The sequence below is a fragment of the Protopterus annectens genome, chromosome 8.part0 (genome assembly GCF_019279795.1).
Source record: "Protopterus annectens isolate FY-2018-M chromosome 8.part0, PAN1.0, whole genome shotgun sequence".
In the NCBI taxonomy this organism is placed as follows: Eukaryota; Metazoa; Chordata; order Ceratodontiformes; family Protopteridae; genus Protopterus; species Protopterus annectens.
The window spans coordinates 1,878,920,608-1,878,992,696 of NC_056741.1; positions in this window are offsets into that span (position 1 = coordinate 1,878,920,608).

Sequence of the window (72,089 nt, forward strand, 5' to 3'; positions counted from 1 at the left end):
TGAGGGGCACAGCTAACATTTGTTTGCAAATCAGGGGCATCCCTGTAAACCAGTCACAGTTGGGAGGTCTGGCCTCTGACCTATTCAAATATGCCAGTGTTTATCCTGCTCTGATACTGTGTGGGGGTTGTAAGGTGCTACTGTAACATTATTCCCTACTAGCATGGCTGGTTCTCTTTTCACAGTCATGTCATGCAATTCCACAACACTTGCTGGTTAAGGGCCACAGAACATGATTTGTGTTATGCCATTCCTATTCTCCCTTTATAGTCACTCATTGTAATGCATGATATATTTCTTTCAGCACCACGTTATTGTATATCTGATGTGGTGTAGTGGTATTTCATGCAGACTGGTGAGCCCAAGGTCTGGGGTTAAAGACTGGCAGGTGTATTTTATTTTGCTGCTGAGCAATACAAGGGCCCTGTCATACAGAGTGACTAAGGCACTTTTAAGCAGTTGTAAGCGGGTTTTCTCAGGTTTGCGCGATGCTTAGCGATGCTTAGCTAAGCACCCACAAGCTCACACTCGCGCACCCACACTAACTACTGCTTAAAATTGCTTACTCCCGCTAACTCCCGCGCTAATTTCTTTGAAAGAAAAGAAAATGGGGAGATAGGAAAGTGGTGAAAAAGAGGGCACAAAGAGGGAAAGACAGTAGGGAAACCAGCTGGGATGTGCAGGAAGGGAGTAGGGAAGGTCCATAACTGCCCATTTCTTTACCAGCAACAGCTGTGCATATGTTCGTAATTTGGTGTGAAATTTGCAACCTTCCACCCCTGAGAGAGGGGTGAGGACAACAGAGTATGTTGTACTGCCAATTATAATTATCAGTTTACATGTCCGGCGGACATGTGTGCGAAATGGGCAGCTATGTATGGGGCGTAATTTTTTTGTGGGAACAGATTGCCCTTTTTTTTAATTTTTTTCAGGTGAGAGTGGGCTATGAGGTATGGGATGTAGGTATATTTGGGGAGGTAGGTTGGGGAGGTAAACAGACAAGACAAACATGATGCATACAGGGGTGGAATTTGACACATTTGTGGATGAACACAATTGATGGGGAAGCTTGTTTGGAAATCGCAAGCCCATGAGCCCACAGATGGTAACAGTGGAACTGAGATCCCCACCCATGCGCAGTCACCACTGCACCTTCACAGCCCCCAGGGTGGCTGTGCTGGGGGCTGAGTAGGCTGGGCAGGCTCACCCGAGAGAAGTGCCACTCTCGCCTCAAGCTGGCGTAGGGGATCAGTGACTGAACGCTGGATCTCCCTACGTGCCACAGCCCGGACCCTTCGAAGGGTGACAGGTGGCCCTTCTCCGCCCACGCTTGCATGGGGGGGATGAGCCCCATCCCCTGCAGTGCTTCCACCCGAAGGTGGCACAGGACCAACGGAGGAGGGGAGCCTGGGCTGGGCACCGGAGCTGCTGGTGCCAGGTGCACTTACCAACTGAGGAGGGACAGGTGGGTCCGCTGGGACCGGCCTTCCCATACGTTCTGTGATTAGGTGTGTTTAATTACAACATAAACAACAGCATTCCAGATTAGTTGTAACAGCATGCAGTAATATTCCCATTAACCCAACACACCAAGGTTCCAACAGTTGAACATCAAGCATAACACATGCATATATTGAACAACAGTGGATATTCCAACAGCATGCAGGTATGTTAGGTAGCAACAGGCCACCATGAACGTGGTGTTTGAACAGGGCACATGCATCAACATGAATGCAAATATTTATAAAACAATAGGACATATGTCTCAACAAATATTTAAGATTACACATACCCATTGAGGTGTGGAATTGCATGGTTTATGCACAAACAGTAAGGTGTAGAAAAAAACCTCAGTTAACATCTTATAATCACTTTTACTCTACACTACATTCCTAGTGACTGCAAGTGTATATTCCCTACTTGTATTATTACACTTGCCACCATGCATTATGTTGTGTAATGGGTTTGACTAGCTCAATATATACTTGACCTATATCTGACATACTAACTGTCCAAGATGCAGATGTTACTGCTACATATTTCATGGTTACATTTATATTTCTTTATCTACATATCTGGATGTTTTCACATGACATTTTCCCTTCAATTTGTACAGAACCCTGCATTTATTGAAGCACACTCACATTTCTGGGGAACATATTAGCATGCTACTCGTGTGCCAGATTTACTTATGCATACCAGCCAGTAACTGACTTTTGAGGACTGTATATATGCTTTACAGCTACTAGCACTTCCATCACCCACTGTAGATGGGACTGCAGAACTCTGGGTTGCCAGCACTTTCTAACACAGTACTATTTGTATAATGCAAGGGTACAACAACATTTCAAACTAAGTGACACACACACACTCTGGGTTTTAAACCTTTATTACTGACATTACACATTTTTCCACAGGCTCACTTCTTTATTTGTTATAACAGTGCATATGGCAGACATATTCAAGACATATTATACCTTTATTAATGGGTTAGAACACACTTTTGCAGGCTCACTCACATATATTATATGACTGTACCTGCAGAGATTTTATTCCAGATATATGTTACCTTTCTTAATGGGTTATTACGCTCTTTTCCTGGCACTATGACTATTTCGTATGACAGTACATGCAGAGGACTTATTCCGGCCATTTTATGGCTGTATTATTGTACTACAACACTTTATTTCATGCTCTCTCCCATATTTTATATAACAAAACATGCAGAATTTTCACTAACCTACCTGGTGGTGCAGCCTTTGCAGCCTATCAGCATAGGCTTGCTGATTCGCAGCACTGTCACCTGCAGCTGTGAAGTAAATGAAGGGATATTGAGACATACCTATCCGTTATACAGAATCAATTATCAATTCTTACATACTGCATTCTATGGCTACTTACCCAGTTGTGGGGCATCCTGCATCCCACGGGCCTCCTGTATCCATTGGTTCAGGCGGTCCTCCTTCCGTCTCTTCAGGTCTGCATGGTGGTGACGGACCTGCTCACCAGTGCGAGGAACGCCTGTGGCACTGGTGAGGTCATGAGCTAACCGGTTCCAAGCCTCAGCCTTGTACTCCGTCCCTTGGAACTGGCCCTGCAGGAGTCTGGACTCATGATGGTGGACAAGGAGCCAAACCATGTATTTCGACTCCTCAATGCCCCAACACTGCGCTCGGAAGCATGAACCCTCTCCTGCACCTGCCATTCTGACTGCAAATGTGAGCTAGAATCAGTTATGGCAAGTATTCCCACCTATGGGGCTTAAATATGCTGCATTTCCTGCACTTTTTTGTGATTGGCCGTTTTTGAGAATTCTAGGCAGACATGCTTAGTAATGGTTAATCTACCATTTCTAAGTATATGTATGCTAATAGTAGCTGTGCCGTCGAAGCTGTCATGGCTTAGTGGTTCTGTACTTTGATTATGATGCACAGGGTCCTGGGTTCGAACCTTGTCAATCTTTTATTTTAATACTGTCTAGGCAGGCTAGGGGGTGTGGCTGCATTTAAGCAACTTAGCTCTCCATTACTCCCCGGTGCCCTGGTTGGCACAGAGCGCACATCCTCGCAAACACATTGCGCTGGGTAAAGTGCATTTAAACTTTGACCATCTCTATTGCGCTGGGTAAAGTGCATTTAAACTTTGGCCATCTCTATTGCGCTGGGTAAAGCGCTATTAAGCTATGGGCACCTGTATTGCACTGGGTAAAGCACTTTTAAACTTTGGGCACCTCTGTTTAGCTGGGTAAAGCACTGCTTAATGGCAGGCTATTATATATCTGGATCCTTTAAAAATGTATATTTTGTTCACTGATACATTGGCCATTTCACTGCTTTTACTAATATTTTAATCATATATGTCTGGTATTATTTCATATACTGATTTACAACATAAAGACAAAGGGGAGTGGTGGGATTTGAACCATGAATGCCTCTTCTTTGTGCATACGCTCTACCATTACACTATTGCAATTTGGTGCGATTTGCATAAACATTCTTTCTTATGCTCTTCCATGCCGGAATTGCTAACTACAGCTAAGCAATGGGCACACCCGCGCACACATGCGCAAATACGGGCAGCTATATCGTGGATTTAAAAAAAATGACTATTTCCTTTATATAAGTGTGATGGGGGTTTACAGTGTCAGGGAGTGTGGTGTTGGGGGCAAGTACATTTGAGCGAACTCGCTCTTGTGTGTTGACATTATGCTTTTTAAAACCTTGCAGGGGCATGGACATTTAGACTGCTTGGCAGTCGGACACACCCCCTGCTTTCCTACTCAGTCCGTGTAAGAGTTACGGTTGAGTCAGTGTGCCTCATGAATATTCATGGCACGCTGATGTCATACTGTTCAACTGCATCCTCCAAGTAAGACATATCAAGTTTTACACGGAGGTTTCGTGAATCCGGGGGGTTGTCTTTTCATTAATGTACAGATGTTCTGACGAAGCAGTAATATCTTCAAAGTCTCATTTCCAAAACCAGAGAAGCTGAGTACTGCATTTATTTCCAGACACCCCAGGAAAAAAATGGAGGGGTGGAAACCGTAATCAGGCTACCCTTCTACTCCCACTAGGCCAGTCTTCTTAATATAGAAACAAGTCTAACAACAAGCTACAAGTAATTGCAAGGCAATTCAAATGCAGACAAGCCAGTAATGAGGAACAGACCCACTTCAAGGAAATTTCAAAGTGCACTAAGAGTCTAAGGGGAGGGCCTTCCCAGTTTCTTCTGTCAGTAACCAGTACAATGAACAGAGGGGATAAGACTGGGAGAAGGTTCTGGGGCCAATTATACAGTAAGGGAAGGCAGCTCAAAAGCCTCCAAGTATTATACTACACAACAATAGAGAGGTAGATAAAGAACCAAAACTCAGAAACAAAACTAGGCCCAGCAAAGAAACCAAAAAGCAAATGCAGACTATAAAACTGCCTTAACTTCAGATAAAGAGCAGAAAACACACAAAACTGATTTAAATGGTAAGATAAGTGAAATTATACATCTACTTAAAATGTACTTCTCTGAATGCAACAATGTAGTCCAAATGTAGTCCAGATTTCATCTTGCAGCAGACCCAACAGTGAAATGGTGGACTGCTAGTTCTAGTTCTTATAACGAAAAAAGTAGGTGGATAATAAGCTCGTAATAAGGCTTGAAGCTCTGTTAAAAACTAGTATGCATTTAAAGAAAATAAAGAGTAAGAAATCTGGTGAGATAAGAAAGTAAAATATTTTGGTAGTAAAATTTGGTGAGTATGAAAGTGTAATAAGTCAATGGCGTGAAATAATGGATTGAATAAAACTGTTAACTTGGTGGAAAAGTATTTATTATTCCAGAAGAAAAGATACAAATGTTGAATTCTTATGTACTAGGAAAATTAGCATATTTAGGAGATAGATAGATAGATAGATAGATAGATAGATAGATAGATAGATAGATAGATAGATAGATAGATATGGAAGTGTGTGTGTGTGTGTGTGTGTGTGTGTGTGTGTGTGTGTGTGTGTGTGTGTGTGTGCGCGTGCATGTGTTGGTGTGCGTGTGTGTGTGTGTGTGTGTGTGTGTGTGTGTGTGTGTGTGCATGTGCGCATGCATGTGTTGGTGTGTGTGTGTGTGTGTGTGTGTGTGTGTTTCCCACATATATGAAAAAAAAGTTGTTTTATTTATACTGGGTAATGAGAAAGCTGAAAGAAAGACAAATTAAATGATAGGTAAGATTTTACATGAAACATATAAAAAATGTATGGGAAGAAAAAACAAGGAATAAAAAAAGGAACACAATGTAAGAAGAAGAAGAATATAACAATAAAATGAAGTTAAAAGTAAGTGAGGTTAATGGGAAATGAAAATAATTGTATAATATGATTTTAGAAAAAAGGTTTTTTGGTGTACCCATGGAAGAAATTAAAAGATAATGAAAAGAGACAATGAAAGACAAAATAAAAAAAGTTTTGAAAAGTTTTCTGAAACAGGATTTTTTGTGGAGAAATTTATTAGACAAGTTATCAGTGAAAGGGAAAATGAAATATAAAATGGAAGAGGAAAGAAAATGTGTTGAGTGTAATGAAAAAGAAACAAATCTTTTTTATTGGATTACAAAAAGAAAAAAGACTTTTGTGAAAAAGTTTAAAGATGACTGTAGTCTTGTAATGATATGGGTGCTGTGGGAAAAGATGTGAGAATTTATTATATACGAAGACAATGGAAGAGGATTATGCATTAGCCAAAATAAGAAGATGGTTGCAGAAGAAAGGGGGGGCAGGGTAAATATAAAAGAAAAAGAATGAAATAAATAGAATTGTCTAGTTAATTTTTTTGTGTTGATAACTTGTAAATAAGTTTAAGTATGAAAGTAAAAAAGGAGTATATAAATGATTGATTAAAGTTTTGTTAGCATGGTATAAAATGAAGGTAAATAGTAATAAAGTACCCCTACTCTTCCAAGGCACATGGTAATACTAGAAGATTGTCGGTGAGACCTGAAGTCACTTTGATAATGGAAAGCAACGATGCTGTTACAGAGAGTTTGGAGGATTTTCTGTAAAAAATGGGCTGTTTATGTCAAAAATGATGATACAGGAGTCATGATAGTACCTTCAGAAGGTTTGGTGACACCAGTCTTAATGTCAGTAATGAAGGAGATTGAACCAGGATAAGGTGAAACAATGCAGAGGAGCATTGTAGTCAAGGGTTGCTTGGAGAGGAATAAAGTAGTGCTGAAGATGAAACAACAGAGGAAGTAAGGCAAGCCGTGGAGAAAGAGAATGGCAGAGATGTAGAAAGAGAGCATATCTTGCTGATGGAGTAGCTGGCTTTACATATATACGACTGGACAGCTGCAAGCAGTTCTGAAAGAGAGCACAGCAAAATAAAAAAAAAATGAAGTTTGCTGTTCACATAGCTGTCATATGCAGCAATAGTTACACAAAATAAACAGCAACAGGTGCAAAATAATTTAGAGATTATTCATCAGAATAATGTGCAACAACAGTCAGCATTTAAAAGACCAGTGGTAAGAATTCAGCTGAAAAATGTAGAGAAATCCATTGACAGGTACTTTATTTTTGACAATATTATTACACCACTCAGATGTAAAGAAACAGACATTAGAGCACTAACATATTTGGAGACTGAATTGTTTTGTGAAGTCACTTTTTCATGGCAGCACAGTGTAAATGAACGCAACAAAAGTGTTTTATAAAACACTCGAGTATGTTTATCAGAAATTAAATATGCAAGCAAAAAGAAGAATTAGCACAGTTTAAATCTTCAGAAATAAGAAAAAATGAATTGCGAACATATCTTTAAAAAGTATGTCAAAAAGTGCATAACATATACAAATGGATGAAAGAAATTTGTAGGTGGGTAACTTTAAATGGAGAAGAGGAAAAAAAATACAGCATACATCCAATGTGATAATCATGAATGCAAATGCAGGAAATGTACAATACTGGGGGACAACATAAGCATGTTTTATATTGAGATTTGTTATGTTATGTAGAATTGTGACAAAAGACAGTGTGGGGAATGTGGAAAGTTTGTTCATTCAAGGAAAGGTGCTGACCAAATTGTTGAAAATATTTGGAGGATGGCCCTTTTGAGTTTGAGTGCCCTTTATTTATTTATTCATTTATTTATTTGGCATTTGTTTACAGGGAAAGTCTGACTGGGTCATGAGGTACCCATTTTCAGTTGAGGCCCGGGTTGAAAAGATCCAGATACATATGGTTAACAGAATGAAAAACTAGACAGACATAATAAAGTCATCGTGTTCAAGCATAAATTATATGGAAATCCCAATAACAAAAGGATGCAGCATTATGTACATAATAAATGATTAGTACAAAGATTATTTATATTCTAGAGGTCACAGAATATGGTAACAGATTATATTGATGAAGGTGTAGGATAGTATGAGCAGAGAAGGATAGGGAGTTATTGAGGGAATAATAGGGGAGTATGTGTAGAGTAAGGGAGGGTAGGGTAAGTTAGTAGTGGGGATAGAGAGAGTAGAGGTAGAAAAGGGTATAAGAGACCTCAGCCTGGGCTAATACAGTAGCAAATCCAAGTTTTGTTGAAGTATCGTTTTACAGAGGTTTTGAAGGAGTACAGGTTAGTAACAGTTTTGATAGTTAAAGGAAGGGAGGTCCATAGTTTTGCTACAAAGAAGGAGTTTAGGCCTGGGGTTTTGTTAGGTTTACAAGTTGTAAGGAGATGTTTGTCTTCAGATCTGAGATGTTTATTTGGGATATGAAAGTTGATTAATGGGCTAAGAGCAGGACAGGCTAGTGTGTTGTGGATGATTTTGTATACTGTAGTAAGTTGTACATATTGGAGGTGGCGGGGGAGTTCAAGCCATCTTAGGGAATGTAGGGCTTTACAGTGGTGAGTTAGATGGATTGCTTTTATGGCAACTTTGGCAATTTTGTTATAGTAACTTTCTAGTTTTTTTCATAGGGAGGTGTAAGTTAGTTAGACTTGGGGCTCCATATAACAGCGAGGGCAAGTGGTAGGTTTTGGTCAGGATAATTTTGGTAGTTGTTGTGAGAAAGTTTTTATTTCTGTATAGCATGCCTAGTTTTTTGTGTTTTTTATGCTGTTTTATATGTGTAGGTCAAACTTGACCTACATATATAAAACAGTATTCAAATATATGAAGGAGAGAACGGAAAGCAACTGAAAGAGAGATAAAGGTGAACAATTGCTAAAAAAAAAAAAGAAACAAAACAGGAAAAGCTAATGGATAATGTGGAAGGGGTAACTGAGACAAAGGGGCAAAACATAGGTACACAATAAGAAGTGGATGAAAATATTGGAAGAAAACTATAAGGGATAGGTTCATAGGTAGGTACTAGGCTATCTGCCCACATGCATTTATAAGCCTAGCCAGAATGTGTTGGCTTTCGCTGCCCACTTAGATTAGTTCCCTGTGCCTCTGTCCAGCAGATCCACTGAAGTGATCCCCGGGGATAAACTTTCTGTTTCCCATCCACTCATCAAGGTTTCTTTTGAAGAGTGTTAGCGAGGAGCTCTGCCTAATGTAGATTGGAATTTTGTTCCAAAGCATGGGAAGTCTCTGGGACAGGAATCTATCCCACCAGCATGTCCTATTTATTGTTGTGATGAGGTTTAGATCCCTAGAGCGTGTGGCTCGAGTGGATAATGTTTTCTTTAGGTGGAGCATGTCCATCAATTTTGGGTTGGACATGGCCTTGTATGTCAGGCAGAGATCACCTCTGAGTAGGTGGCATGCAAGTGAGTACAGCTGGAGTTTCTTCAGTCGAGCTCCATATGGCATCTGTTTGAGGCCAGTGATCCTCTTGGTGAGGTATTTCTGTGGTCTTTCCAGCTGTTGCAGGTGTCTTGTAAGGTACATCCCAAATGGGGCATTGTACTCTATGATGGTTCTGATGAGTGATGAGTAGAGAGACACAATGACCTCTTTTGATCTGGATAGGTGGGCCATGTAGAAGGATTTTCTAACCACTTTGGCGATGTGATTATCAAAGGTGGGATTACTATCTACTTGGGTCCCCAGATCCCTTATTATGTCGTCCGTATTTAGGGGACTGCCACCTATGTGGTAGTTTGTGGGTACTTTGTTTTTTCCAAAGGGGATGACTATGCACTTTTTGGCATTTAGCTTGAGGCCATGATTTTACCCCAGGTATCCATCTCAGTAAGACCCTTTTGGAGGATGTCTGTGCCAGCTGGACAGTCAATTATAGCCCTAGTTTGCAGTCATCTGCGAACTTGGTCAGCCATGGTCCTCTTGTGCTTGCCTGTACCTCTAAGAAGTATATGCTGAACAGGAGGGGCCCTAGGACTGAGCACCGGGGAATGCCACTTGTAACTGGTTTAGAGTCGGACCTAGCTCCTGCAACTCTCACCATGTGGGTTCTGTCTGTGAGCCAGTTGGTAACTCATCTTGTGACATAGGGGTTTATGTTCAGGCTGATGAGCTTGTCTATAATACCAGAATGGGGAATGGTGTAGAAGGCCTTTGAGAGGTCTAGGTAGGCTGCGTGTACCACATTTCCCTCATCTATAGTCTAGGTAACTGTTTCAAAGAAGTCCACTAGGTTTAGGAAGCATGATCTGCCCTTAACAAAACCGAACTGGGTAGGTTCCATTGTTTGAAGGTTCCCAATGTCTCTGTTAATGAGTTCCATGATGATGCTCTCCATAGCCTTGCAGACTAAGCTAGTCAGGCTTATAGGGCGATAGTTTCCAGGGTCTGTTGTGGATTCACCTTTGTGGAGTGGAAAACCACTGCTCTGCACCACTCTATGGGTATGTAGCCTGTGGAGAGGCTCAGTTTGAACAGTGTGTTTAGGTGAGGGGTTAGTTTGTCTTTGTGCTCGTGTAGGACACAGCCTGGGACATCATCTAGTCACATTAATGCTGTGTTTTTGGCTTTGGAGAGGGCTGTTTTAACCTGATTGTCTGTGATTTCAAGGGCTCTACATTCTTCTGGTATGGTTATGGGCCATTTAGGGGGTGAGAGGGGGGTGAAGTTTGCACTGAACCTGTCTGCCAGGATGTTGGCAATATCAGTCAGTTCAGTGTATTTTGTGCCATTCTGCACTAACTCTGAGCAGATCTGAGCATTGCCACTTAGATTCTTGACATAGCTAAAGAATGCCTTGTGGTTATCTTTGGAGTCCTTAGCAATTTTTCTTTCGAAGCTCGCCTTGGATTATTTTATAAGGGATCGTAGTTTCTTGCTGATACCGGTCAGGGATGTCGTCCCTTCTTGGGATTTTACTCTTTTCTGTACTAGTTTCCTCCTTCTATGACATAGCTTGTGTATGGCAGGAGTCCACCAGACTGGTTTTCTTTTCTTGGAGGAGTGAGTCTTGGTTTTGCTTGGGATTGCATGATCCATACATTCTTGTAGGTGCCCATAGAATGCATTTGTAAAGGATTTTGCAGCTTGGACAGCAGTATCCTTTAGAATGGGGGCTTTGAAACTTTCCACCTCAGTCTTAAGTAACGTGAAGTTTGCTTTTGAAAAGTTTTTCATGGTGGTTTCCTTGTCCGGGGGTGGGGGTGGAATGCAGATATCCAAAGTGATTTGTTTCTGGTCAAACCTAACCAGCGAGGGGTTGATCTCTGGTGTGGAACACAGGTCACCCATGTTGGTGATGACCAGGTCCAATATGTTGTCACCTCTGGTGGGAGTGTTGACCAGTTGATCCAGGGTATTTGAGTTTATAAATTTTAGGAAATGTTGGGCAAGGGAGTTAGTACTTGAGCAGTTCTCCCAGTTAATGTTTGGGTAATTGAAATCACCCAATATTAGGGTGTTTGGTAGGACCTTTATGTTTCCCAACACAGAATGGGGGTCCTGGGACATGGTGGGTGATCTGTAGCAAGCTACAATTTGAATTGCAGTTTTGCCCATTGTTAGTTGCACATGGATGATCCCTAAAGCATCGTACTGTGCCACTAACCTGGAGGTGTGGGTATCCTTGATGAATATGGATACGCCCCAACCTTTTGTATTTCGGTCCAGGTTCTGGGGCCGAAATGTATGGTATGAGTTGTAGCCTGATAGTGCTGGGGTGCTCTCTGAAGCCTTAAACCAGGTTTTTGTTACTGCACATTTATCGATTTTCTCCATACTGAGGAGTAACTCAAGTGCATGCATTTTGAGGTTTAGACTTCTGGCATTGTGTAGCATTACCCTCAGGTTTTTGTTACTTGTGCTAAATAAAAGAAGTGTCATGGAAAATAAATATAATGTACTTGACGGTGAGGTGGAAGAAGAAGGGGAGATTTGTGTTGAGTTAGAAAATCAGGCAAACAATTCTGTAGGGGGTAAGGTGAGGAGAAGAAGAAAGAAAAAGAGATGGGCTTTAATACTGATGTAGTTTTATGAAATACAAACAGCATAAAGAATGATATGAAAAGAATATGGGCTGGATTCACGAAGGCTTGCATGGAGTCTTAGAGTAGAGTAAGACTCCATGCAGCCATCATGTCTGACGAGCGATCCAGGAACAGCCTGCAGGGGTGAGCAAGAGAGCTCCTAAAACGGCTCTTACACGGACAGGGCTGGGATATGCAAATTACCTCAACTGCAGGCGAAAGGCATGCAAATGAGGTAGATTTGTGATTCAGGAAACCCGAACCTGTCCGAGTAAGAGCAGTGTTATTTGTAGAAATGTACTCAGTTGACAACTGAGTACCATTCTGCAAATAGCAAAACGGAGCCGTGACAGCTCCAAATAAAGGTTGCATCCAGAGCAAGAAGCATGCCAATGGCCAAATATACGGCCATTGGAAATGTTTCCTGATGCAATATGAAAATAAAAATTATTTTTTTTCTCGATTTCCGATGTTTAAGCATAGCGCAGCCCCGTGCAAATGGGCTGCGCTCTAAAACCCAGAAAACTAAAAATTAAAACCCACAAATGTGGATCTTATTTAAATTGTTAATGTACAATGCAAGGGAATGGCAGGCTGAAGACAACATGGCCACCGAGTAGAGGTTGCTGAGGGGGGAAGCTCAGTCTAAGAGATGTAACCAAGCATTAGTAGGCAATCCTATGTAAATGAGGGTTAGGATAGTGAATCGCAAGTTTACATAGCAAATGAGCACAGTCAGTGGAGTGTAGGAGTACGATAAGGGGAGTAACAGAGTGCAAGATAGGTGACATCACGAGGGGGGTATGTATGAAAGAAGTGAAGCTCATTGGAGCAGAGTGGCATGAGTCTGCTGTCATTTACACATCGTGGAAAGAGGTGTGTCAATAGGTAGGCTAGGGAAAGTCAAGAAATGGAAGGTGTATGCCGTGGATAACACCAAAGTTTCTTGCTGAGCATGCATGCATGCGTGTGCGCGCCTGTAAACCTGAGTAAGACAGAGTGCGCGAGTGTAAGAGTGCGTGTGCGCGTTTAAGCCGGAGTAAGCATGTATGCTATGTCTGAGTACAGCAGTGGGCCATGCATATCTGGCAGTTGCATGTGTTAACCCAGAAGCTGTCACTATCCAGCAATCCACCCTGTGCACACAGTTATATGAAAACAGACACATCTATAATATAGTGGAACCCTGTCATATTCAAATATGTTCTGCAGATACCAAAGTTGTTCATAGAAACTGGTAAAGCAAAGACGATAAAGACCTGCAAACAGTATCAGCAATGAACATTGTGCATCCTGAACATTAGCATAGGTTCAGAGGTCAGTACTAGGCTATCTGCCCTAGGGCATGTACAAGCCTAGCCAGAGTGTTTTTGGCATTCGCATCTCTGCCAGATTACTACACTTTGTGTGTGAATAGTAGGTCACATAAGATAGCCCATGTACTTTTAGGCTAGTCTGCCTCTGTCTAGCAGTGACACAGAAGATATCCCAGGGGTAAACATATGATCACCCATACAGTCGTCAAGATGTCTCCTGTAAGTGGTCAGTGGGTGGCTCTGCCTATGTGAAACTGGGATTACAATCTGGAGTGAGTGGAGGCTCTGGGATAAGAATCTGTCCCTCCAGCATGTCCTATTAACATCTGTACTGATGTATACATCCCTGGAGTGTGTAGCTCCAAGGGAGTCGGATATCCTGAGGTGGAGCATGTCCAGTAAATCTGGGTTGGGTATATCTGTAAACAACAGGCACACATCATATCCGAGTAGGTGGTAAGTGACTGAGTAGAGCTGGAGTTACTGCATTCAAACTGTGCAGGGCATCTGTGTGAGTCCCTAGATCTGCTTGGTGAGGAACTTCTGTGGCCAGTAGAGTTGCTGCAAGTGTCGGGTAAGGTACACCCCAAATGTGGCATTGTAAGCAAGCATGGTTGTGATGAGTATAGGGGCACAATGACCTCACTCAATCTAGATGTGAAACCATATGGGATAAGGTGGCCCACATAGAAGGTATGTCCAACCACTTTGGCAACATGAATGTCAAAGATGACAGTATGAACAAGTCATGTTCCCAAACCTCTAACAACTCCTACCATATGTAATGGAGTACTACCTATGTGGTAATATGTGGGCATGTTGTTATTCCCAAAGGGGATGACTATGCAACTAATGGCATTTAGCTGTAGGGCATGGCTCAGGCACCAGTCATCCATCTCTGTGAGACCCTGTTTGAGTATGCATGTGGCAGCTGGAGAGTTGATCATGGCACCCAGTTTGCAGTCAAGTGCAAACATGTTCAGCCATATTCCCCCTGTGGTAGCCTGTATGTCAGACAAATATATACTGAACAAGAGAGGTCCCAGGACTGAGCCGTATGGGAAGCCACGTGTAAGTGGTGTATAGTCAGACATGGCACCTGCAATTCTGACCATGTGGGTACTATCCCGGATCCAGGTAGCAATCCATCGTGTGAGATATGTGTCCATATAGACGCTGGTGAGCCTATGCATAATGGCCCAGTGGGTTATTGTGTTGAAGGGTTTTGCAAGGTTCAGGTAGGCTGTGTGGACAACCGTCCCTATGTCGATGGACCTGTTAACTGTTTAAAAAATACAAACAGGTTTAAGAGGCAAGATCTGCCCAGAACAATGCTGAAATGTGTAGGAAACAGTGTCTGTAGGTTCCCGATGTCTATGTATATGAGTCCCATGACAATATGCTCCATAGCTTTGTAGAGCAGGTTATTTAGGCTTATAGGGCAATATTGTCTGTGGTCCATTGTGGCACCAACTCTGTGGAGTGGGACCACTGTTGCTGTATGCCATTCCTTGGGTACATATCCTGTAGTAACTCCGATATTGAACAGTGATGTAATGTGAGGGCTACGTCTGTCATGAAGCTCGTGTAAGATGCAGGCCGGGACACCATTTGGTCCCATTGATACTGTGATGTATGCTTTGGGGAGGGCAGCACACACCTGTTACTGTGTGATGTCAGGGAGGTTATACTCTGTTGGGATGGATAGTTGCTCCTTAGGGTGGATGGGGGGGAGACATCTGCACTGAACCTGTTTGCCAGGATGTTGGCAATGCCAGTGGGTTCAGGGTACATTTAGTCAGTATACAGTAACTCACAGCATAACAGTGAGTATCCACCCAGGTTCCTGACATAACTGAAGAAGGCCGTGTGATAGTCCTACGTGTCTGGTGCAATTGTCCGGTAGAAGCGGCCCTTAGAAAAGTTCATGAGTGATCGTAGCTGTCTGCTAGTACAGATCACAGTTGCCTTCCCAGTCTGGGATTGTGCTCTATCATGTAGTAGCATCCTCCTGATGTTGTACAGCTTATTAATGGCTGGGGTCTACCAGACAGGTCCCCTGCCATTGGAGTAGTGAGTCCTGTTGTTATTTGTGATAGCACAATCCATGCAGTCCACTAGGTGTCCATAGAATGTGTATGTAAAGGATTCAGCAGTGTGAGCCGTATTGGCCACTGTCTCAGGGTCTCTAAACGATACCACCTTGCTTTGGTGAAGTGAGACATTGGCTCATGAGAAGTTCACCAAGATTACCCAGGATGGGTGTGTGGAAGGTATATGTATGTCCAGTGAGATACATGTATGTTCTGACCTTACCAATGAGAGGTATATTGCTGGTGTGGAACATAGAGTCCCCATGTTGGTGATGATCAGGTCCAATATGTATTCCCCCTTGTGGCTGTGCTGACTGTTTGTGCCATAGCATATGAGTCTACAAATTGTAGCGACTATTGGGTGCGGGTGTTGGGGCTTGAGTAGTATCCCCAGTCAATATTTGTGTATATGAAGTCACCCAATATAATGGTGTTTGTGGAAACCTTCATATTTTCCATAGTTCCCATGAAAGCCGAGTGTGGTTCCTGAGTTTGGGAGGGTGGTCTGTAGCAGGCAACAAACTGAAAGGCAGTTTTGCACAATGGTAGTTGTATATGTATGGTCTGTGATGCTTTGTGCAGTGCTACTAACCCGGAGGTGTGTGTATCTGTGATGTATATGGATACTCCCCCTAGTTGTGTTGTCTGTTCCAGGTCTTGTTGTCAGAAAGCATGGTATGAAACATAACATGGTAGTGCTGGTGTGCATAAGTGAGCCTGAACCAGGCATCTGTTAGTGCACAGATATCAGTATCCTCCATACTGAGGAGAGTCCTGAGTGGCCACAATATGAGGGTAACACATCTGGTGTTGAGCAGCATTACCCTTAGTTTCATTTAACCTGTAATGTCTATGGAGGTGGGTTTGTCTTCTGAGTCCTGCTTAAAAAAGGCACTATGGTGGTAGCAAGAGCCTTAGCCAGCATTCAAAAGTCCAAGGGTGACAGGTGCAAGCTGTCCATAGTGAAGCTACGTGGCATGTTGAGCATGTCACCACAGGCTGACAGACACTGTATCCCCTATGAATGAAACAAATTTGTTAGGCAACTGTTAAACATGATATGTTTGTCTGTATACTGTGACATCATAATTGATGGGTGTAAGATGCTAGACAAGGTCAGGGTCATACTGGCCTGGGCTACATGAACAGAGTGTTCCTCCATGTATCATGTCATGTGGTCCAGGGAGTAACGTCTGAGGTTTTATGCACCAGCATGGACAATGATGGTGCCAGTCCTGTACTTGCTTTGGAATGATCTGACTGCCTGTGTTATGTAACAGATCCTGGCACCCGACAGACAGCCCAAAGCGACTATTCCTTTGTCAGGGCTGGTGAGTGGTACGTCAGTGTGTCTGACAATAAGTGTCACCTATTACAAGTGTATTAGGTGTGTTGTTTAGCCCGAAGGGCAGTGACTGTGTGGCACACTGACATTGTGAACTATGTGATATGTGGGTATTGTAGTGGGGTAGCAGTTGTGTGTGTGTCTGCTTTGGAGGTCTCTGCTGCTTAGGCAGAGTACATTTACAGCATCTGAGTATGTCTATGTGTGATAATGTGGTTTGAGTGCTGTTGCTAGAGGATATGTGAGACTGATATGTGGTGTGTGTGGTTACCTTCACTACCTGATAGACTGTGCCAGTCATGGGTCGAGAGAGTTCAGCACCCTGTGTGTCTCTATAGGTGCATCTCACACATATATCTGAGTTTTTCGGGAGGAGGAGGGGGTTGTCTGTGTACATAAGGCAGATGTGACATTGTGTCAATATCACAATATTCACCAGCTGGACTGGAGAGTACACACAAAACCGACCCCTGGACATGCCAGGATATTATGATGACATACTATGTAGGCTGATCACAAAGGATCAGTAGGGTGTTAAGTGTGTAAAATAGTATAACAGGGATTAGTGCTCATGTTCGTTGGTGTTTTGTAAAGAGTTTCTGAGAAGGAGTCCAGACTGAATCATGACACCCCCTTCAGCTATGTCATAAATAGCAATGTACACCCATATATGTCCTGAGTCAGGGCCAACTGTACCTGACTGACAATGCCGACATCCTGACAGACAGGCCCATATGTACATACCCACCTCCCACTGACAATAGGCCATATCATCATACCAGGAGATATCACATGTAGAATGGAGGAGCAGCTACCCCCACTGCCAAAAGCATGGCAGCAAGTGGAATACATTGATTCCCAATATGTGTCATGCACAAACTACAGAACAAACAGATCCTGCACCTGAACAGTCAGCTGAGTCTCACCCCCTACACAGGATGTTGGACTGTTGAATGTGTCACAGCAACATATGGCACTCCCAACAAGTGTTGGTGCACAACACACCATGGGAAGTCAAGTCCAGTACGCCTATGAAGTCTGATCTGCAAGGTCATGGAGTCCATCATGGTTGCAGTCATAAACAGAGCTATTGGAAGCTGACATGCACACAACCCTACCAACTGTGGTATGTTCATGTGCGGATCATGGTTCCCAAACATGCTAGACTGTTTGCAAGGCAGCCACCCAGGACATACATCAATGAACACATCTACACATGTCTCACATAGACTTTGAATAGCCCTTTATCAACATCCCAGACACATGTAGTATCCACAAAACCAACAAGCTGTGCATAAATATGTGTTGACATATGATGGAATGTCATTGTGTCCACAGATAGATCACACAAGGTAAGGATTCTGAGGTCTTGTTCAAGCTGTTGACACCTGCTGACCCACATGGACCATTCCTGGAATGGCATAAAACAAAGTGTACACACATCACCATGTCCAGTCTGATGATGTCATCATCCTATAAATACAGCAGGAGAAGGGAACCTAGCCAGTAAAGCAAATAGCGCACCATGTTAATGCGTCTCTCTCTAATATCATAACATAGTTAGGTAGGGGTTTGAATCCTGCAGACACTGACAGTGAGTGTGTTTGTATGTGTGCAGTTTCCTTTGAGAGGTGTTCCCTTTATGGAGACTGGGAAAACACACTAAAAGAGGTACATTCCTCTTTGGAAAGACTGATGATGTGACCATCCTACAAATACAGACGGAGAAGGGAAACCACCCAGTAAAGCAAATAGCACGCCATGTTAATGCATTGCTCTCTAGTATCATAACATAGTTAGGTAGAGATTTGGATCCTGCAAACGTTGACTGTGTGTGTGTGGGGGGTGTCTGTATGTGTGCAATTGTCTTTGAAAGGAGTGCCCTTTTTAGAGACTGGGAAACACACTAAAAGAGGTACATTCCTCTTCGGAAAGACTGATGATGTGACCATCCTACAAATACAGACAGAGAAGGGAAACCACCCAGTAAAGCAAATCGCGCGCCATGTTAATGCATCTTTCTCTAGTATCATAACATAGTTAGGTAGGGATTTGAATCCTGCAAATGCTGACTGTGTGTGGGGTGTGTGTATGTGTGCAATTGTCTTTGAAAGGAGTGCCCTTTTTGGAGACTGGGAAAACACACTAAAAGAGGTACATTCCTCTTTGGAAAGACTGATGATGTCACCAATCTACAAATACAGACGGAGAAGGGAAACCACCCAGTAAAGCAAATAGCATGCTGTGTTAATGCATCTCTATCTAGTGTCATAACATAGCTAGGTAGGGGTTTGGATCCTGCAAACACTGACTGTGTGTGTGTGTGTGTGTGTGTGTGTGTGTGTGTGTGTGTGTGTGTGTGTGTGTGTGTGGGGGGGGGTGTATGTGTGCAATTGTCTTTGAAAGGAGTGCCCTTCTTGGAGACTGGGAAAACACATTAAAGGAGGTACATTCCTCTTTGGAAAGACTGATGATGTCACCATCTTGCAAATGCAGACGGAGAAGGGAAACCACCCAATAAAGCAATTAGCGCGCCATGTTAATGCATCGTTCTCTAGTATCATAACATAGTTAGGTAGGGGTTTGGATCCTGCAAATACTGACTGTGTGTGTGTCACTGTTGTTCAATGCAGTGTGTGTTTTGCTTTTACTATGGTATGACATATTATGATTACAACAGTAAGTGCATTGCTCACATCGGATATCTGTGTGGCAAATATATATGTGTACGTGTCCCCTCAATCAGTACATAGGTGTGAAGCCTGCATACTACATGAATACATTTGTTTCCATTGACAGGTTGTGCCGCTGCTTCTCAGATCGTAGGTCACATATGTATGTATGTGACAAGGCCGTCCACTGTCGTGTTCTGTGGCCAAGGGCATCTGTGCCACACACACCCATGACAGTTACTTAAGAGTAGTGTGAGTGAGTATATATGCCTGGGGTATATGTCAGACATGTTCATACACAACAATGACTGCCAATAAAGGACAGCCTTTATAGGTGTACAGCTGCCTTGTGGATATGCATTCAGGCCTCTAATGTCTTATGTGATACACCTTGGGACTCTACAATACCTATGGATATGTGGATACCAAGGGACACATGACATAACATGAGGCTGTATGTACACATTGGTACCCAACATACATGTTGAGGGCTACCACCTGTGTGGTACTGAAAGGGATAGTATGAATAGTACATGAGGATGACTATGCCATAGTCGGCTTACTGCTATACAGCATGTATCAGACAACAGGTATCTGTCTGTATGATACCCTTGTGTAGGATATGCGTCCCATCCAGGGAATGCATTGTAGGCCAATGCATGCATTTCCAGATTTGGATGGACACATCCCTAGTGTGTCTGCATGTACTTAAGGGGGCTATATGCTAAACAGGTGTGGTCACAGGAATTGGTGGCGGTCATTACCACTGGTTAGTGTTATAGTGTAGCAACGGAAGGATTCAACTGTTACTGAGTTCCCTACGACTGTGCGTCGTTTGTTAGGACATCATCCAATGATTGCTTATAGTCATGCTGTTGAGGGTGTGTATACTACCAGACCACAAATCATTGACAGATATTAACGGTATCACCCACAGCATAGTGTCAACCCATGTCATACACACATGTCTACCCATGTTAGTACATAACTGTAGTAGAAATCATACTGGCCATTGAAAGATAATATGAGATGTTAACAATGTGTACAACAGGGTATGCCACACGTCCCATGGGTCCACTATGCACATACATGCAGACAGTGTGCACCCACCATGTTCACAGATGCACACTTGCTAATCTGTACTGCACACATCACACATGTACTATCCACTCACTAACACATGCTGGCAACACATTACACTTCAGCCAAGTGGCACATGGGTGGACAATACATACTCAGACCTAACAGTGGTGTAAACAATGCTATATTGACAATCAGAGCTGTTAGGTATGTCTGTGGCCTTTCCACTTGCTGTAGTTGTCATGTGAGGTACATACCACATGGGGCATTGTGATGAGTAGAGGGAAACACCGACCTATATTTCCCTAGATGATACACCTTTTGTGATGACACGTACCACGTTGACAGATTACATAACTACTGTGGCACTGTGATTATCAAAGAGGAGCCTACTGTCCACCTGTGTCCCGTGTTCCCTTCTGACACCTTCAGTGTTAGGCAGGCTACCACCTATGTGGCAGTTACTGCGTAAGGTGTTTTGGAATGGGGTATGGCACTGCAGTATCAACACTGGTGTTCAGTCCATGCCTTGGACAACAGGCACCTGTTGCAGTACATATGACCCCGTGTCTCCCTTTCTCTCTGTATATATGTATATATACATATATATATATATATATATATATATATATATACATATCTATACATATCTATCCATATCTATACATATCCATACATATCAATACATATCTATGTATATCTATATATATCTATATATATCCATATATATATATATATATATATATATATATATATATCTGTCTCTGTATATATATCTATATATATATCTATATATATATATATATATATATATATATATATACATATATATATATATATGTAGCTATATATCCATATATATCCATATATATCTATATTTATCCATATATACCCATAAATATATATATATATATATATATACATATATCTATATCTATCTTTATATGTATATATGTATATATCTATATATAGATCTATATAGCTATAAATCTATATATCTATATATCTATATATGTATATATATATATATATATATATATATATATATATATATATATATATATATCTATATATATATATATATATATATATATATATATATATATATATATATATATATATATATATATATATGTCTCTCTCGTGCTCTCTCTCTCTCTCTCTCCCAGTTGGTGCAATGATATTATTGCATGTGTGGACAGCAGATACACGCTGCTTTTCTAGGTATCTGCACATGTGCATGTGATGGCCTCTGCACCAATTGGTGCCCACCATTTAGTAATTGCATGCAGCCTGCTGTGTGGTAATTGCAGTTCTCACTGTGATTTCAGGACACTGCTATAAAATGATAGGTTAGGTAGGCATAGCCCTTTCAGTTTTGCAAGGTGGGGACCATGCTTGTTTGCTGTGGACACTGTTGTCTCAGTCAGAAGGTTGGTATATGTCTCATATCTGGATTCTGAGCATATGTATTACTACACCTTTTCTGATGTCAAGCAGTGTCTACTCTCACTTATTGACATTTATCATTAAGTGGGATTCCCCACCTTTCTGCCTACTGCTACTACATTTCACAGGGAGTCTGAGGGGCACAGCTAACATTTGTTTGCAAATCAGGGATATCCCTGCAAACCAGTCACAGGTGGGAGGTCTGGCCTCTGACCTATTCAAATATGCCAGTGTTTATCTTGCTCTGATTCTGTGTGGGGTTTGTAAGGTGCTATTGTAACATTATTCCCTACTAGCATGGCTGGTTCTCTTTCCACAGTCATGTCATGCAATTCCATAACACTTGCTGGTTAAGGGCCACAGAACATGATTTGTGTTATGCCATTCCTATTCTCCCTTTACATTCACTCATTGCAATGCATGATATATTTCTTTCAGCACCAAGTTATTGTATATCTGCTGTGGTGTAGTGGTACTTCAAACAGACTGGTTAGCCCAAGGTCCGGGGTTCGAGACTGACAGGTGTATTTTATTTTGCTGCTGAGCAATACAAGGCCCCTGTCATACATAGTGACTAAGGCACTTTTAAGCAGTTGTAAGCGGGTTTGCGTGGGTTTGCGCGACACTTAGCCATGCTTAGCTAAGCACACACAAGCTCACACTCGCGGACCCCCGCTAACTACTGCTTAAAAGTGCTTACTCCCGCTAACCCCGTGCTAATTTCTTTGAAAGAAAAGAAAATGGGGAGATAGGAAAGTGGTGAAAAAGGGGGCACAAAGGGGGAAAGATGGTAGGGGAAAACAGCTGGGATGTGCAGGAAGGTGTAGGGAAGGCCCATAGCTTCCCATTTCTGTACCAGCAACAGCTGTGCATATGTTTGTAATTTGGTGTGAAATTTGCAACCTTCCACCCCTGAGAGAGGTGTGAGGACAACAGAGTATGTTGTAGTGCCAATTATAATTATCAGTTTACATGTCTTATGGTTTTCATCAGTTTACATGTCTGGCAGACATGTGTGTGAAATGGGCAGCTATGTATGGGGCATAATTTTTTTGTGGGAAAAGATTGCCCTTTTTTTTTTTTTTCCAGGTGAGAGTGGAATGTGAGGTAGGGGATGTAGGTATATTTGGGGAGGTAGGTTGGGGAAGTAAGCAGACAAGACAAACAAGATGCATACAGGGGCGGAAATTAATGCATGGGGTGGGTGAACACAATTGACGGGGAAGATTGTTTGGAAACCGCAAGCCCATGAGCCCACAGATGGTAACAGTGGAACTGAGATCCCCACCCATGTGCAGTCACCACTGCACCTTCACAGCCCCAAGGGTGGCTGTGCTGGGGGCTGCGTAGGACAGGCAGGCTCACCCATGAGCCGCGCCACTCTCGTGTCAAGCTGGCTTAGGGGATCAGCGACTGAATGCTGGATCTCCCTACGCAACACAACCCAGACCCTTCGAAGAGTGACAGGTGGCCCTTCTCCACCCAAGCTTGCATGGGGGGGGTGAGCCCCATCTCCTGCAGCACTTCCACCCGAAGGTGGCGCAGGACCAATGGAGGAGGGGAGCCCGGGCTAGGCACCAGACCTGCTGGTGCCAGGTGCACTCGCCAGCTCAGGAGGGACAGGTGGGTCCGCTAGTACCGGCCTTCCCATACATTCTGTGATTAGGTGTGTTTAATTACAACATAACCAAAACAGCATTCCAGATTAGTTGTAACAGCATGCAATAATATTCCCATTAACCCAACACATCAAGGGTACAATGGTTGAACAGCAAGCGTAACACATGCATATATTGAACCACAGTGGTTATTTCAACAGCATGCAGGGATGTTTGGTAGCAACAGGCCACCATGATTGTGGTGTTCAAACAGGGCACATGCATCAACATGAATGCAAATATTTATAGAACAATAAGACATATGTCCCAACAAATATTTAAGATTACACATACCCATTGAGGTGTGGAATTGCATGGTTTATGCACATACAGTAGGGTGTAGAAAATACCTTGGTTAACATCTTTTAATGACCTTTTCATCTACACTACATTCCTAGTGACTGCAAGTGTATATCCCCTACATGTATTATTACACTTGCCACCATACATTAGGCTGTGTAATGGGTTTGGCTAGTTCAATGTATGCCTGACCTATATCTGACAAACTAACTGTCCAGGATGCAGATGTTATTGCTACATATTTCTTGATTGCATTTATATTTCTTTATCTACATATCTGGGATGTTTTCACATGACAGTTTCACTTCGATTTGTACAGAACCTTGCATTTCTTGACACACACTCACATTTTTGGGGAAAACATAACATGCTACACATGTGCCAGTTTTTCTTATTCATGCCAGCCAGTAACTGACTGTTGTGGACTGTATATATGTTTCACAGCTACTAGCACTTCCATCACCCACTTTATATGGGACTGCACAACTGTGGGTTGCCAGTACCTTTTCAAACAGTACTGTTTGTATAATGCAAGGGTACAACAACATCTCAGACTCAGACAGATACACTCTGGGTTTTAGACATTTATTAATGACATTACACACTTTTCCACAGGCTCACTCCTTTATTTGTTTTAACGGTGTTTATGGCAGACATGTTCGAGACATATTATACCTTTATTAATAGGTTAGCACACTCTTTTTTCAGGCTCACTCACTTATTTTATATGACAGTGCCTGCAGGGATATTATTCCAGACATATGTTACTTTTCTTAATGGGTTTCTACACTCTTTTTCTGCCTCTCTGATGTTTTTATCTGACAGTAAATGCAGAGGACTTATTCAGGCAATTTTATGGCTGTATTATTGGACTACAACACTTTCTTGCATGCTCTCTCCCATATTTTATATAACAATACATGCAGAATAATCACTAACCTGCCTGGTGGCACAGCCTTTGCAGCCTAACAGCATAGGCTTGCTGATTCATAGCACAGTCACCTGCAGCTGTAAAGTAAATGAGGGGGTATTGAGACATACCTATCCATTATACATACTCCATTATCAATTCTTACATACTGCATTCCATGGCTACATACTCAGTTGTGGGGCATCCCACATCCCATGGGCTTCCTGTATCCACTGGTTCAGGTGGTCCTGCTTTCGTCTCTTCAGGTCTGCATGGTGGTAATGGACCTGCTCACCAGTCCGAGGAATGCCTATGGCACTGGTGAGGTCATGAGCTAACCATTTCCAAGCCTCTGACTTGTACTCCGTCCCTTGGAACTGGCCCTGCAGGAGTCTTGACTCGTGATGGTGGACAAGGAGCCAAACCATGTATTTGGACTCCTCGATGCCCCAACGTTGTGCTCGGAAGCGTGTTCCTTCTCCGACACCAGACATTCTAACTGCAGATGTGAGCTACAATCAGTTATGGCATGTATTCCCGCCTGTGGGGCTTAAATATGCCACATTTCCCTCACTTTTTTGTGATTGGCCAATTTGTAAAATTCTCAGCTGACTGCAGACCTGCTTAGTAATGGTTAAACTATCATTCGTAAGTATATGAATGTTAACAGTGGATGTTTCCCCTATGTTGTTATGGCTTAGTGGTTCTGTACTTTGCTTCTGATACACAGAGTCCTGGGTTTGAACCTTGTTATTCATTTTATTTTCATACTGTCCAGACAGGCTAGGGGATGTGGCTGCATTTAAGCAACTTTGCTCTACGTAGCTCCTCGGTGCCCTACAGTGCCCTGGTTGGCGTGGTGCGCACGTCCGCGCAAACACATTGCGCTAGGTAAAGTGCTTTTAAACTTTGGGCAACTCTATTGCGCTGGGTAAAGTGCTATTAAACTATGGGCAACTCTGTTTAGCTGGGTAAAGCGATATTAAACTATGGGCACCTCTGCTTAGCTGGGTAAAACACTATTAAACTATGGGCACCTCTGTTAAGCTGGGTAAAGCGCTGCTTAATGGCAGGCTATTATATATCTGGATCCTTTAAAAATATATATTTTGTTCACTGATACATTGGCCATTTCACTGCTTTTAATAACATTTTAATCATATATGTCTAGTATTATGTCAAATACTGATTTAAAACATAAATAAGAAGGGGAGTGGTGGGACTCGAACCGTGAATGCCTCCTCTTTGTGCATACGCTCTACCATTATGCTATTGCAATTTGGTATGATTTGCATAAACATTCTTTCTTATGCTCTTCCATGTCGGAATTGCTAACTATAGCTAAGCAATGGGCACACCCACGCACACACGCACAAATACGGGCAGCTATATCGTGGATTTAAAAAAAATTAATAAATATTTAACTTTTTATAACTGTGATGAGGGTTTACAGTGTCAGGGTGTGTATTGTTGGGTGCAAGTCCATTTGAGCGAACTCGGTCTTGTGTGTTGACATTTTGCTTTTACTACACTTGCAGGGGCGTGGACATTTAGACTGCTTGGCAGTTGGACACGCCCCCTGGTTTCATACTCAGGCCATGTAGGAGTTATGGTTGAGTCAGCGTGCCCTCATGAATATTCATGGCATGCTGACGTCATACCGTTCAACTGCAGCCTCCGAGTAAGACTTATTAAGTCTTACACGGAGGATTCGTGAATCCGGGGGTATGTTTATTTGAATTGTGTAAAGAGATTGAAACAGATGTAATTTGTTTATAGGATGTAAGGTGTATTCGGCAAGTAAGAATAAAAAAATTTGAATTGATGTAAGGGAAGAGAGTAGTGCAGACAATGTGGAATGATGTGTGTTCTGAGACTGTGGTGCTTGCTCAAATGAAGAACTGAAAATCATGGACATGAAAGTACTGTTGGCAGGTGGAGCACTGGTGTGTGATTTAAGAATAAAAATGAAGCCAGTGCGATTGGTTGTATTATATGAAAATATGGGGAAAATGGAGAAAAGATCTTATTTTTTCAGAAGACCATACCAGCTTACAGCATTATTAATTGCAGGATGACCTTCAGAATATTGTAACATACACCCCTCATCTCCAAAACTACTGGAACTGTTTCAGTTTAGTAACTAACTTAGGCCAGTAAAAATCCTTTAATAAGGTATAATAGAGTTTCTTTGAGATACATAAAGTGGTACATTTTAGCACACATTTATAAACACGTACCAGCTAAGAGACAAAATGCGAAGGATAAATTTGTGGAGCAGTATAATAACCTGGATAAAATGTAGCTTCTAGGAACCCTGCAGATGGTATAGGGTAAAAGAAAATGATGTATTCAGCACTAATTTCCAAGCACATTATTCTCTTTACTTGCATCTCTCATCAGAGACTTCAATGATTTTAAAATTGGCCTTGTGTTTTCATGGCCTAAATTGAAGAACAGGGAGGCAGGAGCAATGAAGTAGAGAGAAGTGGTGACATCCACGTTGAAGGGTATGGCTGATGAGAATAGGCCTAATGTTAACATCTCATTAGCTGATAAGATGATTTGCCCTGCCATCTCTAGTACTTCATTGAGTGATAGCTCTGTATATACTATGCCACCAGGTGATGCCCAGCTGTTATCTGCTACCTCAGCCAATACGACCTTGACTAGTGTAGAAGCTCAGCCTGTGGTTAGAAGGAAAACTGGATCCTCTGCCCCAAATCAGGCTTTTCCCATTCTCTTCCTTCTTTTTCGAACAGAGAGGGGACGGTCTCCACATTGCCTGCAGAGTGGTGGGAGGATGAAACGGAAACATCTGGTCGAGCCAGGGTATCGCACCATCAAGCGGATATGGCAGTCCATCAGCAGTGCATAGTTTGGAATATTTCACACAAGACACTTAGTGACCTTGAATTGTCTGTCTTGAATCATGGACTTTCTTTTATCCTTGCACATGGTGGTAGCTTGGCTGATACTATGGTCGACCTCAAAATTTTTACTCGTAATTTAGCCTTGAAAACTCTGTTTTCTGCTAATTGTGAGGGTGGTGATGCTAATTCATTTAAGAGACCCAGTACTTTTGTACCATCCATCAGTCCAGCTGTAGAAGTATTTCTTAAATTGTGTGAGGATGATATTTACAGGTTATTTCATGGTATGAAGCTAAGGAAAGGCTTTGACAACCTTACATTCTTGGAGAGATCAGCTCTTAAATGTCTGCAGGATGACAGAGAGATTGTTATCAGACCATCCGATAAGGGCAGCTCAATTGTGGTTATGGATTTTATGTTTTATATTTCTTCTATGACATGACTATTATCTGATACCAAGACTTATACACTGAATAGTTTAAATGAGATTAGAGCTATGATTGCCCATGTTCATTTGTCTATTAGCAACTGCTTAATGAGCAAATTGATCACCCATGAGCAGTCTATTTACTTTTATGTTGAACATCCCTTAATTTCAACTCTTCATGGACTACTGAAAATGCACTAGGATCCGAAGTGTCCTCCATTTCAACCAGTTGTAGTGGGATCTGGTTGGCTCATGGAGCCTTTCTCCATTTTTATTGATAAGACGTTGAGACCTCTTCTGGACAAGTCTAACATTGTTCTTAGGGATACAAACCATTTCTAGAAAGATCTGTATGATTACACTAGTTCAAATGTACTTGATAACACCTGCTTGTTGGTTATTATGGATGTCACATCCTTATTTACTGTTATTCCTAATTATGATGGCATTGAATTAATTAAGGAATGTCTGATTGAGAATAGTTAACTTGCTGGTAAGCTTATTGAGATGCTATGTCTTTTTATTGGGATGGGCCTCAAAAATAATGTGTCCACTTTTAATGGTGCTTATTATTTGCAGCGGGCAGGCATATCTATGGGCACTTTGTGTGCCAATAGCTATGCCAATATGATTATGACACAATGGAAAAATAAGTTTGTTATTGTTTTTGAAGGTTATCAATGATTTGTTAAATTTTATCTGCATTTTGTGGATGATATTTTTCTTTTATGGAATGGTACTGTTTGTCAGTTAGAGTAATTTGTTGAATTTTTACATAGTACTACTGGTTTTCTCAGGTTCAGTTATAAGTTTTCGGCTTCCTGTATTGAATTTTTGGATGTTAGAATTTGTAGAGGACCTGACTTGGTTTTTACTACTAGCTTGTTTAGGAAAGAATGTTACAAATGTTCTTTGCTGCATAGGATGAGCATGCATCCTAGACATATTTTTCGAAATCTTGTCAAGGGACAGAGCATTTGTATCTCTAGGCTTTATGTCAGTGATGGTCAGTTTGTTCAGGACCTGGGAGGTTGAGAGAACTTATTACTTGGGGGATATTCTTCTGACAAGTTAGATGATGCTTTAAGGTCTGGTGTATCTATGAGGCGAACTAGATGTAGACCGTAGTTCTCCTATACACAGGGAGCTACTGCTAAATCTGTTGTTAGGAAGGATGAAGTGATGGCTCCAATGTTTTATAGTAGCAACACAAAAGTTATCACAGACATGATTAGGAAACATTGGTCTGTTTTGTTGCCTGATGACAGCCTGAAGAAGCTTGTGGGTACCAGACCTCAATTTCTCTATAAGAATATAGTAATAATGAAGCGTGAATATAGATTATGTGTCACTGACTACTGTGGCAGTTGGCATGGATGATTAATGGTATGAGCTGTTATCGAGGTGCTTCCTGTGGTACAGGGTTTGAGTCCTTCAGTCTCCACATTACAGTGCAGCCTTGAGCAAGTCACTTAACCAGACAGTGCTCCAAAACAACTGGGAAATTGGACTAGGTTTCTCAGTGGTCTCTGAGGCTGCATGCCTATTAACTACCTATGAACTCATGACTAAATGTTTTTTAACAAAGTGAAAGTTCAGTAAAACTAATACGGTTAACTTCTAACAATCTGCACACCAAAATATAGGAAACACATTATGCATGCCTAAGATAGTAAACAGATTTCATCCTGGAAACTGTAGTCACAACTTTCTTGTAAAGATACACTTCTAACGAGTGACAACTGGCTGAATGTCAACCTTAATTGAACAGTCTATAAATAATATCACTTGCATTTATAACTGTAAATAACATACAAATGTGTTGTCTCTACTTTGTTACTGTATTGTATTCAACTCTGTGTATACTTTAGGCTGTGTATAATTTTCTGTTTTTGTCTTCCACAATGGTGCCTAAGTCATGGCTGAACTAGGTCTATCAGTTGGTTCTATATTACGATGTTGAAACTTCGTAATATCAAACACCTAAACATTGACTTGTATTCATCGAAAACCATTTACTCGAATTGATGAATACTTCCAGGGCAAAGATGTAGTTAGCCAACTACACGGTGTTGCCCATTTCTCCATTGTAGTGTGATCTCAGAGTTGGTATATTTAGTTTGGGAGGGGTGGGGGCAAAGCCCCGCACATGGGTAGGGTTGTTTTTGGTTAGGTTAGTTATGTGGGATTGTGGGGCAAGTGTTTTTTTGCACTGCAAGTATTCATCGATTTTCATAAATGCATTTTGATGAATACGGGTCGATGGTTAGGTGTTCGATATTATGATGTTTTGACATTGCAATATAGACGCTATCGGTTGACCAGTGCAGTTACCTTGTTATCATACTGAAAGAAATAAATAAAACTGAAGGAAACAGTATGTTTTAAACTATGTTTTTTTCTTTTTTAAGACAGGAGGATAGACATTGCCAGATATGCAAAGGAAAGATGCTTTTAAATGGCTCAGTGGGGTGCCTTCTGTGCAGAGTCTACATGTCCTCTCTGTGGTCATGTAAGTTTCCTCTGGGTGCTCCAGTTTCCTCCCACATCCCAAAGACATGCTGTAGGTGGATTGGATACTCTAAATTGGCCCTAGGCATGACTACGTGCATGTGTGTGCCTTCCGTGGAAGGTTGGGCGCCAGGCTGGCAACTTGACACCATAAAACTCCACTGCCAATAATTAGCGAACAGGTGATCCACTGTGGCGACCCTAAATGGGAAAAGCCAAAATAATAAGAAGAGTTAGCTAAATAAGGATCTCTCTGTCTCTCTCTCTCTCTCTCTCTCTCTCTCTCTCTCTCCCTCTCTCACAGACACACACACACACACACACACACACACACACACACACACACAAAGAGAGAGAGAGAAAGAGAGAGAAGATATTATAGCATATATGAAAGGTGTCTAGATGCTAAAACTGAGAAAGAAATATCAGGAGGAACCTACAGGCATCTATAACAATTAAAGAAATGGTGAAATGTGTCAGAAATGTGACAATTAATAAAATTCACAGAATGTGCATAATTACGGGGCAGAATTCGATAAAGCATATCACGATGTTTAGATCCCTGTTGCTGGAATTGTTTAAATGTTTACAGGTGGTCAAGATCCCTCCCCTTCTTGGAAACATTTAATAATAATAATAATAATAATAATACCAGTCAGTAGTCTGGATAAAAGCATTGCTCAGGAGACATGCCACAATCATTCTGCTTTTTTGGATCATAAAATGTATGTTATATTCTGGCATAGTGCTTGGCTCCTAAATGAAGGTTTTGTTACACAGGGACCATTGTGGATTTGTGAAAAAATAAAATATAATGCAGGCAACCTGAGAATCATACTGACAACTGCATTTAATAGTCATGTTGACAGTAATAAACCAGTCAGTGAAACAGATTCCTCAAAAGATATAATATAGGCAATTGTGATTGTGTTTCCAATCATAACCAGAATGTTATGCATTCAAGATATGGATGTTAAGAAATTCACTTTTAAAAAAGCTTGAGACGTGACTTGCGGCATCCTCATTTCCAGGTTATGATTGGAAAGGTATGATCATAATTCTTTGCAGTGCATGAAGCTTTTCTTCTTGCCGTGTACCACAAAGATTAGAAGAAAAAACGTTTATTAGCAGTAAGTGTTTTACAGCATAAAAAGCCACAACACACTAACTGCTGTCTCTCAGAGAGCAGCCAATAAAGATGATCATTGAGAAGCTGATAACTCTTCAAGTTGGGAAAAAAATGTCTGACTGAAATATTTACTTTGGTTTAGCAGCTTCCCAATGCTCTTCTGCTGCGGCCACTGAGCATTATTAAGCATGAGACTGATACTTAACATCACTGTGGGTGCATTTAGCAGTGCTGTGGGTCCTTAACAAGTCTGACTTTTCACTGATTTCAGAGAGTAATTTAATCTTGGAGCTGCATGCACTTCAGATTTATTTACTCTGTGCAACATTAAAAAGGTAGTTTTCAGCTTGTAACTGGATTCTTCAGATGGAATAATAGGCTTATTTAAAGTGTGCAGTAGGAAAAAATGCTTCCTTGTAGCAAACATAGAGTAAACAAAATAAAATCCAGTTCTATGTGACAGCTTTAGCAAGTACCATATATCCATGTAGCAGTTCTGTACAGAAGACTTTTGAAGCAAATCATTACTGACAGTCACTTAAAAGGTTTTCATACAGAGAGGTCTAGATAATTTCCATGCATTTGCTCCATTCCAAGGTTAGCTTCCATGCTTGATAATGCAGGCACAACTTACAGCCTGGTTCATTTTTTCAGACTTTTTTGGCAATTCCTTGAGACAATTATTTCTCATCCCATTATTCTGGAACACAGGAAGCTAACATCCAATCTTTTTTTCTTTTATATTTCCCATAAGGCACCATTTCCTCCATGATGTTTGCCTGCCTGCTCTGTCGTGGTCTAAAAGATATAGTGTTCTCTAGGCTCAACATTCTCAGCAGATTTATTTCCCATAATACATTTGAATGCTACTATTAGTTTTTCTTTTTTTTTTTTTTTGCTGTCAGTTTAAAATTCTGCTTTATGTATTCCTTGTATCATTTGTAATAGTTCTTTTTGGATACTTTCCACTGCTGAATTCATAACAAAATGAAGAATCTTACATCAAACTGATGTTAAAGGCTGGATTCCAAAATCATTTATGCTTGAGGTAGCATCCTATCCTTATTACTAACACTAAGCCTGATAGTTATCCGTGATTCCTTCACACACATATGCTAATGAGGAACCCCACAGCCCTTATGCCATACTCTAAAAACTGAGTCCAGCTTACAATGCTGCGGGACTTGGAGGTTTTTACATTGGTATAGTTCTCCACCTGCATGACGGTACTGGTATTGCAAGCAGTACATAGTGGGAAGCTCAAAACTCTGCAGTATCAGCAATGAAATACAAGTGGTGCTATTCTCTGGGAAAAGGGACCATTTTAGTGAAAGTGTGTTTGGGTAGGTGGGTGGTGCCAACCAAGGACTGGGCTGCTAACTAAATCTTCTATGACATCTATATTTATTGCAATTTATTTTCCTGTAAAAGTATCACAGTAGATGATTTGAACTTGAGATCAGTATTTTTCTGTTCTCTGTAATGTACGCAAGTTCTTATGAACCATTCTAAGAGAATTCCTCTCCTGCAACAGGTAATAACACACTGTGCTGCTTTTTTAAATTTGAAAATAACAAATTTTATGTTCATTTCTGGTTCAAATAGTTTCTCTTTTATACCTGTATTAGTATGTGCTCTGCATGCAATACTGGTATATACTGTTACAGACTTTTATAATGATACTTTTACATCTATGCATACTGGTAGATAGCTCTTTGAACTTTGACAACATATCTATCAACTCTTTGCATAAAGGGTAGCAGCCCCCTACCCTCTTGGAGGTGTGTATGCATTTTGTTGTATCTGTAGTGCTTATAAAAGTTTATTATCATGGTGTACCTCTGCACATTTATATGTAGTGAGTTCTGTGTGTGTGGCTAATTGGTACCCAGTGTGCTAAAAGTAATGTGTGAGTGATTGCATATGTGTGTGTATATATGTTTGTGCAATTCTACGTACAGGGCATGTTGAACAACTGAAGGCATGAGTGTTTTGGTAAGAAACAACTGCTCTAAAGAAAATGGCTTTAAGTTTAAATTTGTGCTAATTCTGCTTGAGATTAATCTTTTATCACACAGGAAATTTTTACACTTTCCATGTCCCTTCCATTAGATTGATTTCATGCATCTGCAAAAGGTGTGCTAACACATGAAGAAACTTCACAAGGGTACAAATAAATGATTCATTCACTGTACAGTCATCGAGTTTCTTGTATTCACAGGAGGAATGCCTTTTATTTTTGTAAGAGTGAGAATTAGACACTACTTTGATAATTAAGACAACTTGTAATGTGAGCTAACCTGAAAGTCGTTTACACTGGATGTCTGATAACTATATACCACTGTCTTAGATGAGCAAAAGCCTATAGCTCAAAACTTCTAGAGTTATTACTGTTGTATAAAGGTAGCAAACAGCTACTTACACTCAACTCTTTTTTGTCTGAAGATGACCAAAATAAACGATGTATACTTTTATAAACAGGGATGATTATTACAACTAGCTGGGTGGCAATGGGTGACTGACTAGCTCTCATTTACATGAATTGATACTTGGATTTCTGGAAAATGTGTGTGGTATGTGATTTTGAAGTTAACTTTTCCATCTGACTTTTAATCTTGTGGTGTAAATGCTTGGATGACTTTTTTTAAATAGCTTTTTTTTCTGTGACACGTTTCATTTTGGAGATTGGAATGGACACCACCTTCATTTTGAAAAAAAAATAGTTACTGATATAGCTATTATATTAATGTCAACATTAAATACAGTAGGCCTCAAGACATTGACATTTATTTCTATAAAATACCACCTTAAAACTGATCATATTGTAAAAGGATAAATATTCCAAGTTTTGTTTCCAAGACTTGGACTAGTTCAGTGTTTGGAAAAGTGTGACAGCGAGTCCAAATTCTTTGAGGAATGTTATAACAGAAACATTTTGAATAAAAATGAATGTCTGTGGCCAGAAAAAAATAAGGGAGTTAATGGTCAAAACAGATCATCTTCAACAAATATGCGTTGTAAAAAGAAAATATTTTTATTGAAATGATCTTTATATTCTTTTTTTCAGTAGAAGATTAAACAATTTTCTCTTTGATGATTCAATGACTGTGTTTCAGAAGGTAAACAGACTACCACATTATTTGCCAAGGAAAGAAATGAAAGACGAGCTGAAAAAGCAAACAACATAAATGAAACATGACTAATTTTCTTTCATATGAGAATTTTGAAATGTGAAATATGTTCAGTATAACAAATAACTTAATTCTATATATTTACTAGTTGAAAGTTAAAGGTCTTCTCACACTCCAGAAAGATTATGTTATTTATCTATCAGGTTGTAAGCACTTGGCTTTCTACATATAGAAGAAGTGAAGAAAACTGTGGATGACAATAACTGACCATAGATTTAGATAACGAAATAGCATCCAAAAATGAAATGAATCTTCAAAACAGCCAAATTTGTCAGTCTCAACATAAAACTTCAACAAAAATGTAGTAATCCATGCTAAAGTCCCTTGCAGTAATAACAGGGTAATTCTCAAAAATAAAAGTAATGGGCACATTGCTATGAAAAAAAATTAAAAGCAAAAATCAGTTTATTAAAAAAATCCGGAATCATGGAAACTTTTTCAGAGTGATACCTGTACAGTAAATATAAAAGTTATAAAGTGCAGACTCCAACAAGTGTGTACGTTGCATGGTAAGTGTTAAATAAACAGAGCCATTCACTAGCCAATATATTCTTTAGCTGCTTTAAGAAATGTAGGTTCAGAGAACTATTTTGCCATACAGGCTTACCTCAGAAAGCAAATCGTTAGATGAATCAGATTTTCTATGACTAGGTGTTTTTGGGTGAAGATATTGCAGTGACTAATTGTTAACCGTGTCTTTGATATATGCTCATTTTCTATAAAGAACATTGAGTTTGTCATGGACTTTTTGAAAAAGTCCCTCTGAAGGAAACACATAGCATCCTTATCTTTGCTGCAGTAATGAAGTGACTAAATGCATGTTATCTGACTTTATTGAGAAAATTCTCTTTCAAGCTTTATAGTCAGGAGCTGCTGTTGTTTTCTTGCTATGATAGAATATTTGGATTTTGCAAGACTTTTGAAAGGTCTGTGACAAATGTATACACAGCAATGCAGAACATGAGTAAAGTTGATGAGACAATGACACAAAGGAAGTAAGTCCATGAATACAAAAAGCTGATTTCCAGAGGAGTACTATAGTGATCAGTACAGAGGCTGGTCTTTTTCAATGTTGTTATATGTAACATCAGAGATGGGATGGAAAGGATGGGCTGCATTTTTGTTGGAGATACAAAGTTGTACGATTTGTCAGAATAAATTGCTGCAAATGCAACATTATTTATCTAACAAACAACAATTCAAGGAAAACTATGCATTTGTGATGAAAGACTTAATAAAGACAGACATAGACATGCAAGGATCAAATCCACGGGCTTTAAGGTAAGTAGAGAAGTTTATGGAATGCTCAGACAAATCCAAAGACAGTATCAGGTTAAAATAGAGAACATGTGATCATATTTTATGGACGTATGACCCCATGCAGAGTCTACTTTTTAAAGTAAAGGTTTAGCAGTGTTAAGTACATTAACAGGATTTACGCAATATAAGTGAAAGTAACAACAATCAAAGCTGTAACACCAACAGGGAATATCCACATCTGTTTATTTTTTCTTTTCTTTCTTATTTTTTTTAATATTTTGTCATGAACTGCTTTTTTGTAAGCTGAAAAAATGAGGCATTCAATAACTTGTACAGTCCTTAAAATACAACATTTCTCCTTTTATAATACAGCAATACAGTGCTTGCTAGCTTTTGAAGACACTGTTTTTTATGGCAGTTAGAATTAATACTTTACCTCACAATAAACTTAATACATTTCAATTTTGTTTTACTACATTCCTTGCAAATAACAATGTCAGTTGTACAAAGTATAGAAAAATACAGAAGCACCATAATAATTTTTGTTTTATGTAAGAGTTTCTATTTAAGAAATGAAAATAGTTAAAAATAGCACTGCATGGATTATTCAAAGTATAGACATTGATGTTAACACTTGGAATTGGTAGGACTTTACAGCTTTCTATATGCAGTAATATAGGACCAACGTAATAAGATGTGTACAGGATGCCAGATATCTTTCAACATCATGATGTCACCTCTCCCATACTGGAAGCAGCTTCCTTTTTTAAAGGGCATCTCCTTCTATCGATGTAATTTTGCTATCATATAAGTTGGACACAGTTTAATTTCCAGAGTATTCAGTATATTACAATCTCTTTATACAAATTTCTCCTGTCATCAATCACGGTTACCTCATCATCATTTTCTGTGTATGTCATCTTGTTTCAGAAAGGAGTGAGTCCCAATCTGCAGTGCACACAGTAGACATCACATTTTCTGTTATTTTCACTGTTAAGATTCTACCAACAATTTTACATCACTAGACAGTGTCTTGCTACAGTCACTAAAGTGCTAGAAAATATATGTAACTACTAAAGTGGAACTTTTTTTCCTAAAGAGTTTGTTGAAAAAAAAACTGTACGCGGAGAAAAGAATCAATATAGTGCAGAAGCACATAAACAAACTGATAGGAACTCTAATTTCTGGGAAGTAAAGTGTTTCTTTTATCCATTCGATTGCAGAAAATTAATGACATTATAGAATATTACAGATAGTTATCATCTACCTTACCAAACATATGAAGTCACAACTGCCACTGAGATATGCAAAACTGCCAGACTTAACAATTTCACCACCTAAGCAAGAATGTGTGGGAGTCTCTGGAAACTGGCTATGACAACAAAGTTGAATATTTAACAAAACCCTATAGTCTATCTAGTTTGTAATGAAGATGATTGAAATATGCCATACTATAAAAGATCTTTTCACAGCTTAGCATTGGCAAATAGTGTAATTCAGTGTGAAAAAGAAATAGATGCTGTGTCCGATGATCATCTAAACAGTCAAGGACCTATGGAAGCTTTATTGTATCTAAATGCAAAATCAAGCCACCTAATTTGATATTACTACACTGTATCATTAAGGGCTCACCAACAACATTGTGAAAAAAAGAGAAGCACACTGAAATAGAAAATCATGTCAGTATGGCAGTCTCCATCACAATTCTTTCGATATGTAACAAATTAAAATATAATAAGAAACACTTAAAGGGTTCCTAATGGAGTAGTATAGCATATACTGTCAAGATATGATACATAAAAAAGAAACTGGAATACAAAACTGCATCTTTTCCCTAATCAGCAACCTGATGTCTTTGGCATAAAATGCCTTCTGGGATTGCAGTGTCTTATGAGTGTGTATATTAAATCTGAACCCATTAACCACATTTAACACCAATTACACCAAATTAATAAAAACATAGAGCTTTTACAGGTCCATATCTCTAAAATTATGTTAAAAGTCAAGTAGCAAAATGTAGGCATTACTTATAACTGTATACACTGTAATGAATCAAATATATCAAAATCCACATCTCACACTGGGTAATCATATTAAATCAAATATAAATAACTAATACTGATATTCATACCTTGATTATAATGCTCCATACTTTAAAATTAGTTGCAATTTTGCACATCAACAGGACATTTTCACTATTACCTCCTTAAACACAGTACATCCTGTGAAGGACAACATATCTAAATGAATTAACCTTCTGCAATGAATTAAATTAACACACATTGCTACTGTATTTAATGGGGTACTAAATTTAATTTCCCTTACATGTTTGCATTTAATGCGGTATTAGATTTAATTTCCCTTACATGTTCCTGAAACCTAAATCTTATTTTCTTTACTGTCTTCTGCATATAGAAAAATGACGGTGTATATTCATAGAAAATGCCACAAACTACATTCTTTTTATAACAATCATATGAAATTCAAATAATGCTTGTGACCATTAATAGTCCTTTATTCCCTTCTTCTATATAATTGCAGATGGTCTGCCAATTATATTTATATATCCTACAAGAAATAAATTAAGCATTTTATATATATATATATATATATATATATATATATATATATATATATATATATATATATATATATATATATATATATATATATATATATATATATATATATACGAATGTGGGTCATTTTTTTCTTAAATAATAAAGTTAAATTTAGCTGATGACTAACTATAGCCACTACATAAAATACATTCCTCATCTTCATTCAGTCTTAACCACAGTCTTCTTACGTTCTCAAAGACATTCTCAAAAGCATCCACAAAGACAATATAGCTTCAGCACAGGTTCAATAACCTTAATAAATCAAAAATAAAAAAAATACATGGAATACTGTAAAAACAATCCAGACTAAGAGCTTTTGCCCTGCCAAAAACAGGCTTCATCCGAGTCTGAAATCACAGTCAATAATACATTTAAATATGAAAAGGTTAAGGGACCGGATTTACGAGTACCTCTATGATATAAAACAAAAAAAGAGTATCAAATGCTGTATACAGGCACACCACTGAATGTATTCAATACAAAAAAAAATATATTTTTTATTGTTGACAAAGTGACAATGAAAGAAAATGGTGGGGATATGGATTGTATACTTGACTACAAGGAATTAGTTTGGCAAATTAGACTAAATGCAGGGGAGGAGCCTGGTCTGAATGACTACATTTCTATTTCTAGTACCTTAAAATTAAAAGCAAAAGAATTTTAACGATGTTACCATTTAGCATGGGATTTCATCACTTTATTTGAGCACTTGCACATTACTTCAACCCATTTATTTTATTTGTGTTTGTTAGTTCAGCCCAGTTATTTTATTTATGTATGTTTACAACAGCTGTTAAGGTTTTATGACTTTTATATTTTTACCAACTGGATTAGTGTCTAAATTAAGAGCATGCTGCAATGGGTCAATTTATTAACTGGGTGATTGGTTTTAATTGTTTTTAAATAGAGTATTTAAATGCATTATTTACTATAATTTTAGACTCTGATGAAGCCCATTTTTAGCAGGGTGAAAGTGCTCGTAGTCTGGGTTGCTTTTACAGTAGTCCATGTATTTTTATTTATAAAAGTTGTTGAGTCCATGCTGCAGTCATATTGTCTTTGTTTAGTCCATTTACAGTGTGACATTCTTAAAACTCATTCGAGGAATGGGAAAATATCTCCTAATGTATACATTTTTAAATGCTTTCTTCCTTTCTTATGCAAGATCTTCTGAGCTTTCTTCCTTATCATAATTCTCCTTGTTTTCAAAAAAGGGTAAAGACTTAATAGGATGACAAGAGTTTAACATATAGACATTAATCAACACAGTTTTGTTAATGAGTGGTCAATTCTTATTATTGTGTTAGAATTCTACATTCAGATCAACATAGCTAATGATTATGGCTTATCAGCTAGTATGATCTTTTTAGACCTTGCCAAGGCCTTTGATACTTTATCTCAATTATGTCTGTATATCTGTATCTATCTATCTACACACACACACACACACACACACACACACACACACATATATATATATATATATATATATATATATATATATATATATATAGAAGGCCATATACTTCTTCTTCTTTCAGCTTTTCCCGGTTAGGGGTCGTCACAGCAGATCATCTGTCCGCTCATGATTGGCAGTGGGGTTTTACAGTATTGAGTGGACAGCCCGGCACCCAACCTTCCATAAAAGGCAGACACATGCACACACAAACACCTAGGGCCAAGTTAGAGTGTCAAATCCACCTACTGCATGTCTTTTGGATGTGGGAGGAAACCGGAGCACCCGGAGGAAACCCATGCCACCACAGCGAGGACATGCAGATTCCACACAGAAAGCACCCCAGTCAAGAATCAAACCAGAGAACCTCTTGCTGTGAGGTGGTAAAGCTAACCGCTGCACCACCATGGCCATCCATATATAAGGCCATGTGCAAGCAAGATAAATGCGTATTAATTAGTTGTGTTATGACTTGGCTTTTAAGCACATCATTAGCAGTGGTCATTAGTGAAAATAAATCAGACAACTTAAGAATCAGTTCTGGGGTTTTCCAAGGCTCCATTATGGGTCCTGCACTCTTTAAAATAGTATTTTTAACCATTACCGTTAATAAAAAGTGCTGGATAAGGAAATATGTTGATAACAATAAGAATGATTTATTATTAATCAACTCCTACATAGAACAGATTTTATCTTGGGGAAATAGTACGCAATAGCAGTTCAACACAGACAAATGCAATTTTATGATTGAGAAGGAGCCAGCAATTTGAAGCCAGTTAGATTCACTTCTAAATAACTGCAAAGAGTGTATCAGTACAAGGGCATTGGCATCACTGTCACAAGCAATTTTTCATTTGATACATGTCAGTGACCTTACAGCAATAGCTATGAGACAAATGGTTATAATAACCAAGAACTTAGTAACAAAGCATGTCAATATACTGACTACACAATTTAAAAGTCACATAAGATGTATTTTTAAGTTCAACATCTTTTGCAGATAAATCTCTTAACTTGCACTCATTAAGTTATAGGTATATATGGAGAAATGTTATATTTGTCTACAAGTTATTTCACAGTAAATATCTTCAAGTATCATTTGTCATTAAAAATGTCAAAATAAACTTGAACTTGAATATAATGAATTCAGATTCAATATTCCAAAGTGTAATATAACACTATATTCATTATTTTTAAATGTAAAAGCTGCTATACTCTAAAATAAATTACCAATCTTAGTAAGGCAATCTGAGAATATTACTAAATAAAAATTCAACATAGATAACTAGGTAGGTGACTTAGCATTTGATTCATGCATTACACAGTCAGTTTTCCTCAATGGTCATGTGGTCAGAACATGGTAACACAACTTATAAACTTTTGAACTACTGTTATCCACTTGATGGAATGAGTTAGGAGCAGGGTCCTTCTAAATTGTAATGCTCTATATATGTTGACCACTTACTTCAGATAATCATATACGGGTATCTTACACAAGGTTTTAAAAACATGATGTGTGAAGAAACAGTCTCAGTCAATGATATACATAGATGCCATAAAGATATCAAACAAAACTGTACATGGTCAACGACAAAATGAAATAATCTGTGTAGTCGAAAAAAAATATGTGTTCCTGAAAAGAAATCATGAGTATATGTACCCTTGTTCAAAATAAAACATAAAAATGTTAGCACAACTGGAGCAAGGTTTACTGCCATTGCTATACTTACTCCAAATATTCTCCTTCAAAACAAAATAATTACATGTTAGAAAGAAATGTGAAAGATTTACTAAAAAGACATTTTAGAATCCTATTCTGGCACATGAATAACAGCTTCCAAATCATACTGATGTTGTATACACCAACAGCCATCTGGTATTGTTCATCTTTTCAAGCAATGGAGGATAATATCTGTGAGAAATGGCCTTTAGCTCTAAAAAGTGATTCCTCATGCTCTAGTAAAAGTTTCAGAGTAATTAGTAATACCTTGCCTACTTTGGAAGTAATACTTATGAATTTAGGCAGGTCATTTGGGTATTGATCTGGAGTATCCACAGAATACATCTGAGTAAGTGGAAAATAAATAAACAATTTACATTCCCTTGTCCTGACACAATAAATCAAACAATCCCTTTTTGTATGACAATCTAGGCCACTGAACATAGTTTTTTTAATTAAGTGAACCCAAAATTTACTGCACATCTCAGGATACCTTTTTCTACTCAGTAAAACAATATTACTTAATTTTCTCTGCCAGTAAAAACAAAACTTAAATTTATTGTGGCACAATTTAAGTTTATACCACTGTGTATAAGTTAAAATATACTGTGATTTCAGAGATAAAAAGTATTGCAATGCTAATTTAACACTTTTTAAAACTGCTTGCTCAAAGACAGTGATAGTATGGTTAATTTTTGGAAGAATAAATTTGCCTTTGCTATCATCTTTAAGTACTTAGAAAGTGTATAACCAGTCATGCATACAGTTTGTATGCTCTGTAGTCAAGACTTCATTGTAAACAGTGTAAATAATTATTTTCCACTTTATTACCAAAACTTACATCTGTTTCTAAAGTATATCTACAAATCCAACATGAGAATTAGTTCATAAAACTTTCTTAAATGTAATTTTCTACATAACTGAAAAATATCTAAAGTAGCACCATGCAAATATGGTTGCCGTATTAGAAAAGACTTTAGACGTTTACATCACAAAGAAAATAATAACTCATTCACATAATGATCTGAAAGATTTACGCCAGCTAAATGTATTGCAAGCCTTGCCTCTGTTGCTTAGTGTGAAGAAATCTTACAGTACCTGAATATCCTTACACTTAGATATTGTTGGATGAAAACCAATACCGTCAGTTGAACCTGCTTCATGCAACATTCCTGCTACTTTCTCAGCCAATTAAATGCTATTGCATTAATGATTCCACTGTTCATTTCCTGATAATGCTGACTTTGTGAATGTAAGTTCAAAAAAATTCACTTGTTCTTTTTTTTTTTTTTACTTCAGCAGAATGTCTAACAGCCTTTTTCACACTGCAAAGACACTTGCTCCCATTTCTTTTTTAGATCCTGAAAATAATCTGCCAACCACTTATCTGCCCTTCTTTCACATGGGCAAATATTCTACTGGTACTTCTCATTTGTAAAAGAACACTATTTTTTATTTTATTTATTTTACATTTGTTGACCCGGCTAGTCTAACTGGATATATGTCCATTTTCAGTAGAGGCCCGAGGAGAAAAGCTCTGAGAAACAAAATTATTATACATAGAGTCTACAAAAAACAGTGCCAAAAAACACAATACAATTACATAAGTAAGAAACTGATTAGCAACATTTTTAAAGTTACAAATAGTAAAAAAAATATTGGTTTTATCAAGTTGTATAAAAAATAAACAAAAAAACATTTAATGTACATGAGTTTATGCAGCACAGTAAAAAGGGAAAAAGAAAAAAAATTAATTGATTCAAAGAAAAAAAATGTAGAGGATGGAGAAGTACCAGAAAAAATATGTTTTTAGTGGATACGTATTTAGAGAAAGGGAGAAATAGTATCAGTCAGGATTGGAGCAGGGGCAGGTCCATTTGTTTTTAATGAAGATTTTCAATTGTTTTCTGAAAAGGTTAGTGAAAGTAAGGGATGTAATTTCTCTTGGAAGTTTGTTCCAAGTATTTCCAACAGCATTGGAGAACAGACAGTCCCCAGATTTGTTGTTGGATTTTATGGTGGCTACTTGTAGTTTCTTAGCGGATCTTAAGGTTGGAAGATTTTTTATAGGAGTTAAAAAGGTTACAGAATATGGGAGTATTTGTAGGATGATGTAAAATCTTGTGGCTAAAAATAAGTTTCTGGAAAAGAAGTTGGTTTTGTACTTCTAGCCATTCTAGAAGTTTAAGATTATGGCAATAGTGGGTATGGAAAGGGGCACCGGTGGCAAATCTGGCTATGTTGTTGTAGGAGGTTGCTAGTTTATTCAGATTGCATTTGGATAGGTTAGTGTAGATAGGGGAGGTGTAGAGAAGGGTGGAAATGAGGTGAGTTTGGGCAATAGAAATCTTAGCTGAGGGTGTGAGAAAGAGTTTGATTCTATAGAGGAATCCAAGTTTTCTGTTAACTGATTTAATAGTTGAGTTAATGTGTGTGTCAAAGTTGAGATTGTTATCAGTTGTTACACCCAGGAGTTTAGTGGTGGTGTCGGGAGCAATTTCTCTGCCATTATTTGATATAAGTATGAAATTTATGGGGGGGGGGGACTTCTGTATGGGTGTAAACAGTAATAATTTAGTTTTTTTGGGGTTAAGGGGGAGATATCTTTGATGGAACCAGTTTTCTACTAAGGTAAAGATTGTTTGTGTACTGGTTTGTAGTTGTGCCGGGGAGAATGCTGTACATATCAAGGTTGAATCATTGGCATATTGAATGCAAGTAGTTTGGGGAATGGAGGTTTTCAGATCATTAATGAAACTAGTGAAGAGGAGTGGTCCAAGAATTGATCCTTGTGGGACTCCAAGGGAGATTAGAAGCTGAGAGGATAAGTTGTTGTCCCACATGACTGCTTGTTTTCTGTTATCTAGGTAGGACTGGAACAATTGTACTAATTGAGAATCAAGAGAAAATGATTTAAGTAAACCTATCAATAGTTGGTGATTAACAATATCAAAAGCCTTTGAGAGGTTTATGAAAAGTGCAGAAGATAGCAGGTTAGAATTCATATTTTTATTAATGCAGTCTGTAAAGGATAGAAGAGCAGTTGTGGTACTATGGTGTAAGAACAGTTGTGGTACTATGGTGTAGCCTGAAACCATGTTAGCAGTCCACTAATAGGTTATTTTGGAGGAGATGATGTAGTAGTTGACGGTGGATACATCTCTCCATAATTTTTGCTAGGGGAGAGAGAAGGGCTATGGAGCAGAAGTTTGCTAATTCATTTGAGGTACCTCCCTTATGCAAAGGGATGATATGAGAGACTTTCCAGATGGATGTGACATACGATTCAGAAATGGTTCTGTTTATTAAGATAGAACTAGGGTAGGCAAGTACACCTGCTGCAATTTGCAGGTATTCGGCTGGGAGGAGGTCAGCTGATGGTGTACATGGTTTAAGTTTTAGAAGCAGGGAGTGTATGAGAGATGTTGGAACAGGCTAGAGGTTGAGTATTTGGGGCAAGGTAGTTAGTGAGGGTAATTTGGTGGTGATCACAGGTGGCAAGGTATTTGCTAGTGATTGGAATGTTTCAGAGAAAAATATATTAAAGGTGTCAGCAATTTGGTTGGGAGAAGTTTGAGTTAAGTTAGAGGAGGTAGGTGTTTTCAACTGTCCTGGGTGGAGTATATTATTGATTCCTGATCAAAACTTTTGTGGGTTTTGCTGTTGGGTTTGTTGGAGTTTTAAGCAGTAGGTTTTTTTTCAAGGTATATAGATTTTTTTGTGGTATTATGAAGTTGTCTAAATTTTAGGTGGTCAGTTGGGTTTTTAGCTTTTCTCCATTTGGACCAGAGTTTATTTCTTAGCCAAATGTTTAGCCTGGTAGCCTTAGAGAGTCAGGGAGCTGGTTTGGTTTTGATTCTAACAGTGCAAATGGGAGCATGATGATCTAGGATTTGCAAAAATGATTTGTTAAAGAATGAAACGGCTTCGTCAAGAGATAGGTATTTTAGGGGAGACCAATTACAAGCTTTGATCTCAGCTTGGAAGTTAACTGGGTTGAGAATTTTCTTGTTTCTGGTAGTTCTAAAAGCTATTTGATTGTGAATGTGGGTCTTTTGCCTAGAAATAAAAGTAAGAGATTGGTCGCTTATATTGTTTGGGAGTATACCTGTTTTATAGGCAAGGGGGTTGCTATTTACAAGTATCCAATCTAAGGTGGCTTGTTTCTTGCTAGGTTTATGGGTTCTGGTAGGGAAAGTAATGGTTTGATGGAAGCCAAAGAGATTTATATCCGTAGTAGGATTGGCAGAAGTACAGCCATTCCAGTCAATATTAAAGTCTCAAAGGAGTATGGTTTCTTGAGGTAGGGACCTGGAAAGCCAGCTAAGGGTATTTTCAAGAGTGCTAATGGTATTTCCTGTAGGGATATATGAGCAAAGAATGTATAAAGCTTTATTTGAATTAATTTGTAGCTTAGAGGTAAGAATTTCAGCATAATTAGGTGATGGTGGATGTAAATCTAGTGATGTGACCTTCAATTCAGATTTGAACAGCATTGCAACCCCACCACCCTTTTTATTAAGACGGTCAAGTCTGAGAATGTTATAACCTGGTGGGATAATGTCATTGTCTTTAGTTGAGGGTTTAAGCCAAGTTTCAGTAAGGCATAAGATGTCAAAGGAATAGGTGTCTAATAGGGCGTGTTGCTGGGTAATTTTATTGTTTACTCTACGTATGTTGAGGTGACCTATTAGTAGGGAGTTTGGGCTTTTTGGGAGGGTGAGAGGAGTGGTAGTATTGGTTGATGAAGTTTTATGGGAGGTAAGGTTAGAACCAGGGTTTGGGTGGATGTCACCATGTAACAGTAGAGAATTATGAGGATTAAATGATAGTGGTGCTGCAGTAGCATTGTCTCCTCACAGTAAGACGTTGTCCTGTTCGATTCTCAGCTAGAGCATCTTCTATGTGGAGACATTCGTGAATGGGCGTACCTTCATTGAAGGTTGTGTGTCAGGGCTGGCAACTTGGCATGTAAAAATCTACTGCCAATCATTAGTGGACCAGAGTTCCCCTGTGGTGACCCCCTAACCGGGAAAAGCCGAAAGACACAACAAATGATAGTTTTACAAATTTACTAAGAGAAGGGTCTGCTTTTCTCATTTGGGGATATTTAATATGGATTAGCCTATGAAACTGTGGAAGAAGGTAGGATGAAGAGGGTGTTATGTTACTATGTGTTAGAGAGGTTATTAGAGAGAGAATGTTTGTTTGTCTTAGGGGGTGTTGACAAATAGCAAATGTTAGGGATTCATAGTGAGTTAGGCTATGAGATATCAGTAGAGAGGTAATCCCAATAGATAAGAGAAGAATATTTAGGTGTGTTGGCCAGGACTGACTATACATAGTGGGGGGTATGGGGTGAGGAAAGAGCTATTTGGAAGAAACGTTAGAGACCAGTTGAGTGGTGGAGCTGTTTGAGGGAATATCAGGTGTTGAGCAGTTTAGGGTTAACAAGAAGGAGCCAAGTTGTTAATAGATAAATAGCAAATGGAGTGGGGTAATTGGTTGAGGAAGGTTGGGGGTGTGGCTATGGAAGTATATGGTCAGGTGCAGTGGGGGGTGGGTGGAATTTGGGGGTAGGGTAGAGGAGCGGAGTGAGCCCGCAGGGCAACTGGAGTGGGTAGAGCCAAATGAAGGACAAGCCACAAGTAAACAAGAAACAATCTGTAGCTATAGAGGATTTCTGCTACCAGGTAAGTGTTACTGTAGATTGTTAGTGTAGACAGCAGTTGCTAACAGTACTATGGTCGGGGTAAAAGATATAAAGGGTGAGGTAGGAGAGGATAGGGATAGGAGTTGGGTAGGAGAACTTGAAACAGAAAGGCTTAACACAATTTATTTTAAAATTACAAAGTATCCCTCTTATCCTAGTATAGGGTGCCACTTAGTGGCTATAGTAGGAATGGCAGCAAATGTTACTGAATTAAGGGAGTAATGGTTAGCAATATTAGAAACTAAGGTATGGGCTGGGCAATGGAAGCAGTCTGTGGTCAGCTGCTATCACACTCTAGCAGAGCAAACTACCAAGCACATATCCTCACTACATTTAAAATAATGATATTAAAATATATAGGTAGGCAACATACACTGATAGTATATTCTTAGGGGGAAATCACTCCGACAGGCACCTTGAGGGAAGTGGCATCTTCTCCGAAATAGTTGGTGGTGTTAACTTTCCAGAGGTTGCTGAAAATTTTAGTTTTCAGTAGAGGGATTTTAATGTCTTTCCTGGGTAGGATAAAGTGGGAGCCTTCAAGTAGTGGAACTAATAGTTTATTCTTACGGGTATATCACTCCGACAGGCACCTTGAGGGAAGTGGTGTCTTCTCAGAAATAGTTGGTGGTGTTAACTTTCCAGAGGTTACTGAGATTTTTAGTTGTCAGTAGAGGGATTTTAGTGTCTTTCCTGGGTAGGATAGAGTGGCAGCCTTCAAGTAGTGGAACTGATAGTATATTCTTAGGGGGATATCACTCCAACAGGCACCTTGAGGGAAGTGGCATCTTCTCAGAAATAGTTGGTGGTGTTAACTTTCCAGAGGTTGCTGAGATTTTTAGTTGTCAGTAGAGGGATGTCTTTACTGGGTAGGATAGAGTGGGAGCCCTCAAGTAGTGGACGGGAGGCTCGACGAGCAGCCAGACTGCAGGACCGCTTAATGGAGGTGCTGCAAGCAAGAGGGCCTAGGTGATTTTAAAAACTTTAACATTAACATTTAACATTAACTTTCTTAATTGATCATCCTTGATGATGCTAGACCTTCTTAGTTATTTCCATCAAATTATGCATGTCTCCACCCCTAAAAGGACCAGTTTCTGTCATCCTCTGCTGATGTTGATGCAAAACAATTCAATCACAGATTCTGTGTGGATATTGTCCATGGCCCAAATATCTTGTAAAGTTTCCTTCTACTGTAGTCACATTCTCACAAGTCATGACTTCCAAACCCAACATCTTTTGTATGAAAAGCTTTCTGGGGTTGCGTTGTTTTATGAGGTTATGCAATAAACATAAAACATTGACCACTTAATGTAATTGAAAACAATGAATTAAAACACTGAAATTTTAAAGGGCTATGTCCTTGAATTGATTTTAAACCTCAGGTAGCAGAATTACAATGTTGTATATAGCTGCATACATTGTTATATATTCTATTTATCAAAATATGTTGTTTCACATCGTGTGATCATTTTGAATATACTTAGCTCAACCAATATTGATAAGAATCCCTTTTGGTTGCATTCTAAATTACTTCCAAAAATACCAGAAATATTGTGAATACGACACACATAAATAAATTAACATGCCATTCAAGAACTGAATTAACATGATTTGCTACTGTACTTGATAAGGAATGTTTGATTTGCTTGAGATGTTCCTGTATTTGGATTCTTACTTTCTTTATCGTCCTACTTATATATCAACATGATGACATGCTTTTACAGAAAATGCTGAATACACAATTCTTTGGATGGCAATCAACTCTGGAATTCAAATAATGTCTGAGATTTAGATAAACACACAGCACAATGAGCAATTCTGTTTATACAGCACTGCTCAGTGCATTATGAGGGAGAAATCCAAAGAGCACTACAACACTACAGCTGTAAGAAGGCTCTGGCATGTAGTGCTACAGCAAACTCAGTTGAGAATGGTGCATGTGAATGCAGTAATCCATGGGCATGGTAAAGGCAAATTAACTGTTAGCTTCCCCAGAGCCTTTTGCCAGGATCAAGTTAGCATGGTACAGTAATTCAAAAACAAGCTGCATCATGCTATTTAGAGAGCAAAATGATAAACATTTACTCTCTGTTTTGATGCTATACATACATTGGTGTCCACTTGGAGCTCTGTAAGTATATGTTTGAAAATGCCTGTGCTAAAGTTTTATATGGATTGGTAGCAAGAACACCAGTGCAGTTACTTTTGCCTTTCCTGTGTTAGATTTAGAGACATGTTAATAAGCTGTTAATGAGTTTTTACACCACACAGTTCTTCAACGTTTCTAAAATCACATTTTTGTTATCCCTGCAGCTCTACTAATACTCACCAGCAAGCCAGAGTAGCCACATGGCAATCATTTTCTCTGAATTCCACCCATGTTTGGGATCATTACTAGTTCATGTTTTGCCTTCTCCTACATAATTGCAAATGCTACTTCATCATCCCCCACATAAATTCTATGCTTAAGGAATGAAAATAGTTACTTATTTGTCCTGTAAGCTAGGTGCCCTTTTATATGAAAATGTTATACTTTTAGGAAGAAAAGGAATGTGCTTTATCCACTCAAAAGACTGTTCTAACTTTATATAAATAGACTTACATGTAGGTGAACAATGACTAAGCGTAGTCACTACAAGCAGCACATCAACAAATAGTTCTTTCTCCTCATTCACCCTGCATCTTCTTCTTCGGAATTTCTCAAAGACTTCTTTTTCCATTCTTCTCATACCTGTTGAAAATACTTCCTACATTGTAAATTTTAGTCTAATAACACCAAATGGTTATAAGAGTAAACTTGTACGTGATGAGAACTTTTATTTTCACAATAAATATAGTGGTAAAACAGACTTTAAAATACTGTCTGCTGTAAATTTTAATTTTAAATATATATGTGGGCAACAAAATGGTAGAAGGTTGCAAAAACAGGATCTAATGTAATCCTTATTTGTAATGTCCACTGATAAGATAAATACATACACAGCCAGGGCAAAACAAAATGATTTAAATATTGCTGCTATGTGACCAACATTTATAAACCATTTGTCCCACAGCCTTATCAAGCCTTTTTTAAAGAAGATAATGGATGTAGCATTTTTAAAACATGCTGGCAATGCATTTCAGATATTAACCACTCAATTAGAAAACCAAGGAAGTATTTGAATGGATTATGCAGGTAAAAGCTGCACTCTCTAAAACCAAAAACACAGCATCCATGGGACCGGACAACATCCCAGGCTGTATTTTACATGAACTTCAGAACGAACTGGCTCCCCATCTAAGCACCATGTTCAATCATAGTCTCACGTCAGGCTTTGTGCCCACTGAATGGCACACAGCAACAGTTATCCCACTCTACAAAGGGGGAACCACCACTGATCCTGGGAACTATCGCCCTATTAGCCTGATGAGCCTGGTCTGCCAGGCCATGGAACGTATCATCATGGAACTCATAAACAAAGACATTGGTAACCTCCAAACTCTGGAACCCACCCAGTTCAAGTTTGTGAAAGGAGATCATGCCTTCTGAACCTAATTGACTTCTTTGAGGCAGTCACCAAAGCCATAGATGAGGGCAAGGTGGTTCACACAGCCTATCTTGACCTCTCCAAGGCTTTCAACACCACCCCCCATTCTGGAATTATAGCTAAACTCACTAAACTAGGTATAAATCCCCACGTCACAAGACTTGTTGACAACTGGCTCACTGACAGAACCCACACTGTAAAAGTTGCAGACTCCAAATCTGACTTCAAACCAGTGACAACTGGAGTACCACAGGGTTCAGTCCTGGGACCTCTCCTGTTTGGTATGTACTCATCTGAAGTACAGGCTAACACAGAAGGCCTCTGGCTAAAGAAGTTCACAGATGACTGCAAACTAGGAGCCATAGTCGAGACCCCAAATGATGTGGACATCCTACAGAAGGGTATCACTGAGATAGATGCTTGGTGTTGGAGGCATGGCCTCAAGCTCAATGCCAAAAAGTGCATTGTTATCACCTTTGGTAAAAACCATGTACCCATGAACTACCACATAAATGGCAGTCTACTTAATGCTGAATGTGTGATGAGAGACCTTGGGACCCAGGTGGACAGTAGTCTCTCCTTTGATAATCACATTGCCACAGTAGTTAGGAAATCCTTCTATGTGGCACACCTCATCACAAAAGGGTTCTCATCCAGGAAAAAATAAGTCATTGTTTCCCTCTACTTGGCACTCATTAGACCCATTATAGAGTACAATGCCCCTTTTCGAATGTACCTCACAAGACATCTGCAGCAGCTGGAAAGGCCACAGAAGTACCTCACAAAGAGGATTACTGGCCTCAAACAGATGCCCTACACTGACCGTCTCAAAAAACTCCAGCTTTACTCTGTAGCATATTGTCTACTCTGAGGAGATCTCTGCCTAACATATAAAGCTATGTTAAACCCAGAGCTGTTGGACATGTTACACCTAAAGAAATCCCAATCCCTCCGAGCTACACACTCTAGGGACCTAAACTTTGTCACCACAATAAACAGGACATGATGGAGGGATAGATTCCTGTCCCAGAGACTTCCTATACTCTGGAACAAGCTACCCATCTATGTCAAGCAAAGTTCCTCATTAGCACTCTTCAAGAAAAATCTTGATGAGTGGATGGGAAATAGGAAATACACCCTGGGGATCACTTCTGTGACTCTGCTCGACGGGCACAAAAAATTAACTTGGATGACGTAAGCCAGGGAACCTTGTTGGCTAGGCTTACTTAGGCCTTTGGGCTGATAGCCTAGTACTTACCTATGAACCTATGAATATTTGGGAGCTATCAGCCTGCAATGCCCATCCATCACAATGCAGTTTTTGGATGAGGTTGAAGAGCTGAAACATTCAGATTGGTAATTTTCTAAGTATAAACAGGTTACTTTATATTCTTCATAGGTTCATATGTGTTTACTAGGCTAACTACCACAAGGGCCTTTTTAAGCCTAGCCATGCATCTCAAATCTCTGACAAGTTCTAACACCCTTCATAACTGTAAACATAGGCCTGGGAGATGAATTGAATCATTTACAGGTTACCTGTATGCATTAGAGACATAGGTGCCAAACCAGGGATGAATTTCCAGTTTCCCATCCAATTGTCCAAGTTGCACCTGAATTTGGTTAAGGAGGAACTCTGCTTCACATGGATGGGGAGCCTGTTCCATAGACGGTGTAGTATCTGGGATAGATACCTATCTCTCTAGCAGGTCTTATTTATACCACAGGCAAGGTTTAAGTCTTTAAAATGGGTAATTCTAGAACTGATTGTTTTGTGGATCTGCAGGAGGTCCATCAGAGTGTGGTCTGACAATGCCCTGCATGCCAGGCATAGATCTCCTCTCAAAAGCCTGTAGGATACAGAATACAGGGATATGGCCTTGAGGTGGTCTGCACAGGACATTTTATTTACAGCCCATAGTCTTTTAGTGAGGAACCTCTGTGGACATTCCAATTGTTGGATATAACTGCTTAGGTACATACCAAAGGGGCCACTGTACTGTATGATAGGTCAGATGAATGCTGACTGCAGTAGAACAATGACTTCCTTCAGCTTCAATGCCATACCTTTGTTTATAACTTGCATGACACAGAATGATTTCCTCACCACTGTAGACATGTAATGATCGAAGGCTAGACTATTATCTGTGTGTGTCTCTAAGTCCCTGACTACTGGGTCAACTATAAGGGGTGTGTTGTCAATATAATAGTTACCAAGGATAGATGACTTCCCAAAGGATATTATTATGCATTTCTTGGCATTTAGTTTTACTCCATGGCTCTGACACCAGTTGTTTGTCTGTGTCCACCCCTCCTGGAGAACATTTATTTTATTTATTTATTTGTTTGCAGTTGTTTAACCAGGATAGTCCATTGGGCCTAATGAACCCATTTTCAATGGAGTCCTGGGGAGAAAAGCTCTACACAAAGATTAATATACACACTTAGATTGCATGTAGATTACAGAGGTAAACAAACTATGCTTAATATACTCTTAAAAGCAACTAAATACATGTTACACAATGATTAATATACACACATAGATTGCATGAAGATTACAGAGGTAAACAAACTAAGCTTAATATACACACACAGACTGCAGGTTCATTACAGAGGTATACAGACTGATCAAAAGTATTTCAATCAAAGGAAATTATATCAAAAATTTTTTTTTTCCAGTTGGAATGAGGATAGGTAGTTAAATGGAGTAGGGTCAGGAGTTACTAGGTACTAGAGGCAGGCAAGAATTTGTTATCTGGAATTTGAGAAAGGAAGGGAGAGGGTGAATGAAGTAGAGTGTTGGTTATGAGGGATGGGAGCAGGAGCATTCCCATGTGGAAGTTAGATGAGAGTGGAGTGATTTTTTAAAGGATTGGAGGCTAGTAGAGTTCCATGTTAAAGAGTGTGACAGGAGGTATTGTCCTGGGGAAACTTCTATAAGGTTTTGATTATTAGATCTGAGAAGTCTTTGTGTGTGGTGCATTTTAAAGGTAGTGGAGAGCGAGGGACAGAGGGAAGGCTGGAAGATGAGTTTATGGGCATAGGTGAGCTGAATGTAGGATAGGTAGTTTGGTAGTTCTAGCCAGTTTAGTTTGTGGAGTGATTCACAGTGATGTGTTGATGATTTGTTGCTAGTGGCGAATCTGGCAATTTTATTGTAGCAAGAAGACAGTTTGGTTTTGAGAGATGATTGTAGATTTGTTAGAAGGGGGTGGGTTTTTATGTTTAGTAGTAGATAGGAGTTGAATTTAAGCCTGTTGTCGATTTTAACTCCTAGTAGTTTGGCTTTGGATACCAGTTCAAGAGGTGTTGAATTTTGGCTGGTGATGGAGAATAAATTTTGATTGAAGTTCTTGGTTTTGGAGGAGGTAAAAATCATAAGTTTAGTTTTACTAGCATTGAGTGCAAGATGGTTGTCTTTCATCCATTGCTCTGTGGTAGAGAAGGCATCTTGAGTTAGTTTTAAAAGAGTTGGGATGGATGGGGCAGCACAGATGATTGTGGAATCATCTGCATATTGGATAACGCTAGTAAGAGGGATGGAGTGGTAAAAGTCATTAATGAAAATATTGAAGAGAAGGGGTCCCAGTATGGAACCTTGAGGGACACCTGTGGGGGTGTTGAGGAAGGAGGAGGTGGCCTTTTTCCATTTGGCTGCTTGTTGCCTATTGGAGAAATAGCTGGTAAACATTTGTGTCAGTATGAGACAGCTCCTAATTTGTAATCATCTGAAAATTTAGCCAGCCACAGACCACAGACATTGGCCTTAACTTCTGAGAAGTAAATGCCAAAAAGGAGCAGTCCAAGGACTGAACGCTGAGGGACTCCACTTATGACTGGGGTCTTTGTAGAGGTGGACTCCCCAGTTCTAACTTCCTGGGTCCTGTCTGTGAGCCAGTTGGCTATCCGCCACTGCCAGGTGACATACGGGTTTGTACCTAACCTCTTGAGTTTGTCAACAATGCCAGAGTGAGGTATTGTGCCAAATGCCTTGGCCAAGTCAAGGTAGGCAGTGTGAACGATTTTGCTCTCATCCATTGCTTTGGTGACCTTCTCAAAGAAATCCACCAGACTGAGTAGGCTGCCCTTGACGAAACCAAACTTGGTTATCCTGCTGGGTACTGCACCTCCTAATTTTTGCCATGATTTTCTTCCTCCTGTTATACATCTGATTAATTTTGTGATTCCACCAGGGTGGCTTGTTTTTTCAGTTAGTTCTATACTTCTTCCTAGTGGGTACAACTGCTTCTATGCAGCTATTAGGATGCTTGTACAGGGTTTCTGTGAACAGTTCTGCATATGCAGAAGTGTTCTCAGGGTTTATAGTTTCTATTTTATAGAATAAATAAAATTGCCTAATGTTCTTAATCTGTCATTGTATTCCTAATTTTCCATGTCAGCAATTTATTTGGGTGATTACATCATTTCAATAAATGCAGTGTTTTATTGTATTTTAAATATGAATTCCAGAGTATTGTGCTGTATTGTAGTCTTGGTCTTACCAGTTTGTTAAACAAGCTTTGGCATTATAAGAATGTTATCTCAGTAGGCACGGTAACACAATGCCCATCTTTTTGTTTGTTGGCATAAAGTCCTTAATGCCAAGGCCAAAGCTTTGCTTTTACTCCAAACTGGTACCCAGATCATTGAATGAGATAATTGTGGGCAACACCATTTCTCACAGGTGTAAACCTATTGAGTATCATAATTTAGTAGTACACACCAATGCTTTTAATAATATTAAAGATAATATATTTGATTTTTCCCAGTCCCAGAGATCATCCAACATCTCTTGGAACTTCACCAGATGCTAAACTTTTCTAACAGCGTTTTCAGGTTTAATAGCATTGACATTTTCTGTCCTCTTGTAGGTCTTGGGTATGACAATACCTATTACATACAGATTAAAAAGATGATGGCCTAAGATTAAACCCCATAGTCCCCCATGACTACAGTTTCTACACTGGAACAAATCATTATTTGCATTGGTGTTTTATGTTCTATTTGTCATCCACTCTTGTATCCACAGAATTAATTATTGATTGATTATTAGTTATTCCATTTTGCACATTACATAATGATTTCTCTGTCAAAGGTCTTTTTAATAAACAATATAACATAAAACAATAATATAATGATAAAATATAATTAAAATATAATGTCAAAGTCCTTAGACTATAGATATTGTTCTAGAAATTTACCAGTTATATAGATGCAGGCCTAACACTGTCAAACTCTGTTTTGGTTGGTATAATGTTTGTGGTGCTTATCTCACAGACACGAGGTACAGGGTTTGATTCTCACCTTTGGAAGGGAAATTGACAAGGTCTAATATGGCCCACAAAGGCAGCTTGCCTAATACCTATGAACCTATTTAGTGAGGGCAATGGGGGCAAATCAAAAGAGAACAGCCATATTTTTGAATAGTCATGTAATTTCAAACATGAAACTGTGAAGAGGGGACCTCCGCGTCTGTGCTACTTTGGTGCAGTCCACCTTCTGTGAGGTTCAGCAACTTCAGAACTAGTAGATAAAATTTGGAGAGATAGGTCTGTGGAATAGAGGGATAAAGCCCTGACTATGACACATGTGAGAGATAGCTCTGTGGAGCAGAGGGATAAAGCCCTGACTGTGACACAGGTGACCTGAGTCTAATTAGTGGCTCTGTCACCTGTTGGGCCTGGGAGGGAGGAACAGGAATGAAGGGACAGAAATGAAGGGACTTAGCCTATTTATCACTCCCAAGAGGGAAGGAAGGACATGTGTGCCCAGGGAGATATAGATTCACACCACCTTCTAGTGTAGACTGTCTGAGACCAACCACATCTCTTTAGCAGCAGAGGAATGGGAATTTGCAGGCTTACACCACACATGGAATTGTATAGTAATTCTGCACCATATGCTTGCACATCCTCCATGCACATTTGGTGGACATGCAGGAAGATGTTAAGAGCTTACAAACCAGCTAAGCAATTCAGCTACCATAAACAACAATGGTAACTCATAGAGCTGTTCCTGCCCCATTGAATCCACAAAACACATAAGGATGGGTCTGGCAACCCTATGCCATTGGCGGTTAAGTACCAGCATCCAAAGTTAATTTATTATATATTTTTTTATTTAACATTTGTTTACCCGGAAAGTCCGACTGGACACAGTTCCTTTTTCAGTGGAGGCCCAGAAAGAAAAGCTCCACAAGAATTACAAAACATTTAACAAGCAAGTATTACATAGTGCATTCAGATTATATAGTGTTATTCCATCAGTTTGTATCATATAAGTCATAAAAACAGTAATTTAGAAAATAATTAGACATAGAGATTGTATAACAATAGGGTACAAACAGTGACAGGGAAAAATGCTACACAACAGTAAAGCCTGAACCAGTCAGTAGAATAAATTGAAACTATATAAATTTCTACAAATATTCTTCGAGTTGTTTGAGTGGAATGCTAAGGCATTAAGGAAGAATAGGCTGAGAACCTGAGTAGCATTAGAGCTGTGAGGTGGGAGGAGTGGTGAAGATTGCTAAGGGGAAATGGACAGTTACATAGTTTAGATTTAAGCAGGTGAGACTTCAATACTTTATTAAAGTTATCTTTATCAGTAATTGATCATATGTCTGGAGGAAGAAAGTTCCATTGCCTAGTTATACTAGCTGAATAGTGGGATTGGCCAGCCATGTTTTTAATTTTGGAAATTGTTAACAGAGCTTTATTAGTTGAGCGAAGAGGGCAAGTGCTGCTATAGGATTGCACTAGACCCCCAGGGACTTTTTCAGATTGGTGTAACAGGTTGTGCAGTGTGACAAGCTGGTTTTAAGTAAGTTGTTTGGGTAGTTCAAGCCAATTCAGGTGTCTCAGTGTTGAGCAGTGGTGTTCTCTAAAGTTGAGGTCAGTGGCAAATTTGCCTATTTTATTGTAGCAGCTTTCCAGTTTTGTCAGCTCACCCTTATTTAGATTAGTAAAAATGGGTGAGGCGTACAGAAGAGTGGAAAGTAGATGAGTAGTTGCAAGGGTAGCTTTGTTAGATATTGTTTATTTCGGTATAGACTACCAAGTTTTTTATTTACTCTTTTGATGGTCTGGGAAATGTGTAGGTCAAATTTGAGTGAGCAGTCAATGGTGACCCCTAAGAGTTTTGTGTGGGGTACAGGGGGGATGATGGTGAGATTAGAAGATGATATGGAGAATGAGGGTGGAGGGTTTGGTGGTTTGCTTGGAAGAAATAGCATAAGTTTTGTTTTGTTAGGATTGAGAATGAATTATGATTCTGATAACCATTTTTCAACTTCTGAGAATGCTACTTGAGTTATATTCTGTAATTGTTGGAGAGAATGTCCAGCACAATTTAATGTGGAATCATGTGCATCCAGGACAAGGGAGGCTTGTCCAGTGGCAGTATATAATTTATTTGTGAAGAGTGTAAACAGAAATGGGCCAAGGATGGATGCCTGAGGAACACCCAGATTTATAGGCAGTAGGAGGCATATATTGTTTTGCCACAGAACTTCTTCCTGACGTCCTGAACGGTAGTTTTTAAACCAGTTAACAATGGGGTAACTTAGGTTAAATTCTTTTAGAGAGTTTAGAAGTTTGATATGAGATACCATGTCAAAAGCCTTTGACAGGTCAAGGAAGCAGAGGACACAATGAGACCATTATTCCAATACTGGTTATTAGAGTTAGTAAAGGATAGCAGAGCAGTGGAGGTGTTGTGATAGGGGCGGAATCCATGTTGTGACTTGGACAGGAAGTTATTTCTGAGAAGATGGGACAATATTTGAGTATGAATGCATCTTTCATAGGTTCATAGGTAGGTACTAGGCTATCTGTCCGAAGGCATTTATAGGCCTAGCCAGAATGTGTTGGCTTTCGCCGCCCCCTTAGATTAGTTCCCTGTGCCTTTGTCCAGCAAAGCCACTGAAGTGATCCCCGGGGTAAACTTTCTGTTTCCCATCCACTCGTCAAGGTTTATCTTGAAGAGTGCTTTCCAGGAGCTCTGCCTAATGTAGATTTTTTATTCCAAAGCATGGGAAGTCTCTGGGACAGGAATCTATCCCTCCAGCACGTCCTATTTATTGTTATGGTGAGGTTTAGATCCCTAGACCATGTGGCTCGAGGGGATAAGGTTTTATTTAAGTGGAACATGTCCATCAATTCTGGGTTGGACATGGCTTTATATGTCAGACAGATCACCTCTGAGTAGGCGGTATGCAACTGAGTACAGCTGGAGCTTCATCAGTCGAGCTGCATAGGGCATCTGTTTGAGGCCAGTGATCCTCTTGGTGAGGTACTTCTGTGGTCTTTCCAGCTGTTGCAGGTGTCTTGTAAGGTACATCCCAAATGGTGTGTTGTACTCTATGATGGGTCTGATGAGTGATGAATAGAGGGGCACAATGACCTCTTTTGATCTGGATGCGAACCCTTTTGTGATTAGGTGGACCACATAGAAGGATTTACTAACTACTTTGGCAATGTGATTATCAAAGGTGAGATTACTATCTACTTGGGTCCCCAGATCCCTTATTACATTTTCCATATTTAGGGGACTGCCACCTATGTGGTAGTTTGTGGGTACTTTGTTCTTTCCAAAGGGGATGACGATGCACTTTTTGGCATTTAGCTTGAGGCCATGATTTTAACACCAGGTATCCATCTCAGTGAGATGCTTTTGGAGGATGTCTGTGTCAGCCGGAGAGTCAATTATAGACCCTAGTTTGCAGTTGTTTGCGAACTTGGTCAGCCATAGTCCTCCTGTGCCTTTCTGTACCTCTGAGAAGTATATGCTGAACAGAAGGGGTTTTAGGACTGAGCCCTGGGGAACGCCACTTGTAACCGGTTTAGAGTCAGACCTAGCTCCCACAACTCTCACCATGTGAGTTATGTCTGTGAGCCAGTTGGTAACCCATCTTGTGACATAGGGGTTTATGTTCAGGCTGGTGAGCTTGTCTATAATACCAGAATGGGGAATGTCAAGTATTTTAGAGAGAGGTGACAGGATGGTGATGGGTCTAATGTTGGATAGCTCAGTTGAGCTTCTTTCTTTATGTAGGGGGATAATATGGGATATCTTCCAGATTGATGGGATTTGTTGTTCGTTTATAGATCTGTTTATTAGAATACAGACTGGATACGCAATGGCATCTGCTGCTATTTTTAGGAATTCTTTGGGAAGTTTATCAGCTGCAAGGGTGGTAGGTTTACGTTTAAGTAGTTTTTTTATAACATTAACTGCAACTGGATGAAAGGAAAAGGTGTCGCTGCTAAGTTTACTTGGGATCTGTTTAGGGGTCTCTTGGTGAGAGTTGGAGGAGTTATTAGAGAGAGCTAGTATTGATTCTGTAAAGTATTTGTTGAATAGGGTTTCAATGGGGGATTGATTGTCTGGGATTGTAGAGGATGAGGTGGAGGTATTTCTAGGGTAAAGGATTTTATTGATAGTGGCCCAGAACTTTTGGGGGTTATTTTGATGTCAAAATTGTGAGTTGTGATAGAAGTTTATTTTGTCAAGTTTAATTTTTTTTTCTTGGCTAGGTTTCTAAGTTGTTGGTAGGCTAGTTTTGTTTTTGGGGATTTATTTTTTTGCCAAGTGTGCCATGCTTTGTTGCACTGTCTAAGAAGGGATTTTGTTTCAATGGATAGCCATGCTGCCTAGTTTGATTTAGTCCTAATAGTCCTTGTTGGAGCTAATTCATCAAGTATATTTAGAAAGATGGAGTTGAAATATTTGGTGGCTGTATCTAATGAGAGGTGTTTTAGTGGTTCCCAGTTACAGGAATTTAGTGCAAATATGAAAGTTTGGGGGGAGAAATTATTTTTACACTGAATAGTGATGTATCTAGTATGCTTATTTAGGTGAGTCTTTCTTCTAAGAAGAAAGGTAATGAGATGTTCACTTAGGCTGTCTGGGAGATGGCCTGCTTGTAGTGAGGAAGTGGGCCTGTTTGTGAGTGTCCAGTCAGGAATGGGTTCTCTTTTTGTGTGTTTATTTATCCTTGTAGGTGATTGGATAATTTGGGTGAAGCTGTGAAGATCGATATGGATAGTTGGGGATGTACTACTGCAGGAGGCCAAGTCGATATTGGGGTCACCCATAATTATAGTTTCTTGTGGTAAGTCTGTGGAAGCCCAGTGAAGAATATGCTCTAGTATGGATGTGTTATTCCCAGGGGGAATATACATGCCAATTATGTTAAGATGTTTATGTCTGTTGATTTTTAATTTACATAGTATGATTTTTGCTTTGTTGAAGTCAGGAAAGGTAGGTTGAATATGTTCACGATTGAGATTATTTTTGGAAAGAAAGGCCACACCCACTCCTTTTTTGTTTAGCCTGTCTACCCTATGTATGTTATAACCTGGAGGTACAATCTCATCACTATTAATGTTGGTTTTAAGCCATGTTTCAGTCAGTAGGATAATGTCGGGTGAGTAGTGGGCTATGGTGGCATGGAGCTTGTGCACTTGTTTTTTGATACTTCTAATGTTTACATTTAAGAAAAATATGTCTGATTTGTGGTAGGCAAAAGAGGAATTAATCTGCTGGTTAGAGTTAGTAAGTGGGTGGGTAGGGGCTAAGGTAAGGCCAGGGTTGGGGTGTACATCTCCACTCAGTGTCAGTTTACTTGTCAAGTCAAGTATTGTATTGAGATATTTTATTATGAGCTTATTGTATTGTAAGGAAACAGATGTTTGTTTAGACTCAGATAGCATTATAAGGTAGTGGTGGTCAATGATTGAGATGTTAGTTAAGGATGTAAAAATGGTGTCATTGCTGGATGTTTTTTGGAGAGAATAGGTCATGGTGGTTTTAAAATGGTGAGAGTGACTTGGACATACCTGTTGGTATGAGGTGATGGTAGTTAAGAGGAATAAAAGAAGGGTGTATATGGTAAGGTGTGTTAACATTTTGAATTGTGTGTAAGTCAGTGATACTAGGAAGTTGTAGGGATGACTTTAAGATAGGAGTGTTAGGAGAGGTTAGTTAAATGGTTAGTAACTTGAGTGAGTAATTTAGGGCTGGGAATTTAGATTGGAGGTGAGGTTGGATAGATTAAGAGTGAGAGGGGTGTAGTTAGTGATGTATAAATGTAATTGATTTGGGAATGTAATTGACTAGTGATGTATAAATGTAATTGATTTGGGGTGGGTGGGAATGGGGGCAGGGTAGGGGAGCGGAGTGAGCCTGAGTGGAGCGAGGGTGAACGGAGCAGGGCTAGCCATTGGTGTGCTTGTGTGAGGCCAAGAAAAACAATCAGCTAATTGGATTTACCCTTGGGTAAATCTGTACTTGCTGAGCCTGTGGCCAATGTCAGATATGTAGAACTGATTGTGTGGTATGAGTTCCAAATTTCTGAGGCTGTAGTTGTTCACTTGGGCAGACAGTAGGAACTATCTAGTGGGAGGGAAGGTTGAAATGGCAGGGGCAGCTCAGAGAAAAAGACTGCTGCTTGAGTTTCTAACTATGGTGAAAGGAAAAATAGTAATGGGTATGTGGGTTAGGGGCTTTGGATTGATTGCGCCCTTGACAGTGTGCAACTCAGTGTAAGGTTGACAAGGAGGTATTCTTTTTAACAATATGAAAATACTTTGTGGCCACTTTTGATTTGTTTAACAACATGAACAGAGTAGTCAGTGAAGAAGTCATGGGACCCAGTCTTGCTCTGTGATAGCGTTGAACAGCTGGCAGGTTTCAACTGGGCTGGAGCTTAGGGACCTAGAAAGGGTAATGAAAAAATAGATGGGTATTGGGAAGGATTTCAACTTGAGCCTTAATACCATGACAGATCAGCTTAACTTACTAAGTAATACCTGCAGTTGGAAGTATATACTAATCACAGGGCTATACAGATACAGGGGAATGAATCCCTACCAAAACAAAATCATGCAATGCATTACATTAAGTTTGAATAACCACTTTAATTATTTTCTGTTTCCATTTTTGCATTCAAAATAGTGGTACTCAGAGGTATTAGTCATGTTCATTTGTCATGCATCCAAATGTGAGGATACCTAACAGAAGTGGAAAGTTGAGTGCATTTAATTGGCTATACCAGCAGACAGTTTGTAATGTAGTCTTTGTCAGTCTAGGCCACCCTTTGAAGAATGTGCATGCTGTCATAACCACTTTGTGGGTGCCCCCTGCTATCCCATTCCCCCGCTTCTGCTGTGAGGCTGTGATATGAATCCAAGGGGGTGGGAATCACATCCATGCTACAGTCCCAGACATCCCATCTGTCATTCTCTTTGGGAACAGGCACTGCTCTTTAGATGCTCTGTTGTTGTTACTCTTCTGGTGAATGATTCATTTCTGAGTACACTCGAGTTTGTAATGATACATAAAAATTCACATATAAGTGCAAACATCTAAGCTGGCTTTCAGGTTAGCATTATTCCACTTCAAGTGGGGAAGGTACTGAGTACATGAGACCTTTGTCCACTTATGTCATTAGCATTGATGCAATTTAATAATGAAAAGTATTTGATAAGACTAAAACAGCATTTCATTTCTATGCAACTTCTTTGAAAGCACAAATTCTGGTATGGTAAATATCACCAGAATGTATCACTTTACTTCAAAATTTAAAAAAATGCAACCAACAGAGCTTGCCCTCAGTGTCATAAACAATATAAATTGTCATGCCTACTCAGAGTTCTACATATATTATATCTCCAACAGAACAGAATGAAAGATTGAAGTACATAAAGAGAGAAAACTTGAATATGTATACATTTAAAGGAAGTAAATTATATAAATTTAAATTTAAATGAAGGAAGCAGAGGCAGATGTGATCAAAACTCATCTCTCTGCATCATCCATAGGATCCAAATAGATATCATTGTTCAAAAAGAGAATTGTATGAGAATGGATGGGGTACATTACAGTCATAAAAAGTGGTTGTGAAGGTCTGAGGATGTGTTGTTACATAAACATTACGGAGATACAGAGTGTTTGTGAAGGTTTGAGGATGTGTTGTTAAATAAACATTAAGGAGATACAAAGTGTATGTGAAGATCTGAGGATGTGTTGTTACATAAACATTACAGAGATACAAAGTGTTTGTGAAGGTTTGAGGATGTGTTGTTAAATAAACATTATGGAGCTACAAAGTGTATGTGAAGGTCTGAGAATATGCTGTTAAAATAAACATTATGGAGATGCAAAGTGTCTGTGAAGGTCTGAGGATATGCTGTTAAATAAATGTTATGGAGATACAAAGTAATTGTGAAGGTTTGAGGATGTGTTGTTAAATAAACATGGATGTACAAAATGTTTGTGAAGGTTTGGGGATGTGTTGTTAACTAAACATTATGGATGTACAAAGTGTTTGTGGAGGTTTAAGGATGTGTTGTTAAATAAACATTATGGACATACAAAGTGATTGTGAAGGTTTGAGGATGTGTTGTTAAATAAACATTATGGACATACAAAGTGTTTGTGAAGGTTTGGGGATGTGTTGTTAAACATTATGGACGTACAAAGTGTTTGTGAAGGTTTGAGGATTTGTTGCTAAATAAAATCGATGATCATGACCTGAAGAGGCAGCAGTGGAAAACAGCAACAGAATTAAACAATGCATAGGCAGCTATAAGACAACTCTTATGATGACTCAAGAAACATTTTCCTACATGTAGCTTATCCAAAAGATAGATTAGACAGGCAAAGCAATTCTTTATCTGACATGGGACCTTTTTTGCTAATATGTTTGAGCATTATTTAATTATCTATCCCTGGCGTAATGTATATCAAGCTTTCTATAAGCCAGGTGTTTCAGTACTTAGCTAGACTCTCCACTTATGCTGCACTGGTGAGTCCATCTAAGGGTGAAACTTGTCTACAGTTAGTCAAGTCTGACTTATTGGTCTGAGTACACAGTTAAAGACTTATACATTACTGAGGTTTCAATGGCTCATGTGCTGAAACATTTATGCCCTCTTGGAAAATTTCCATATCTCCTATGACACACCTTGATAAAGGGAGACTTCCAGGTGTTTTTATATTGATGTTTTCCTGCTTTTTCTAGGGTATGTCAGAGTGGTTCTTACACAACTGATGTGCTACCTTTCTGCTGTTTTAATTGAACCTTATTTGGCACCTATGACCAGTAAAATGTACACCAGGCTTTTTATAAGTAAAGTTTTTCAGAACATAGGTAGGTTCTCAACTTAGGCTGCACTGTTGAGACCATATAAGGCAAAACATTTGCCTGAAACTAGTGGAGTCTAGCTATTTGGCCTGAATGTATTACTAAAAACGTTTAACCCATTCTGTGTGTAAACACTCAGTATGCTGAAATCCTTTCATATCCATAAGTGCAATTTGCACATCTCTCAGAACTCTCTGACAAAAGGATAGTTGGAAATGTTTTTAGACAACTTTTTTTCTGTCCCTATAGATATTTTTTATATCTGTCTGCCATGGAACTTTTCTATACTTTTTGTGTGTGTGAAAGCAAAACTATCCCCTTTCCAGCTGTTTCAGAGGCTGCAACCCTTATATAACCTTACTGCATATAGGTTGTCAAACCTTATAGGTAACCTCCCATTAGCTCTTGTGCAATCCAACTATATGTGAATTAGAACACATCTGTTTAGTGCTCAGGTTGATGAATCCCTAGAAAATGTTTTATGAAAAGCTGCTGAATGTATGCATATATATTTTTTTCTTTTTTGAGTTCTGTGCAGAAGGCTCTGGAATTTGTAACATTAAATGGGAATAAAGTTTTTTGGGCATAACTTTTTCCAGCATCATAAGTGCATTTTGCTTAGATTGGACTCACGATGGTCCTTTGACTTTACAATAAGTTTCCATTGATTGAGTTTTATCTCCTCCATCTGAAGCTTCCTCTCTACTCATAACCATAGTCTTTTGTTGTGACATCACTGTCTGTTACCAGCACAGCAGTTATTTCTCTTTCCCTTCACATATCTTTCCCATTGCCAATCAACTGCTCAGTGTTTGTCCAACTGTTTGTAGCTTACTGTTGCTTATACTATACCTCCCTGAGGTTAACATTAGTTTGGCCATTGCTAGCCTAGGAAGGAGAAGTGGAATCATGGAGGTGACCAACCTGGCATCATGACATATACTGCCCTTGTATACCAGACATGTTTATATCCTAACTTGTCAGACCTACTTGATGTCATGCATGTTTACCACACATAGATTTGGTTCACTCCACCTCCACTGCGTGTGCTGAATTCAGTGGCTATCTACCATATAATTGGATCACTGTTTCATCATTTAGGGAATATTAGATTTAAGGCAGAAATCACTCTCGCACTTTCTTTCTTCATCAGACTAGACAAGCTTGACGCTACTTTTCACCCCTACCAACTCAGGTCCTCCATGCTAGAGTTGAGTCATCTGGGTGGTATTCATGATATTATCCCTCTATGCCACGGTGCCCGGGGTGGACCAGCTGCCAGCAGAATAACTACAAAGGCCCTGTGTTTTCACACTTTAGCAAAGCAACCAAATATAGTCTTCTTTTCCAAAAGCATCTCAACTACAGTTACCAAAAGTTAAAATAGGACAGAAATCACAAATGCAAGCTAATCTGTGTCCAAGTATCATGTTTCTTAATGTCTTTAACATGTCAGAGGCGCCACTATGTATTCAAATGGATCATAACAGAGGCAGCTATGTTTTGTAAGGTTCCATGGATTTGTTTCAACATCTGACCTGTGTCAAGTTAATTACCAGCTGCATTTCTGACTTGAATTTATTTATTTTAAGTTTGTTTACCAGGGTAGTACATTGATCACAACAAACCATTTGCAGACATAGCCCAGGCAAAGAAACTTACAAAATTAATTCACAAATCACAGAAGGTACCTAAGCAGACAATTGAAACAATTAGCAAGTATTAACAGAGGAGAAAGACAAATTCACTAAATTATTTTGGTTGTAAATATGGGTGGTACGGATTGGATGAGAACAGGGGGTGGAAACTGAAGATGTAGGTGAAAGAAGAATTAGAAGTTAACCTTGAAAGGTATATCAATTCTCTTCTCATACATGTACTAATCTCTTAAGCATTTTCTGACAGACATGCCAGGATTAAAGCAATATACATAACTAAGTTGAAGAAACATTCAATCATTTTTAGCACAAAGCATGCTACACATAGAACAATTGTCTTCTGTTAAGAGAAGATGACTTTGGACTGTTGTTTTTAATCAGACGTGCTTCAACAGGTCCTTAGAGAAAACATATTAGCAGTATTTATCAGTGAGCAGACAGTGTCAATGAGTCATAGGGTTGTTTAAAATTTTAACTAAATGAACTCACATGTACTGGGTTCATGCCCACAGTACATCTTGGGTCCATGCCCACAGTACACATCTTAGATTCATGCCTTCAGTACACATCTTGGGTTCATGCCCACAGTACATCTTGGGTCCATGCCCACAGTACATATCTTGGGTTCATGCCCACAGTACACATCTTGGGTTCTATCACTGAGCACAGACTTATATGCACTGTATGTACTGAGCAAAGGTTATATACCAGGAAGAAATGTTTTTGGTTTACAACTGTGCAAACACTCCAAGGTTTACATTAATATGTGGCAATCAGCATTGCTTACTGAAGAAATGTCCTTTGCAATTTGGAGAGAATTTAAATAGAAAATATTGACACAGATACATTCACTATGTTAACAGTAAACATCAGGGGTTCTAATTGTATGATTCTCTCAAGTCATTTTAATTAAATATTTTATACTGTTTCCTGTAAGAAACATAGAAACTCAAAACAGTATAAGAAACTTCTCTGTGTGGAAGATTTTCAGTCCATATATCTCCAGTTAATCACTGTATATTAATCAGACCAAACAATAGTAGCAGAAGTTGGGAACTTAAGCTTGTCTTAAGTCATAAAAATAATAAAAAATATATAATTTGAAATATTATACAGAATTACTATTTATTCAAAAGTAATCCAAGCAAGGCAGGCAGTCTGTTTCCAGATGAAAATCCTTTATTAAGTACACAGACAAGTGATCCAAGTAAATAAAAAATAACTGAGTAATAGTTTCTTCACAAACTTTATACATATATATATATATATATATATATATATATATATATATATATATATATATATATATATATACAAATATATATATATATATATATATATATATATATATATATATATGCTTTTTATCAGGCAAGGGAGTGGTTTACTGTGCTGTAAAACAAAGTGCGATTGGTACACATGTTAAATTCACATCCCTTCCCCCATCAGTGTGACATTCGAGCTGGTCCTGCCCTACTTAGTAGTTGTCATAATAATATAACCCTTATGTACTTTGAATAAAATTTGTAATAATGTGGTACCTCTTATTTAACCAGATTATTAAGTAGATTATTAAATCTGTGATTTTATCCAAGACAATCTACTATATGACTGGAAATATATCAACCTTAGTCCATTTGTCAATCAAAAATATATATATAAATATATACATATACACTTTGTAAAAAATCAATTGTAAAAATCATATTCTATTTTCATAACCTATTGTTAACAAAGATCACTTTCATCCTTCTAGACTTCTTCAGGTCTTTGTACAAGAACCCTAAAAACTATCTATAAAAATATTGTTGTATAATTAGTTGGTATTGTTATTACACATCATTTTGAATATAGTGGAAAAAAGAGAACAAGAAAAAGAAAAAATAATAAGAAAAAATGTACGATGATGGAAACAAAATATACACAAATTAAAACTGATTTAACATGGTATTTAAAACCAACTGGTACAATAAAATAAAATAAAATTAGTCATGTAAACAATGTGGCAATTTTCTAAGTTCCAGTACACTTTTAATTGAACAGTAGTAGTTTAGTCCAGGCTTCCTAAAAGAGTTCAGCTTTAATTGCCACATGAGTTCATGTTTCTCCAGAATATTCGGGATGTCTCCTTCAAGATCACCTATGTCTATGTGATCCAGGATCTGGAACTTAAAACCTGTGTATCTTTTATGAAGAGAAAGGTGTTTGGCTAGTGCATTATTTTTACTTCCAGAGTGGATTTCTGACAGATGACATGAAATCCTATGCTTGAGTTTATTTACAGTCTTGCCCATACAGAATGCATCACATTCATTGCACTGTGCCCTGTAAATTACCTTTGTAGTGTTACAGTCACCCCCTGCGCTGGTCTTCATGATTTTCTTCAAATAAGGGCAATATAAACTATCAACTTTCTTTAAATAAGGGCAAATTTATTTTATTTTATTCTACCAGTTGGTTTTAAATACCATGTTAAATCAGTTTTAATTTAAGTGTATATTTTGTTTCCATCATCATACATTTTGTCTTATTATTTTTTCTTTTTCTTGTTCTCTTTTTTCTACTTTATTCAAAATGATGTGTAATAACAATACTAACTAATTATACAATAATATTTTTATAGATAGTTTTTAGGGTTCTTGTACACATACCTGAAGAAGTCTAGAAGGATGAAAGCGATCTTTGTTAACATATAGTTATGAAAATAGAATATGATTTTTGCAATTGATTTTTTACATGCAAAGTGTATATTTTTATATATATTTTTGATTGCCAAATGGACTAAGGTTGATATATTTCCAGCCATATTGTCTTGGATAAAATTGCAGACTTAATAATCTGGTTAAATAAGAGGTACCACATCATTACGAATTTTATTTAAGGTACATAAGGGTTATATTATTATGACAGCTACTACGTAGGCAGAACCAGCTTGAATGCCACACTGATGGGGGAAGGGATATGAACTAAACATATGTACCAATAACACTTTTGTTTTACAGCACAATAAACCACTCCTTTGCCTAATAAAAAGTATATATATATTTTAGAAATCTTGTGAGGAAACTATTACTCTGTTATTTTTGATTTACTTGGATCGCTTGCCTGTGTACTTAATAAAGGATTTTTGACTGGAAACAGACTGCCTGCCTTGCTTCGACTACTTTCGAATACTTAGTAATTCTGTACAATATTTCAAATTATATATTTTTTATTATTTTTTTGACTTAAGACGAGTTTAAGTTCACAACTTCTGTTACTATTGTATGATCTGAATAATATACAGTGATTAACTAGAGATATATGGACTGAAAATCTTCCACACAGAGAAGTTTCTTACAATGTTCTGTTTTTGGATCCACTATACTTGTTTAGTGGGTTGTTTGAGACTTCGGGGATACCACAGAGGTTACTTGTAAATATAGAAACTCAGATGCATATATATGCAATCCTATTACATACAACTGTAATGTTTCAACATAGCAGAGAGAAACACATTACATTATGACATAGATATGTTTCATATTCCATTATCAACAGCACAATGATATTTGTCATAAAAAAACATGATCAACAGGTCTAGAGAACTCCTGGATTACTCACTCTCTTGCAAACTAATCCCCAGATACATGAAACAGACATTTAATTGTTCCTGTGGATATTGATATATATATATATATATATATATATATATATATATATATATATATATATATATATTTACATATATGTATTACTATCCTCACTTGTGTAAAGGCAGTCAGGTTCGACTAACACATATTTATTTTATTGTATAACTCAGTTGTTTTAGCCTCTCTGACCTTCAGGAATATACCTTATAAAAGGTAATGAATTAAGACAATTTCTTAAGTTCTTTAAACCTTTCACTGGCTTTACTTAATGGATCACCTTATCTCAAATGAAAATGTTATTCTCCTGCATAATAGCTTCAGTGCATGCCCTGGATGCTTTCCAGTATCTTGTTGCATAACTCTTTACACAGCCTGCCAGCACCCACATCATTTGCCTGTTTGACCTAGAGAGCCCCTGTTTCCCATGACTTAGTCTACAAAGTACTATATTCCATATCCTGCTCACCCTATTCCACCACTTATTCCCAATTGTTCAAGGTCCAATAACATTCCATATCCAGTCTGCAGTCTGCCTCACATTGATAATGTCTTCCATCCTTGCCTTTCCCTTTTCCTTTCATAGCTATATGATGTTAATGCCATCTATAGATAATCAGTACCTGGCGAGCCCATATAAAATAATTTACTTTAATGTGGTACACGTTTCAATGAATTCACTCAAAAATCTACTAGCCATTCTACATTTTCTCTATTTTCCTCAGCTTTCCTTTAGATCAGTTCAGTCATTCCTTTCAATTCCAATTTCCATAATAAACCCCTATAAATAATAAAATAATAATAATAATAATAATAATAATAATAATAAATAAATAAAAAGACTACCCTTCCTCCTCCATAGAGTGTTTCAACTTCTTTAATGAAGAGGTGTCTCTGTATTTGCTCAGATCGTGGTTTCACCTTCTAAGCAGTACTAGATAGATAATGATGATTGCCTTGTCCTCCTTAATCACCTTTTTCTTAAATATTGTACCCTTATTTTTGCTGCTCCTACTCTCTACATTTCCTGCTGCAGTTTTCCAGCTAAAGTTGATAACACATTCTAACCTTCTCCTCACCTCACTGCTTACGCTTCATCCTGAAGTTTCCATAATTCTCTCCTTCTTCTACATGCCAAGCCTTCTTAGAGCTCAGCTTTCTTAACAGTTCTCTGACCTGCTTCTCTTATTTGACAGACTTCCCAAGTACATCACAATATCTATTGGGGAACAACTCCCTAGTCCTATCTATTTTGAATCATTTTTATTGATTTGACTTTCTTATCTTGTAACTGCCTTTTACTTCCCAAACAAAAGGTTATGAGGGCAAGCTCTTTCTGAATTATGACAATGAAATATGTAATAGCTTTCAAAAGGACTCTCTCACATGTTGCTCTATTTCTGTGTATCTATAAAGAAATAATTTATTTTGCACCTATAAAAATTAAGATGAAAAAATGAACTTGATTTCATGTATTTAGTAATGCAGCTAGACAGCGTCTTTAATGCTATTCCAACTAATGGAC